Source organism: Vicia villosa, linkage group LG6 (genome assembly GCF_029867415.1).
Source record: "Vicia villosa cultivar HV-30 ecotype Madison, WI linkage group LG6, Vvil1.0, whole genome shotgun sequence".
In the NCBI taxonomy this organism is placed as follows: Eukaryota; Viridiplantae; Streptophyta; class Magnoliopsida; order Fabales; family Fabaceae; genus Vicia; species Vicia villosa.
Window position 1 is genome coordinate 119,002,198 of NC_081185.1, and position 72,089 is coordinate 119,074,286.

Sequence of the window (72,089 nt, forward strand, 5' to 3'; positions counted from 1 at the left end):
GGAGCATGAATTTAAACTACAAAACACAACCATGGACAAGCATTTAGATACACACTAAAACACATAAACAAAATTCAGTTTAAGTGACATGTTTAAGCATGTATCATATTTAATAGCAAAAAAAAAAGACACTTCCAAAATACTACCAATGACCCAATTTGAATAGTAAACAAATATGTTGTATTTATAATTTACACTGTAGAAAAATATTTTAAGATCTTTGTACAAGTATTATGTAAATAGTGTGAATAGGAATTAGTTTGTTCCTAGAATAAGGGTTTGTTCCTAGAATAAGGGAAACAAATCAGAAATGGATTTATTCTCATTAAATGTAATTAGTTAGTGTAATTACCTATATAGCCCTGTAACCTCTATATATACAAGAAAGAATAATGAGAAAGGCATGAAGCCAAGAATTCTTGACATGGTATCAGTAGGTTTTCGATCAAACCTGTGAGTTTTAGGTTAATCTTGGCTTTATTCAGGGATACTCCACTTGGTTGCTCTTGAAATCATCTCGGTTCTCGATAATCTCTTCCAAGTTTGCGATTGTAATCTTTGGTACTTACAATCGTTCTTCGGATCAGTTCGTGGTTGGGCTCACAAGTTGCAATTTCGGTGTTGCTCCTTATTCGCAAATCGTGTTTGATTTGGTCGTGCTCTCGTATCGGTGTCGGCAAGTATTTTATTCACGTTTTTTTCCTTCTTTCTTTTCACGTTGAAAGAAAAAAAAACAAATAAAGGAATTTGAATCAAGAAAGGCAACAATCCTATATTCATCTAGGGCATCTTTTTAGGCTTTATTAATTGGTTTCAAGTGAACAATATATATATTTGCTGCTACTTGCAACGTGCAGTATTTTTTCCAGCATCTTTATTATTTGACAATTGCTACCATGGCTTCAGAAAAAGAAAGAGATAATTTTTGTGTTCGTTTTACCGGCAAAAATTATTCGGCTTGGGAATTTCAGTTCAGAATGTATGTCAAAGGGAAGGGATTATGGAATCACTTCGGCGATATCTCTATGGCACCGTTAGAGACAACCGATTTAGATGCATGGGAAATCAAAGATGCTCAAATTATCACTTGGATTCTTGGTACTATTGATCCTCAGATGATTAATTGATTGTCACTCAATCCGTGACGCGTATGATGATCAACTAATATCACTTCCTCATGTCAGTACACAGTTGCAGGTTGCAGATATTCTTACCAAGGCTGTTCCGCGTCCGCGTCCACGTCATCAGTTTCTTGTTAGCAAATTGATGCTCATTGACCAGCAGCATCAATTTGAGGGGGGATGTGAATAGGAATTAGTTTGTTCCTAGAATAAGGGTTTGTTCCTAGAATAAGGGAAACAAATCAGAAATTGATTTATTCTCATTAAATGTAATTAGTTAGTGTAATTACCTATATAGCCCTGTAACCTCTATATATACAAGAAAGAATAATGAGAAAGGCATGAAGCCAAGAATTCTTGACAAATAGGGCCACAAATTACATAAGCTCGTGGTTGTGATTGCTTCAGAATTCAGACTATGATTGCAGACTCAATGAAAAAGTGATTGTGTTGCACAAGCATGATTAAAAAAAACTCATTTGAAAGAAAGGATACAAAACAATATCATATTTTCCCCTTATGATACAACCTCTAATAACGATAATGGAAATGGTGTTAGTGTATTTTTAGCTAATATAATCAAAAGTTCAAATACTAATTTACATAAAATATGGAACAAATAATATAAACCTAACAATTCATAATGATTTTAATTCATAACAATTTTTTATGTAGTTTGCAATTATACTATACCATGTGGGAAGACTTACTGGTCTACGCTGACATAAGCATTTGGCCTATATAACTACTTGCCAACTTCATCTCATACTTAAAACTCAATAGCAACTAGTACTAACAATTTGACTCACTTGTATAAGTTTTATTCATATTAGTGTGTGGTTTTTTCAAAATAACATGTTATAGACACTACACTCATACACATGTTTGCATACAAAACAAATTAACAACTAACCTTTAAAAAGCTTCAGAACTAAGCACTAACAGTTTCTATAACATATCCATCATACATTCAAACCTACCAATTTCAACAATCTCATTCAAGACAGTCATAAGGTGTATATAATTCACCAGTATCATAATTCAAATAAGTTAGTATACCAGTTCAAATGTGAAAACTTCATGTCATAGCAGCTCTAAGGGATGCCAATTAATCCACTTCAAAATGTCAGCACCATGAACCTGCAGCAATCATAGTCAGAGCCTCACATCAACGCATAAACCTGAATTTGCAAAGTCCATTTCAAACTAACTATGCTAATGGAACATTCACATCAGAAGCACATATTCAAAATAGGATTAAATTACACTTAATAGAATCCAGCTTCTGTTTCACATACTTGTACCATTAAAATCAATTTTGAAAACTAACTGTTAACTATTTTCTTCTAACAGAAACTTCGGCAACTAAGGGATAACCGTCAGTTTAAACTAACCATTTGTAACACTAACTAGATTATAATTGACCAAAATTCATAACCGTATTTACTAACATATTTAAATTCTCTTAACCAACCTAACCGTGTCCAAAACGAATATCGACACTTCACTTGTGAATATGTTCAAACTAAGTGTGGACATGTGTCAGACATATCAATGTTAGTGTCGTATTTCTGGTGTCTCTGCTTCATAGCTCATAAACAATTTCATTTCATCATGTACAATGATAGTAACTTGTTTAGGGATAGAGAATGAGACTACCTGCACCGATGGCAAGTTTTTCCTTGAATAGAATCATAGATCCTCTTCCCATCTTTTCCAACACCATCCACAAAAAGCTCCCAAGTTCTCTCAGTATTCCCCAAAAGCTTCTCATGTTCTTCAGTATAAACCTCAGGCTTAGAACCTTCTTCTATCACAACCCTAGTTTTTTTCTCACCCACTTCTCTCTTCAATGGCGATTCTGAGTAACTAATAGGAGCAACATTTTGTAACCTAAAACCAAAACAGAACAATAATAAATAAAAAAGCTAGCTGAAATCATTTGATGAAGAAGTAACATTGAAGATGTTAGGAGTTAAGAAACATAGGACAGGTGCAAATGATCAAACTTCTATTGATATGGCGAAAAGTGAGGAAAAAGGCAAATGGCCTGAACAGCTCCAAGAAAAAGTTTCAAGTATAGCCTCTCGGGTGGAACCAACTTATGTGGCTATCAAAAGTCCTAAGAAGGCTAAGGAAGTCAAGAAGAATGTGGGAAGTGAGCTGAAGAGAAAAGTGGTCCATGATTTTCATCTTCATGAGTTCTTGGTTGCAGAGGTGAAAAGAAACCAGGTTTGGAAGAGAAAACACCCTTCGTAATAAAGGGTAATGGACCGTCGAGCCATGCGACGTTAAACGAAGCGCTTTGTGGGAGGCAACCCACACATTTATTAACTAAGTTTTTGTTTTCTTTGTTTCTTTTTGTTTGTCTTTCAGGAAATAAAAAGGGCATCTCAAGCGGAAGCTATGTAGGGCATTACCCTCTGTGAGTCACCTCTCTCGGGCTTGTTCTAAAAACATTGAGGTCAATGTTTCGTTCAAGTTTGGGGGAGGTTTTACTCTTTGCATTTTAATTTATATTGCTGCTATAATATGTGTAAGACCTACAAAATCATATTTGTCCCAAATTTTGACCAAAATTTTTATTTTTTTGAAGAATTTTGATCTTAAAGAGCGATCGGGAATAGTATATAGAGATGAAGGGAGAATTGTTTGAGGACAGGAAGTTCGGAATAATGTGACAAGAAGAGGTTTGTTAAAACACCCTTGGTTCCCTAAAAGAAATACGAGTCTAACGTGCAGATTTGCACCATAGTACTTGTCTCCTGAGAAGTACTCCTCGAGTAGTTTCTTGATACAGTCTGGCATAATTCAGATTCACGTGCATGATGACTGGTTGAGAAAAAATATATAAAGTTGGCACCAAATGATGAAAAGGCGGTAAAAGGCAATCGGCTCGCTAAGTTGGGTAACCCTCACCCGGTTATTCAGCCCAAAGGAGATTGATCCCCAAACGTCGTCCAAAAGGACAATATATAACTGCAAAGTTTGAAAACTTCATCGATAATTAAAAGTAGAAAATGCTGCTAGTTTAGTGCCAAAAAAAGAAAATAAAAAGCCTTGATTCGTCTCATGCATGTGATGATTATTATAATAAATGCAGTGCCTTAATATGATTGTCCGAATGAAATAGGAGGAAAATCGGAAATAGACTTAAGTGCAAAGCATAGTTGGAGAGGTATCCGAAAGGGGAGCTTAAAGTATAATGTTGTAGCAGAAACTCGTCGCGTCATGTGAATGTCGGACCAACTGTTTCTTGACCAGTACAAACGGATATCTCACGTATGAACACCGGTGTGCTTTGAAGGTCATTAAATCTTGTAATTGTCGCTTGAGGTCAAGCAACGATTTAAGTTTGGGGGAGTTTGATCAGTGGTTTTCACACATATATTTACCGTTGTTTTTAAGTATCTTTAAGTTATGTTATCTAGTGTTTTATTTCATTATTCGTTATTTTATGCTTTGGTTGTATGTTTAAATATTTTCAGACTCATATGGAGAAATCGAAGTAAATCAGTGCAAAACTCGGAGTTTCGAAGGAAGTTTAGAAGCATGTTTCAGGAGGCCTGACACGGGTGGCCGTGTTGCTCAACACGGGCCGTGTCAGGAAGAGAGTTGGGGCGAAGCTTATAAAGAATGGAAGACAGTGGTGCAACACGTGTACCCGTGTTGCTCAACACGGCCCGTGTTGCTCAGCCTGGGACTTAAACATGAAAAGATAAATGACAGAGGGCCAACACGGGTGCCCATGTTGCTCAACACGGCCCGTGTTGGGTGATGACGCTGATTTCAGTGATTTTTCCTATTTTGTTCAGTGGTTGGCCTGCAAGGGTGTTTTTGGGATTTCCATCCAACTTAAGTGAGACTGCACTATTTAGGAGGGTTTTCAAGATGAATTAGGGATCGTTTTGGCACACCAAGAAATATACGATTGAGGAGAAAAGCATATGCAATTGGAGAAGAACAGAGAATTCTAATGAGTGGAAGCAATTGAAGATCAAAGTTCATTATCCATATTGTAATGTATTTATTTGATATCTATGTAACTTGTGTGAATGATATGAGTAGCTAAACCCCCAATGCTAGGGGGTGTTCCTGATTAACATTTGTGATGATTCTGAATTCCGAATTTCAATAATATATTTATCTTTTACGTTCACTTTAATGGTATGAGGTTTTTAATGCTGTCTTCATCGGACCAACAGGATTGATCTGTGACTAACAATTCGGATGGACCTCCATTGTTAGGGTTTTTATACCATTATACTATAGTAGATATTACCTAGGACTAGGAATACCCTGTAGTAACCGGAATATTCTTGATAATAATAATGCTTGATTTCATCACTAATTTCGAAGGACTTTGGGATTAGGATTGAATGTTCAAAGGTTTGCCCACTAAGGACTTAGGAGCAAACACCCTTAGGAACCGGTAATTGATAATTTGGATTTTGTTAGTGAAACAAGGGTTCTGAATTGTTACATGTTAATGCACACACCTACCCTGGCATGTTACTCCTATTTGGCCAAATCAACCTTTTAAGCTTATTTGCAATTTAATTCATAAATTTCAAAACCAAAACCCCCAAGGATTTTTGTTTAATTGAATTCCAAATAACTCTATAATATCACGCAGTTCTTAAGATCGACATTCGGGGAATTGTCTCTTTATTACTACAGAGGCAAAATAGTACACTTGCTATTTTTCCGATCAGTATATCTGGAAAAGAATCTTGAAAGCCTCAGAGTTGTAAAAGTGGGGAAGTGTGAAAGCTCGCCTGGTAGTGTGTGTCTGAGTGACTAGGGTTTTGTGAATGTAGGAGAGTAACTCCTAAGATACTAAGAAAACTCACACACACACACACACTTAAAATCTCTTTTGAACCTATTTTTTAACTATCTAAATTCTTAAGTGTTTTCAAATCTTAACCAATTGATTAGGAAATGAATAGCTTCATTTAAAACATTTTTTGAACTATCCAATCTATTGAATCATGAAGTCAATCTAATGGATGCGATATCCAATCGATTGGGATCTTATGTCAATCGATTGTAAGAAGCAAACTCAATTATATAATCTATTACGAGTGTCTTAATGATAATTGACAACGTCCATATATCCATTCTTTCCAAAATGAGGCTTTGCAAACAATTATTTGGGGCACCCGATCGATATGCCTAAGTTCCCAATTAACCGGGGCATTAAAATTGCCCATGGATTGCTTCCTTTTTTGACTTTCCACACTCCTATATAAAAAAGGCCCATATCCTCCTCTTTTTACACCAAATCTACGAAGTTCTCATTTTCTTTGAAATTTATCTCTCTTCTCTCTCTCTCTAATTTTTTTTTCTTTTTCAACTATGTTTCCTTAGGGTCCGTTTGGTTGGGAGTAGATGGAGGGGAGGGGAGGGGATAATTATAACAATATGTGTTTGGTTTATTTTTTATAAGGGGAGGGGAGGGGAGGGGAGCAAAATCCCTCCTAAACTCACTTTTTGCTCCCCTCCAAATTAGAGGGATTTGGAGGGGAGGGAAGATTCAATAATTATAGTTTTATTATTTTCCCTATTTTAACCTCAATTATTTTTTTAATTTCAAAATTGTCCTTATTGAATTATTAAAGACTACATTTTTTTCTCTGTATTATTTCACGTTTATTTTTTTTTCTATTGTGCGGTTGCTATTTGTGCGTTGTTGCTCTCAGTTGAGTTTTTTTTCTTTTTATTTTGTTGAATTTCCCTTTTTTATATCAAGTTATTCTTTTAATAATAATAACATACTTATATTTATATCAGTTTTTTTATAATATATGATAGTAATAAGGTTTTTTTTATTATACTAATAATAATAATAATAATAATAATATATAAAATATGCAAATATAATATATTTATGTTATAAATAAAAAATTTTAACTCTAATATTATTTGTTCTATTTTTTTTAATATTTTAACATTATTTTATTTACTTTTAATTATAAAAATTATTTTATTGGGTTAGATGAATGAGATGATCAGATAATGGTTTGATTTGCGTTGAAGATATATAATTCAACTAATGTGTGTTGTTGTTTACGATTATATTATGGTTTATGAATGAACAAGTTATTATTTGGTGAAATTTACTCAATACTATTGTTATTTAGAATTATATTTACTAAGTACAAATAATAATATTTATAAGGATAAAAAGGTAAATTGATTTTAAAATCCCTCCCCTCCCCTAGTGAACCAAACATATTTTTGTTAAAAATCCCTCCCCTCCCCTCCCTTCCCCTTCTTTGAACCAAACATATATTTAGTTAAATTTCCTCCCCTCCATTCCCCTCCCCTCCCCTCCCCTCCGTTGAACCAAACAGACCCTTAGCGCTTTTGAGTGAAAAGTTATTTGTGAGGAAGAAATTGCAATGGTGTCGTGTTATTGTTATAACTCTCAAGAGTGTGATACTCTTAGTGAATCGTGTTTGGTTCTTGAGATAAACCAGTCATAAAATCTTTGTTTGGTTTTCGAACTTTGCTGGAAAAAAATTTGTTTGGCTATTTGAGATAAGCTTGGAAAATTTCTAAACGGTTCGTTAACTTAGCCTTGGTAAAAGCTCTCATTTTGGTTGGAGATAAGTCTGTGTAAAATGATAAGATTAACTTCTATTAAGATTCGTGAACATATCTTGTAAAATTCAAAGTTTATTGTCAAAATTTCAAAAGATCTCTTGGGGACAATAGTAGGCCAACGTACGGCCAAATTAATTGGATAAATCACGGATGTCATCTCTCTAAACTCTTAACTTTTAATTTCTACAATTTATTTTAACTGTTTTTTATTTTTTGCTGCTTAATTTATTCTGATTTTAAAGATCATCATAGTTATTTTTTAAATAATAAAAACCTAAAATCAATGGTGGATTTTAAATACTATAATTAATCTTTCTTGTACTTGAAATCCCTTATCCAACACAAACCTACTATGAGCACCTTTGTGATAGAGGAAATAAATCAGTCAAACAACTCCAATGTCTTACAACTAAAGCTGTCAAATGGGCCAGCCCGCTTCGGCCCGAGAGGTCAAAACATATAAAGGGGCTGAAGTGGGTTGGCCCGATTATTTCATTGGCTGTCAAAAATAGTCCCGACCGAGTTACTAATAGGCCCGGTGGGCCATCCCGATGGGTTAGTTAGGCCTCTATTTCAATATTATAGTTTTAAATTTATAAAAATTATATAATGGATAAAAGCTACATAACATAAGTAGAGAGTAATGTTAAACTTAATTAAGTGCTATTTAAAATACTCATCAAATCAACATCCATATATACGAATTCCACGAAGATATCTATGTAAAAGTAGAGAGAAACTGAATATTATCTCTAATACTTATAAAAATTTATTTTTATCTCACAACTATTTCTTTAACCATATCATCTTAAAACATATCTTCATCCTCTTTAACTTTTCTTTTTCAATTGAAATACTCTTATGCAATTATACCTTAGCTCAATATTTTTTTATTAAAAATTAACTAAAATTATTTTAAAGTTTTATTTTTAATAGGTCAGTCCGAAGCCCGCTTGATCGGCCCAGCCCGACACATAAAAATTATATGTCCGGTTAACTGGCACAATAAAATAGAGTTGTGTTTTTTAAAGGTTTTTTACGATCCGGTCTACAATAATATATAGGACTCGTGGACCGGCCCAATAGACCGAGCCCACTTAAACAACTCTACTTACTACCAAACAAAAAGGAAAACATCCCTCCACCAAAAGATATTCTCCTAAAGTCCACCTTTTTGCTTTTTTTATTTTATTATTATGATGTTATATGTACAAAAACAAAATTATGAAATTTTTTATAATTCATAAATACTGATAATTTAAAACCATTGGATTATATACCTCGTCATCTAAATATATTAGATTATTTTTATACTATAACTTTTTAGTCTAAAAATTTAAGAAAATAATTAAAATTTAAACCTTTTAAAATTAGAGGATCAATATCGTGAGAGTAAATATAAGGTGGCCAAACTCCAACTAAACTCGTATAAAGAGTGAAAATATTAATTAAAAAGAATGTAAAAGCAAAATTTGTTTTTACATCAAGAGAACATAAACTTATTTAAATTGGAATCTCATTTACAAAAATAAAAGTTGATTAGTTCTTCAAGAAAAAGAATCAAAAGTGTACGTTTAAAGTATTCAAGCTGGGAACATCAAGATAAGATATAAAAGCAAAAATGCCTTGAAGAGAAAGTGGATCAGCATCTTCTCCATTTTCCTAAAGAAATAAAGACTTCATTGCTATAGTTTCAAGTATATGAAATAAAATAGTATTAAGTTATAAAATTTATAATCAATTTCAATGTCAAATAAAATAGGATAAATTCAAATGAAATTGATTCCAAATATATATATATATATATATATATATATATATATAAAATTTAATTTTTTTATTACATATTAACTTAGATAAAATCATATTTAATTTTGGTTTTGTTAATAATTTATCTCAGGATTTTTATTTTAAAAATATATAAAAATTCAACAATTTTACGAATTATTACTCGACCTTAACAACCGTTACTTTGAAGTCTCTTATCATAAAGTAAAAAATTATGCTTTTAGGTTTATGCTTAAGTGACTTTAAATTTTATGGGTTAAATTACTCCCAAGATCCTTTAAGTTATTTAATTGTAACAGTTTGGCCTTTTAAGTTTTTTTTTATAACAACTTGGTCCTTTTGGGTGATATCTGCCTCATTTTTCTCTCGTTTTAATCATTTAGAAATGTTGATTGTTGTGTTTTTGGAAGCACTTCATTGTTTTTTACATCCCTCAAAATAATTGCATCTACAATTAGCACATTTTCTCGCTTAAAAAAGGATAATGGTGCACACATTTGATAACATAAAGGACCTAGTTGTAATGAAAATAACATGAAGGACTAAACTGTTACAATTAAATAACTTAAAGGACCATGGGAGCAATTTAACAAATTTTATGCTTTTAGGTAACTTTAGACTTTTTAAAATAAAAATAATATCATAAATGAAAATGAAAAAAAATTATGAAGAGAGAGAAAGGTGTAGGTGAGAGGTACTGTGGTGCCTTCATAGTTGTGGTGCTTAAAGTTAGTGAATCTTTACCTCACAATTAGTGGTATTTAGTACAAAATAAATTAAAAAAGAAAGGCAAGAATGCACACATGTCACTATTTTAAAGGTGAATTTTATATTAATTTTAAATTTAATTTTCTTTTTAGTAGAGATCATAGGGTTATGATGATAATGGATGATTTAGATTTATTCTTGTCTTTCTTATTTTCATGTTTTCTTACTAATAAGTATTTTCTATTTTATATTAATAAAAAGTAGAATTATAATTATAAGGTGGACTCCAAGTCTCCGACTCATTATCTCAACTAGTAAAATTAATTAGCCATCATATAATCCATAGGGATTAGGGCATCAATAAGAATATATTAAAAGTCGGACATAACACTATTATAAATACTTTAATTTTCTGCAGAAAGTTATCCGCAGATATACATGCGGATATTGATAAACCAACCAACATCTTAAATAAATAGATCTTGATCAACCAAACAATAAACATTTTAGTTCATTGAAAACTACGTAAGCTCTGACTTTTTCTAAACACTTGGAGAATACGTAGGCATAAGATGCAAAGTCTTAGCGAGTCAATAATTAAAAAACCAAAAACATTTTCCTTTGTTTCTCTTTTTCTCGCATAATAATTAGAAGTAAGTAGACATCACGCTAACATTCGATCACGAAACTAACTTAATTGGTCTCGTTGAGTACAAGATATGTGAGGGGGTGCTAATATCTTCCCATTACATAACTGACTCCCGAACCTTAATTTGGTTGTGATGACCATCTTATCCATTTTGTATGGTTGGAATCTTATGGTTATTGGCATATTGTGAGAAAAAAGCCCACTACCTAGGCTTTGAGAAAACACCTAAGATAGGATGGCAGGTTCGTAGTATAGACCAATTGGACTTCATTGTCTCGTTGGGTAGATACGAAAACCCCGCTTAGAGTTGATCTTTTTGGGGAAATCGTTGTCTCGTATGTTAGTGTGTTAACAATAATATCTTTAAAAAGAATTAATAACTCTAAGAGACCTTTAAAACTCTAGAGGTAACCTTGTGAGGGGCTTATTAACCGATGGTTGCATAGTGTTGACTTGTTGGACTTCATTGTCTCGTTTGGTTGACACGTGAACCTTACTTAGAATAGACCATTTTGAGGATATTGTTGGCTCATAAATTATTTGCGATTCATAACAATGTTCTCAAAAAGAATCTTTTGAGTCTAAGAACCATAAAACTCTAGAGGTAACCTTGTGAGGGTATTCTTGAGTTAAAGCCTAGAGCTATCCTATCGTAAGAAGCCTACATTAATAGGTTGTGTTTTCCATCCGATTACCCATATCATTCCAGATTCACGTCTTCGTGAACCAGCATCTAGTATTGTGTTGCATTCCATATTATAGGTGGCATTGCATATCATACAAATCATTCTTGCATATTAAAAAATGTATATAATTCATGAACCTGCATTCATGATCATGCATACATTCTTACCATATAAAAATTAAATACTCATTCCCATATTTCCATCCAAATAATTAACAAGGAAAGTTGATTACCCAATACCGTACTTGAAGCATGTCTTAGACAGCTATGGAAGAACTTAAGAGACAACAATGAGATCCTCGAGCAGAAAGGAGATTCCAAGTTCCCGCAAGGGGAAGCCACCTCTATGCCATATCATCCATATGTGACGGCCGCAACATTAGTTCATTATCCTCAGTCATCTCCTCCCAAACCTCCACATCATGTGATCAATAATCCCATGCCCTGATCAGTGTCAAGACACCATGGAACCCTCCAAGAGCCAGTGAAGCAAATGGGAAAGCTCATCCTCGATGTTGATAGTCACTAGGCCTTCCTCCTTTGTCATTTCTTTATGCAATTTTCTTGTGTTGTATTGTGTTGTTTTTAATGTGAACTTTGTTATTTTTAATCGCAATTTTAATGAAGTAAGCATTGCATTTTTTTAATCAATCATATCATGTTCACTCGCTTTTATTTCCTTATTATCACTCAAGAAACAAAACAATATTACTTTTATTTCCACTTTATTTTCTTTATCAGCTTTCTGGTTAAGCAAAGATTGGAGGAAGAATGATGAAAAATATATACCCAATTTGTAACATTATGCCTTCAAATAAAACTTTGTTGATGATGTACATGCATCGCTTCAAATCCACAAATACCGGAGATATAAGGAAGATAATCCATTGGCAACCCCTTTGAGCCTATAAGTTGGTGTTTATTTCTACTTGAAAATGAAACCCTTGATCTTAACCTGGGGCATGGACGTTGTTCAGTTACAATGACTAATGCATTCAAATTCCAAGAGAATAATTCCATTTCTATATGGACCATTCTAGATACTTACAACAAGTGGTTCAACCGCATCATCTCTTCGTAAACAATATCAAAGAAGTAATGAAAATTTAAAGCTTACATCGCCTGTTTCTTTTAAACCATCAATATGGCAGTCATAACCCAAACTTTCAGACCAAAGGAAAAAATGTCATACACATTATTCCAAAAATGAAAAGAAAAAAAAAAGAATCAAAGAAAAGCCCGCTAAGTCAAACACCAAGAAGGCAACTTAGGCAAAAATTATGGCATCCCATTGGACTGAAAGTTCAAAAGGAACAGTTCAGACAAAAGTTAGGGATACAAAACAAGAAAATCAAAATAAAGATCACCGAAGATCCTTGGCAAAAGAAGAGCAAGAACAAGGTTGTGTGACTACCAAAGAAAAATATGTGACTGTCACATCAAAGATCATTGATTCTCAAACCATCATGCCATCACCTGCAGATCCTTTTGGAAGTTGAATGTGTGTGTCAAATTAAATGAACGTAGGACTGGAGAACATCATAAAGAATGTGGTGAGTTTAAAATCAAAATATGAGCCTGTTATCTTTTGTTTCTTAAATTGTGTATCAGGCAATATAAACCTTTCTCAACCCACTGGTTGGAATAAATCATTTACCTTCTTGTTAATTTGAATCAATCCACTGGTTGAGGCTAATCTTTCACTTTTTGTCAGCCCATTGGTTGAATTTATTCATTTATCTTCTTGTCGACCCTTTTCAACCCACTGGTTGAAGTTAGTCATTTACTTTCCAGTTAATTCTGAGAAACCCACTGGTTGAGAAATTTTTTTTCACTTTCGTCAATCCACGAGATGATGTTGATTAATTTATCTATTTGTTGACTTTCATCAATCCACTGGTTGATGTCACTTATTTATTTTGATTTGAATCAATCACTAGTTGATAACAATTTGTTGTTTACCTTCATCAATCCACTGGTTGACGTTGGCCTTTTTCCTATTGATCGTACTCAATCCACTAGTTGAGGATGATGTGTTAAATCCCATCAATCCACTGGTTGGTGTTAGTTATGTATTTTGATCGGAATGAACTCACTAGTTGATGATAATTTCTAGTTCACCTCTAGGGATGGCAAAAAAACTCCTACTCATGGGTACCTGCGGGAAAAATCCGTCACGGGTACAAGTTGAATGGTTTAATGAGTATCCACGGATAAAATAAACAGATATTTAGTTACCCGTTTCTATACGGGCACATATATGGATTTGATGGTATCCATATATGTGGGTATCCATTAATAATTAACAAAATTACTTAAATATTAATTTGTTTAATATAAAATTATTATTATATATTATTAGAATTATTTAGTTGAATATGGAATTATTATTATTTTGTTGAATTTATTTCTTTGATAAAAAAAGAGATAAAATGAGTGTGATTCATTTATGTTATTATTATCATTATGGGTTAAATTTAAAACTTTTTTTGTCTTTAATAGAGATAAAAAATTAAGTAACTATAATATTTTTAAAAAAATATTTAAATAATAGTATCCATGTGTTGTATCCCAATTTCTGACCCTAATGTCCCACCTCATTTTGCATTGAGCACCAAGAGTGTGATCATCATTCATGCATCATTATATAGAAAAAGATTGTGTTTGCTTGTTGCTTGTTTCACAAGATAGATGATTGGTAAAGGAGTTCATGCAAATTAGGGTTTTGAAACTCACAAGGTGACTCAGGCTTTCTCTTGTACTCAAGTGATTTTTTTCATCAATATCCAAGCCCAAGGATGGTTCAATTCAAAATCAACAACTTTCAAATTTATCTAGTACATAATTAGGTTTTTTACTAGAATAGCTTGATTCAATTGGTACTTAGAAGAGAATGATTCAACTAGTCAAAGCATGGTTCCATGGCTCAAATCATGATTCAAGGATCTCCAATTCCTCATTACAATCCACTCATAACATCCATTTGACTAGAAGAGCTTGATTCAATTGGTACTTAGAAGAATGCAATTCATCTGGAAAAGTCAACTTTTCAAGACCACCTTTGACTTTTGGGAAATTTGGTCAACCATGGACTTTTGTAAATCAAAATCATGAACATATGATTATTGAAGTCATTTGATCAAGGAAAATCAAGAAAATCAATCAAGGAGTCAAAAGTCAGGGATTAGGGTTTTGAATTTTTCATGAAGAAAGCACATGTTTTTTGCTAAACTTTGAAAGGCCATAACTTCTTCAATACTTGGCCAAATTTTGTGCTCCAAAGCTCAATTTGAATAGGAAGTCAAGATCTACAACTTTGGTTTTGCGAGGATTTTTCCATAAATGAAAGGATTTTAAGTTATGGAGCCATGAAGTTGATGAATTTTTTCCCAACACTTAGTAAATTTTGGAAACATTTTTGAATCTTAAAAGTAATTGACTTTGAGGCCACTTCTCATCATGATCCTTTGAGAATTTTAGAACACAAGAAACATGAAAGTTGTAAAGGATGTTTAGAGCTTTCCAAAAGTACAAGAACTCTTCCATAGCATTTGTGAGCTAGGAGATTCGAAGGGATGAAGTTGGACTTCCATTCTTGAATTACAAGTCCATTTCCATGAAGAAATAAGTTGCAACTTGAAGCAAATCTGCATAATCTTTATTGGTAGACCATATCTTTATATATATATATATATATATATATATATATATATATATATATATATATATATATATATATATATATATATATATATATATATAAAAAGTTATTCGTACTTCCTAAGCTTTCTATATATGAATTTTTTAAGGGAGATGAGGACCTAGACAATTCCATATTACAAATTTGAAGCTCGTAAGTATAATTTTATGTTGATTTTTATTTATATTCATACGTTCTTGTATTTTAACATAAATATTTGACCTTACAGGTACATCCTTGAGGTATATGCTGAAAGGAAGCTTCTAAACAAGTATTGTATCTTAGATGCTATGAGGATTGCTCATAATCGCAATTCACCAGGACACGAAATCAAAAATTACTTTCAAGAGAAGTTGAGGTAGAAAGGCAACATCAAAGATTGTTATGTGGCCCCATTATTTTACCGCGAGTAAGTATATATTAATTTATGTTTTCATTTATAAATAAATTTTATCCATATTATTAATGATTCAGAATGTTTATGCAGTCGACATTGCCAACTACTTATTATATGTCATAAGAAAATACTATAATTGTGTTTTGCTCGGTGTACTCGATACTGCCCGACGTTGTGGTTATCGCTTTGAATGGGTAAGTGGTATTATTTTTAATGTTCAAATTTAACTTTAGAATTGAATATTTTTTATTCATGTTTAATTTTAACCGACATGTGTAGAGCGGTGGGGGGATTTAATGCGTGCAAAAGAAGTCTTATTGGTAAAAAGTCAGTCTATGTTTACCCAAGAGTAAGTATATTACTTGAGCTTTTTGATATTAAATTATTTGTGTGTATTAGTGTGACATAAATAAATAAAAATTATTTGTAGGGGCGAAAGCAACCCGCCAATCATTCTCGTGGAAATTATGTTATGAGATATATGCTTCATACTGTCTCCAGAGACATTACATAAGGATGGATGAGGAATTATATATATATATATATATATATATATATATATATATATATATATATATATATATATATATATACACGCGTCCTATATATGAGGACGTATCATATGAGAATGACATTTTTATATGAGAAAATGAAAATGAATTTGAACCATTAGATTTTAAAATAAATGGTCGAGATTATGCCTCAATCTTTTTTTCTCTCTCCATCATTTATTTTAATAATGGAGGAGAAATAAAAAAGACTGACACATAATCTGGACCATTTATTTTTAAATCTAATGGTTCAGATTTATTGTCATGTTCTCATATAAAAATGTCATTTTCATATGATACGTCATATATATATATATATATATATATATATATATATATATATATATATATATATATATATATATATATATATATATATATATATATATATATACTTCTTAAGCAGGCCCGAATCTGGATCCATGCAACTTGGCACGTTGCATTTTTTTATAAACTATAAACAAGATTTAAGTATATATATTATCTATTAAATGTGTATTCAGATAAGTGCCAAGCGTCCCAGCGGCAATGCCATTCATTTTGACCATATGAGGACGCAGGTTCAATCCATTATTTTTAAAATTCAAATAAATATATGGTGAGGACATACACTTAGGTTCAATCCATTATTTTTAAAATTCAAATAAATATATGGTGAGGACATACACTTGGAGGGGATATGTACATCCTGACTTTCGTCGGTAAATATATGGCACCCTTAAGACCTTCTCCCCTTGGGCCTCACGCTTGAGGGGCTGTGTATATCCTAGAATGCTTTTTTATCTAGTCATATACTATTTTTTATCTTTTTCATCAAATGCTTTTTATCTTAAAATGAATCAATCAGAACTATAAAAAGCCTAGCATCACTAAACATATTTTTGATAGTTGCGTCGATAAAATTGTTTTAGCCCTTTTAATTTGAATATTTTTTTAACTATAATTTCTAACTTTTTGAAAAAATTTAAAAAATAGTTTCCAACTTATTTTTATCAAAATTACTTTATTTTAATTCTAACAACCGGATCCATTATCCAATGTCTGTTGAGAATATTTTTCTTCATGTGTGGAAAACACAAAAGAAAAAGATGAAGTTGTCTCATCTAATAATTTCCAAAAGCAAAGGCTATGTCAAGCACTTTCTCCATGTCATTAATCATTCAAACAGAGAACTAACGACTATATATGTAGGGTACTAGGTAGATGAAGTTCTTCAAGTGAAGACCAATACACTATGAAACAAATGGGTGGTGGTTCCCTATTTTCTCTTCACATTATTGTTTCATTACTTTTCCTTTTCATGTTCTTGCTAGAACCGGTCTATGGAACCAAAAAGGTAGACTTGTTTTCACTCATTTGATGTTTTTTGTTACAAATCATGTTATTGCAATTATGTTGCTAAATAGTAAGTATTTTTTGTTACATTTTACCACCCGTTGGTTTTGTTGTACAGTGTTATATTGTGTACTTGGGAGCACATTCTCATGGTCCTAACCCTACATCTCTTCAACTTGAAATTGCTACCAATTCTCATTATGATTTACTAAGTTCAACTTTGGGAAGGTATAAAATGCATGATATAATTATTTAGTATTTTATAATTCTTTGTTAGGGTAAATTATACTAATATTATTTTTTAATAAGATAGTCTCATTAAACCAACTCAGTTAATAGTTATGCAGAGATGCAGTATTAAACCAACTCAGTTAATAGTTGTGCAGAGATGCAGTAGTGTCTTCACTCGGCTATTTGAGCTATAAATTTAATAAGATTCTCTTAAAATTTAAGAAGCTACCTTGTATAAAAAATTATTGTTGGACAATTATTTACTATACTTTTTCACAATCATCATCTTCCCTCATATTTATTTATTATTCAAAGTTTAAAATTTAATTTATTTCACTTTAAAAAAGTTAAAAACCATTACGCTCCTAAAAAAGTTGATGGATATGTATGATACGTGCATTGTTTTACAGCCGGGAGAAAGCGAAAGAAGCAATCATTTATTCATATAACAAACACATCAATGGCTTTGCTGCTCTACTTGAAGAGGAACAAGCAACAGATATTGCAAGTGAGAATTCTACCATATTAACTAAATTTAATCATAAAATTAGAAATGAGTTTTATATTTCATGTCATTAACTTTAAATATTAAGGATCTAATAGTCCAATTAAATTTTGGTTTAAAATTAGTTGACACAATAATGTTTCCATTTGGACAGAAAAGGCAAACGTAGTGTCTGTGTTCTTGAGCAAATCTCATAAACTGCATACTACTCGGTCATGGGAATTTCTTGGACTGCACCGAAATGGAAACACTGCATGGCAAAAAGGAAGATTTGGTGAAAACACAATAATTGCAAACATTGACACTGGTATGCTTTTGGATTTTTGAATTATTATATTTTACCTTGTTAAAAGAGCAAGTTCTTTTACAAGTTAAAGTTACATAAGAACAATTTTATATAGGTGTTTGGCCGGAATCCAAGAGTTTCAGCGACAAAGGATTTGGCCCTATACCATCAAAATGGCGTGGCGGCAAAGCCTGTCAAATTAGACAATTTGAAAAATTCAAGAAAAATCCTTGCAACAGGTTTTTTTCCTCTCTTGTTTGCAACTTAAACAAGACATAATTTTCATCCCTTTATCAGTTCAATTATTCCTCCTATATGTATATACATAAACAGGAAGCTAATTGGAGCCAGATTCTTCAGCAAAGCTTATGAAGCATATTATGGCAAGCTCCGTCCATCCTTACTTACCGCACGCGACTTTGTAGGCCACGGAACTCACACTCTATCAACGGCTGGTGGAAACTTTGTTCCAGGTGCAAGTATATTTGCTATTGGCAACGGTACTGTAAAAGGTGGTTCGCCAAGAGCTAGAGTTGCAACCTACAAAGTATGTTGGTCTCTAACAGATGCTGCTGACTGCTTAGGTGCTGATGTGTTGGCTGCTATTGATCAAGCCATTAGTGATGGTGTTGATATAATCTCACTTTCGGCTGCTGGCCAGTACCTTGTTAATCCCGAAGATATTTTTACCGACGAGGTTTCAATAGGTGCATTTCATGCACTTTCTAGAAATGTATTATTGGTTGCTTCTGCAGGAAATGATGGACCAACACCAGGAAGTGTTGTGAATGTAGCTCCATGGGTATTCACAATTGCTGCAAGTACATTAGACAGAGACTTCAGCAGTACTATTACTTTTGGCAACAATCAACAAGTGACGGTAAATGTCATCGTAATTCTAATTATTCCTATTATTATTAACTAATAGTAATTAAATTTGAAATAATTGTTTTCTATTTTCTACTACTAGGGAGCCAGTCTTTTTGTAAACTTGCCACCAAACAAAGCCTTTACTTTGATTCTTGCTACGGATGGTAAGCTTGCCAATGCGACAAATCGTGACGCGTAAGTACAAATCTCAAATGCTTTACTTTGAAATAAACGTACTAACTAACTGAACTAAATAATGATTTCTTTCACTTTTTTATATGTATTGTTGCAGACGACTTTGTAGGCCTGGAACTCTTGATCCTTCAAAAGTGAAGGGTAATATAGTGGAATGTGTTAGAGAAGGGAAAATAAAATCAGTTGCTGAGGGTCAAGAAGCTTTATCAGCGGGCGCAAAGGGAGTGCTTTTAAGAAATCAACCTAAAATTAGTGGAAGAACACTTCTTTCTGAGCCTCATGTTTTGTCTACTGTCAACTCTAATAAAGTCGTTCATCGGAACTCAACACCAAAAAAGGATTACCCCTCTACTGCCTATGACATAACTTCAATGTAATTGATTTGATTATATACCCGTCTTACTCTTCCTCCCCCAAACACGCACGCGCATACCCTTTTAGACCTGTTACATTTTTTGACATGTTACAAATGAAAAACTCTAACCGTAGAAATTATATTTATAATTGCAGGGACTCTAAATTAAAAACAGGTACTACGGTAAGGTTTTCAGGAGCAAAAACTTTCTATGGAAGAAAGCCAGCTCCAGTAATGGCTTCATTCTCATCTAGAGGACCCAATAAGATTCAGCCATCAATACTCAAGGTATATATACACTTGGACTAGTTATCAACTATCTATAACATATCTTATATTCCTCTATTTTTTCCGATGCCGTTTCTTAAATTTGTTTTTGTTTCAGCCTGATGTAACCGCACCGGGTGTGAACATACTTGCTGCCTATTCACTATCCGCAAGTGCATCCAACTTACTAACAGACAATCGCCGAGGAGTTCCATTCAATGTACTGCAAGGAACCTCTATGTCTTGCCCTCATGTGGCTGGAATCGCGGGACTTATCAAAACACTCCATCCGACTTGGAGTCCAGCAGCTATTAAATCAGCTATCATGACCACAGGTACACTCACATTACAGTTCCTTGATTTTTATTAAGCACAAGATTTCTAACTTAATTAGTTATATATATCCTTCCAGCAACCAAACTTGATAACACGAACAAGCCAATTCAGGATGCGTTTGACAAAAAACTGGCAACTCCATTTGCTTATGGTTCAGGGCATGTACAACCTGATCCTGCAACAGATCCTGGACTAGTTTATGATCTAGGCATTAAGGATTACTTGAACTTCCTATGTGCTTATGGCTACAACCAACAGCTCATTTCAGCACTTAATTTCAATGGCTCATTTACCTGTTCAGGATCACATAGCATAACAGACTTGAACTACCCTTCAATCACATTACCAAATCTTGGTTTATATGCCGTTAATGTGACTCGCACAGTCACCAATGTTGGATCACCAAGTACATATTCTGCAAAAGTCCATTTGCCTGGATATAAAATTGCTGTCGTACCTAATTCCTTGAGTTTCAAGAAAATTGGTGAAAAGAAAACATTCCAGGTTATTGTGCAGGCAACCAATGTGACTCCAAGGCGGGAATACCAATTCGGGGATTTGCAATGGACTGATGGAAAACACATTGTAAGAAGTCCTATCACAGTTAAGCGCAGATAAACAATCTCTACAAAACGCGTTTTGTCATGATATAAGTTGGAATAAAAAGTGTTGGTTGTAGAATATTTATCAATTAGACACCAACAGTAAGGTTTATTTTATTTTTGCGTGTTTTGATCCAATGTGAAGCATGGACTGCTCGCGTTAGTTTCCCTTTGTTTTGTGTGTTTTTCTTGAAATAAAAGTGGGTTGAATCATGTTTGAAGGGTATGAGCAATCAGCCTTTGATGCTTTGAGGAGGTCATGGCATTTATGAGATGAAACAAGCTTGATGAGGAAGAAATTCAAGAAGGGAATATGCTTTGAGACAAAGTATAATTATAATGCAAAGAGGAAATGTGCTTTGAAAAAAGGAATAATTCTAATTCAGTGCATTGTCTTTTCTTCTCTAGTAACTTCAATAATACCGATCATCTTTTTCCTATAAATGTGTCATGCCCAAAGAAATAAATTCAGAAGATTTTGGTTGAAAAGTTACAATTGTGTATTTGTGAGATTAAACCTCTTTTTGGTTCTTGATACATTTGGCAATTTATGTGGAAGCACATGTTAATGTATCTGAGTATTAGGATTTCATGTTATCAATAGGTTGTGTGTTATTCTGTTATTCAGTACAAATGAAAAACTTTACTTATTACACACTAAAAATAACACTTCGACTAATTTGGCAACATTAACTATAAATAATATGGCGGATACAAAGCTGATGTTTCCAAAAATCAAAAGTATAATGCACGAACATATAACTCAAATCAAACCCTACCAGGCTTCTACTTAATGTTGAAGACTAAATACTTTAATTGATATTAGGAATTTATTATTCAGCTTGTTATGAGTTGCTTAATTATTCTTCCCGTTAATTAATGGACTAGCAAGTTAGTAGGAATAGTTAATTAGTGGATTCCAAGACGTTGTTCATGGATGATGAAATTTTTCCTCGAATTACAGCAGTGGCCACTTCTCATGAGACATGGGAAGAATTTATGTGAGATAAGAAGGTAATTACTGTTAAATTACAGACTCTGCATAGAGATTTTGAGACTTTGGTTATGCAAGACAAAGAATTTGTTCAAGCTTATTTGTCTAGAGTTTCTGGATTTGTGAGTCATATGTATGAGTAGTGAAAATGTAGTGAGTAAGGTTTTGAGAAGTTTACCTACAAAATTTGATCATGTTGTGGCTGCTATTGAGGAATCAAAAGACTTGTCTTTCTATATATTTGATAAACCGATGGGATCTTCTTGTTCCAAATTCGATTAAGTATGAGTCAATTTTCTTGTTCCATGCCCTAGGTATTTGCTTGAGGCCATACAGCGCTTTGTGCAAACCTGTATACTTTTCTTCCTTTCTCCTGAATCACAAACCCAAAAGGTTGTGTGACATAGACTTTTTCCTCTAAAGGACCATTCAAAAATGCTGATTTTACATCTAATTGAAATGTCGAACAGCTTTGCTTGCATGCCAAGACTACCACTAGTCGAACAGTCTCCAACCTTGCTTCTGGTGCATATACTTCAGAGTAGTTGAGTCCTGCTCTCTGAAGAAATCCTCGAGCTACCAATATCGCCTTATGTCTTGCTATTGATCCATCAATATTGTACTTCAACTTGAACACCCACTTCACTTCGATAACTTTGGTGTGTGCTGACAATTCGACCAACTCCCATGTGTTATTTCTTTCAATTTCCTATAACTCTTTGACCATAGCTGACTTCCACTGTTTATTCGTTAGAGTCTTGCTATAGTTGATTAGCTCAGCATCTCCGAGTAAAAAAAAATGAACTAATTCTCCATCTGGTGTTACTTCATCATCACCAACCACTTCATAGTCTTGAAGTCTTGTTGGAAGAATTCTAGTTCTTTGATGTCTTTGACTTGTGCTAGCCACACCCTCTTCGACTTTGACTGTGTCGGGAATGTCAGCAACTGCTTCGACTTAGACTAGAATATTGATAATTTATTTGACTTCAACATCATTACTAGTTTCGTCGAAACCATAGCTCATCAGTGGCTTGTCAATTAAATCACCAGAATTCCAATCCCATGCAGAATTTTCACCAATCACAATATCTTGACTCGTCAGGATCTTCTCATTAATTGGATTAAACAACCTGTATGCTCCAATTTTGTGATATCCTACCACAATCATAAATTCACTTTTGTATTCTTCTCACATCAGGAACATGCATGTAACAAATAGAGTCAAACACCTTCAGATGACTCACAGATGGTCGTTTACCACTCCATACTTTTTCCGTAACCTTGTTATTCAACTTCTTGGTAGGACACCTATTCAGAATATAAACAATTGTGGTGACACCTTCACTCCATAAGGATTTTGGTAGATTCTTCTACTTCAGCATGCATCTTGCCATATCCAATATGGTCATGTTTCTTCTTTTTGCTATTCCATTATGTTGAGGCGTATAAGGAGTAGTTACCTCATGATCGACACCATGTTCTGCACAAAATTCTTCAAATATCTTTCATGTGTATATCTGTTCGCAGAACCTCGATCTTCTTCTCACTCTGGTTTTCGACAAGTGTCTTCAAACTCTTAAAGATTTCAAACACTTCATCTTTTAGCTTGATCACATAGATCCAAAGCTTTCCACTATACTCATCGACAAACGAAACAAAAATACTTGTTTCCACCAATGGTATGCTCTTCAAAAGGGCCACATACATTTGAATGTGCAACTTCAAGTATGCATGAGGATCTCATTGGCGTAGTCGAAATAAAAGAAATTCTAGATTGCTTTTCGACTATACAATCTTCACACAATTTGTCGGGCATCACAAGACTTGGTATGTCATTTACCATCTCTTGAGTAATCAGTTGATTCAGTGACCTAAAATTTAGATGGTCAGACCTCAAATGCCATAATGGTCGAAAATTGTTTTCAAACATCGTACCTTTTTCGAACTGATCATAGTCTTAAACTTCTAATTCTTCAACAGCGGAGATTTTAAGACCAAATTATTCTGCGTGTCAAACAATTCTAAGGATACATTTTAAATGACAACTGAGAAACATTAATCGACCAGTTGTCCAACACTTAGAAGATAGAACTTCATGCCAAGTACATAAAGTACATCTATGATCATAACTTTTGATTCATTTCTCCTTTGAATAACAATGTTGCTAGTATCTTCTCCTTGCAATAAGCTATTATCTACAAGTTTGACCTTGCTCTTCTTCGACTCGTCGAAATCTGCTAACCACACTTTTCAACCAATCATGTGATTTGAGCAGCTCGAGTCGAGAAACCAGATCTTGGATTCGACATGGTTATCTGCAACTGCAGCCATAACCACCACATCTTCAGAATCATCTGAATCTTGACGTGCAAAATTTTCTCCTTCATCCTTGCCTTTTATCGGTTCCTTATCTTTCTTGTATCAACAATTCTTAGCCAAATGACCCCATTTTTCACAGTTATAGCACCACACGTCCTTTTTCTCTTGTTTATCTTTCTGTGTTTCCTTCTTACTTTGAGTCTTGTCTCCTTTGTCTTTCAACTTGTTGCAACCAGCAGGCAGTGCTTGTATCGAATCTTGAACCCCTTTCCTTTCGAAAATCCTAATCCCATTCGCCTCCAACAAACCAACCAAATCTTCTAATTTTAGGTTTTCAAGATTGTTGGATTCTTGAATAGCTACGATAACGTGGTCAAAGTGAGAGGTCAAAATCCGCATTACCTTGTCAACTATCATCTTATCAATTAGTGTTTCACCACAATCATTCATGAGATGGATGAGATTCTGCACCTTCGACACATAGCCCGCAATCTTTTCATCTTCTCTCATATGCAACAATTCGTAGTGTCCTCACAAAGTTTGAAATTTGATATCTTTGACTTTCTCACCTCCTTCATAGTATTTGACAATATTATCTCATGCCTCCTTCGTCAATTCAACATGAGAGATCTTGTCAAAATTCGCCGAATCCAACGCCGATTGAATGCAATGCGCAACCTTGCAATCTTTCTTCTTCGCCTCCTTGTGTGCAGTTTTCTGCCCGAGAATGTTGTTTCGACCACTTCTGGAGTTTCATGAAAACCGGACAAGGATTTCATCTACTTGCTCCATCAGTTCCAATTTTTGTCGTCAAGAATTGAACGAGAGTTCGAAATTTCGTTAGTACCATTCATCTAGAGTTTCTGGTTCGTGTTCTTGATCGTGTTTTCAAACCTTAAGGTGATAGGTGTATGGATTCTCCCACTTATAAATGCTCAAGTCTCCACATTTATAACCAATGTAGGACTCCAACTCACACTTGACTTATTATTCTCAACAAGGTGCAAGTTACTTAAACAGAAGCGCCTGGATTCAAATCTTCAAATTGATTCGGACTTTGGAATCCAAACTAGTTTGAAAATAGTGTGGTCTTGATTCTATTTTGGATGCTATATTTTAGGCGCATCCAGATTCCAATCTCCAAACTTATTTAAATCTTCAAAATTTATTTGTGTTTTAAGTGTGTCCAAATTCCAATCTTAGAAATTTGATGTTATTTTTGGAATTTTCATAGAATGCGCGAGTAATGCATCAGTTATCCTGTTATAGATTGAATAACCCCTTGACTAAAAGCAAATGTTACATTGAGTAACCCCTACACTAAATTGCAGGTCACGTTATAGAAATTGCAATTTGACTCGAAACTAAATTGCAACGATAGGCAAGTAAAGCACAATAAAAAGGGTGTAACATTGAATTGCAATCTAAACGTTTTCCTGAACATGTGAGTTTGTGACCCAGACCTTTTCCTGAACTAATCACTTCACTTCCATAACTAAAAACTCAGTTTTCCATAGCCATTAAAAGATGAAAACAATTCTCACATATAATTATAATAAATAATCATAATTATATGTTCAGACCATATCACATTCAATATGGGACTTTCGGTTGTTAAATACAGTTGTAAGTTAAAAATTCTACATTGTTTAAAAAAGTGAAAGTTGAACATTTTAAAAACAAGAGAACTCATATACCTAATACTTTAAGATTTTAGGTAATATGTGGTACGTATAAAAAAAAATTCTGTGGTCAGGCAGCGTGTCCCATTAAAATATCCTTGACGTGATAAGGGCATGTAATCATATTGTGACCCTAGTGATCATATAATAATGACCTAACTAAGCCTTATAAAAACAAGTTTCTAAATTGACAATTACTTGCATTATAAAGGTGTACTAGTGTCTTATCAGGATAGTGCTCTTGTTTGTTTAGAGTGGCAGCAAGAAGGGACAGCTATCTATAGGGCACTGTAGAAGGGACAGCTCAAGATCATATTGCAAATATGAAAAAATTAGCTATTGTTAAATCTAAGCCAACAATTTTAAAAACTAAATTAAATGAGTTAAATACAAGGTGAGGATTTGTTAGTATACTAATGGCAGAACTAATAATTAGTAGTGCACTAACCCATCTAGTGTTTTGCAAAAGCAAATTCTAATTTTATCTTCAAGGCAATAATATGAATCATGAAAAATGAGCTTTAAAGTGGAGGCCAAAAAATAATGCACACTTTGGAAAAAGTTATGATTAGGAAAGCTAAGTTAAAAAATTTGTAATGCTTTTGTATAAGACTTTCAAAAGATTACTTGTGTCACTCACTGATCATGCTGCTTCTTTATCTTCTTTTATAAAGCACATTGTAACTCCAAAATCAATCATCACCATACAATATAACACCAACACAAGAATCTGCAACACTAGACCATACCCTTGATTCAAAAAAGCTTTAATACTTGAAGAATCATGGTAGCTTGTTGGAAGATTCTCTTCATGATCCTTTGGATCCTTTCAACAGTATTTTTTCCTCAACAAGTAGACGGTTTTTCCGAAATCACTTCTTTGACGTCTACTACTGTTAATGATCAAGCTGCCATTGGAGACAGTGAAGCAAATGCTCTGTTAAAGTGGAAAGACAGCTTTGAGAACAACAGCCAAGCTCTCTTGTCAACTTGGACAAAAGCTACTAGTCCATGCAAATGGGAAGGAATTGGTTGTGACAAATCAAAATCCATCATTAGCATAAATCTTGCAAATTATGGACTCAAAGGTAAACTCCAAACTTTTAGCTTCTCTTCATTCCCGAAACTTCTCGGGCTAAATATATATAATAACTCCTTTTATGGAACCATTCCTCCACAAATTGGTAACATGTCCAAAATAAATGTTCTGAACTTTTCTAATAACCCACTAGAAGGTTCCATCCCCAAAGAAGTGTGGACATTGAGGAGTTTAAAAGGCCTTGACTTTTCTGTATGTCTGCTAAGTGGAGAAATTTCGACTTCCATAACAAACTTGACTAACCTATCCTATCTAGATTTCATGGACAACGAATTTTCTAGCGGCTATATTCCCCGTGAGATCGGAAAACTGAACCAGTTGGAGTATCTATCTATTTCAGGTTGTAACCGTATTGGTTCCATTCCTCAAGAAATTGGAATGTTGACAAAACTCGGTGTTATGGATTTGTCAGATAACACTCTATCTGGTACCATTCCAGAAACAATTGGTAACATGACCAGTTTAAATAAACTTTACCTTTCTAATAACACATTGTTGTCTGGAACAATCCCACTCTCCTTGTGGAACATGTCTTACTTGTCTGTGCTCTATCTCAGTAGCAATAAACTTTCTGAATCAATCCCTTCTTCTGTACAAAACTTGGTCAACTTGAACGAACTTTCACTTCATTCTAACAACTTTTTTGGACCGATTCCTTCCTCAATCGGAAACTTGACAAAGATGAGAATATTATACTTGTTCACTAATCAGTTTTCTGGATCGATTCCCGCTTCTATTGGAAAAATGGTCAATATGTTGGTCCTCAGTTTGTATGAAAACGATCTTTCTGGAACTATTCCTGCTACAATTGGAAATTTGACAGGCTTAAAAGCCTTCGAATTGGCCACCAATAAACTTCATGGTAGCATTCCACTAAGCCTATATAACTTTACCGACTGGGGTTCCTTTACATTGGCCGAGAATGATCTCGTTGGCCATTTGCCATCTCAAGTATGTTCTGGTGGATTTCTTCTATACTTCAGTGCTTTTCGCAACCATTTCACCGGTCCAGTACCAACAAGCTTGAAAAACTGTTCTAGTATTGAAAGAATTAGGCTTCAGGGTAATCAAATAGAAGGTGATATAGCCCGAGATTTTGGTGTATATCCAAATTTGAAACTTATTGATCTGAGTGACAATAAATTTAATGGTCATATTTCACCAAACTGGGGAAAGTGTCCTAATCTTAATACCTTCAGGATCTCCAACAATAATATCTCTGGTGGCATACCGTTAACACTTCTTGAGGCAAACAAACTAGGCGAGCTTGACCTTTCTTCAAATCACTTAACAGGAAAGCTTCCAAAGGAACTTGGATACCTGAAATCATTACTTGAAGTTAAGATCAGCAACAATCATCTTTCAGGAAATATTCCAAGTGAAATTGGATTGCTAGAGAATCTCGTCGATTTCAATGTAGGGGGAAACATGTTGAGTGGCACAATACCAAAAGAAGTTGTCAAGTTACCCTTGTTACGTAACTTGAATTTGAGCACGAACAAAATTGAAGGGAGAATTCCCTCAGAGTTTGGCCTGTCACAGCCTCTTGAATCTCTTGATCTTAGCGGGAATTTGCTGAGTGGAACAATACCACCAGTTCTTGGAGGGTTGAAGCAACTGCAAAAGCTGAATCTGTCATGCAATAATCTTTCTGGCAACATTCCATCAAGTTTTGAAAATTCCATGTCAAGCTTGACTTATGTCAACATATCAAACAACCACTTAGAAGGGAGGTTGCCGAATAATGAAGCCTTTCTCAAGGCTCCAATTGAATCATTGAAAAACAACAAAGGCTTGTGTGGTAATCACACTGGCTTAATGCTTTGCCCAACCAACCACAATCAAAAGAGACACAAGATCATCCTGCTTATATTGTATATTATCTTAGGTGCTCTGCTACTAGTATTTTGTGGGGTGGGAATTTCGATGTATATTCTTTATCGAAAAGCAAGAAAGACAAAAACCAAAGATAAAGATCCTAATGAAGCACAAGCAGATGAAGTCTTTTCCATATGGAGTCATGATGGAAAAATGATGTTTGAAAATATCATTGAAGCTACGAATAATTTTGATGACGATTTTCTCATTGGAGTGGGAGGAGAAGGATCTGTTTACAAGGCTAAGCTGTCTGCAGATATGGTTGTTGCAGTAAAGAAACTTCATTCGCGAACAAATGAGGAGAGGCCCAATTCCAAAGGCTTCGAAAATGAAATTCAAGCTTTGACAGAAATCAGGCATCGTAACATCATAAAGCTTTATGGATATTGTCAACATTCAAGATTCTCATTTTTGGTTTATAAGTTCTTGGAAGGTGGAACATTGACTCAAATGCTAAACAATGACACAAAAGCCACTGCATTTGATTGGGAAAAGAGGGTGAATGTTGCTAGAGGTGTGGCTAATGCTTTGTCCTATATGCATCACGACTGCATACCTCCGATAGTTCATCGTGACATATCAAGCAAGAATGTTCTTTTGGATTCATCATATGAAGCTCAACTTTCTGATTTTGGAACATCCAAATTTCTAAAGCCTGATTCAAGCAGCTGGACCACATTTGCAGGCACCTTCGGGTATGCAGCTCCAGGTCAGACCCCTTTTCCTTTCTATAGAGAAATAAAAATGATCATAACATTGTAACTTACATCTCTTTTCATGTTCAAATTTTATATCATAACATGCAAGCTACTAAAGTTATAAGTTTTTGTGCAAAAGCCTATTAATTGTTTTAAGCGCGGTAACTTTAACGTTTTAATTTGATTTTAGAGTTTGCCCAAACAATGGAAGTGACTGAGAAGTGCGACGTATACAGCTTTGGAGTTCTTTGTTTTGAAATCCTTCTAGGAAAGCATCCAGCGGATTTCATTTCTTCGTTGTTCTCATCGTCCACAGCAGCAATGACTTATAATTTGTTGTTGATTGATGTGTTAGACAACCGCCCTCCTCAACCTACCAAATCAATTGTTGGGGATGTCATCTTGATTACAAGATTGGCATTCTCTTGCTTGAGTGAAAATCCATCTTCTCGACCCACCATGGATTATGTTTCTAAAGAGCTAATGATGAGAAAACCACAGTCACATTTAGTGGACCAATTTCCCCATATCAGACTTGGACAACTCCACTAAAACACCCAATTACTCGTATATCCTTTATCTTATCAAGCATTCCTAGTAATTGTATATATCATATTGTCATGTCATGTGTACTAGTTTACTTTTGTCATCCTTAGTGGTGTATGACTGTGTTCATGCATTCTTGCTTAAGAGTTGTTGCTTTCAATAAAAGGTAAAGGTGTGTGGGTTAATTTTTCATTTATCTTCAAAAAGGAAAAATTATTAATTTCCGAGTTGACTGGGAAAAAAAACTTATTTATGAATTAATTATATAAATAAGCTTTTTTTGGGCTAAATAACTGGTTTAAAAAACTTTTCAATTTAATTGATAACTAGTAAGTACAAATTAAATAAAAAGTTAGTCTGAACAAATATACTAATAAGTAATAACAAATACACAAGTTGTTATACAACCTATAATTAAAGGGAAAAGGATCTTTTAAGTAATGTACTCAGTGAACTTAGTTCACAACAATTTATACGTGAACTCAACTCACTTATACCTCTACTACAGCGAAAAAAAATAGAATGCAGAAAACATGCAGAAGCTCACAGAACAAAAATGGAACACAGAAATGAGTAAGAAAAATGTGTTTGAATTCTAAAATGAGTGGAAGAGAAAGACAAACGAAGATTAAAATGAAAGTGACTAAGTGAGAGCAAGTGGGAGACAGAGAGTCAGAGAGTGACCAAGGAAGAGGAGAAGAAAATATGTAGGTGTAACCGGAAGAAATCGTTTTAGAATACCTAATCCCATTTACTTCACTCCCGCTTTGCCCTCCACCATTGTTCCCCATCCCCAGCCGCAAGCATGCTCCACCAAAGTGTTATCGTATCGTATTTGTCACAGAAACAGAGCCAAAATAAAGAGGTTCAACTAGAAGCACAGAGTAGTAATCCACACAACAAAGAAATGCAAGTTCATTTTAAGCATCAAATAAAAATCCCTCTAAAGCAGTTCTCTAAATTCACACAATGACAACATACAAAGAGAGTAACCAAACACTTAATGATTCTTTGGAAATAAGAAAGACAAAATATCAAACAGGTTACAGGCATTTCATCATTCAGTTGGTGTACATATAAATGAGCATCCTTCCAACAAGAAACTTTCGGTTTCAATTCTGTTGTGAAAAACGATGTCAAGAACAAAATATAATAGAAATTAGGGAAGATAAGAAGAACGCAAGAATTGGTTATAACTATTATTCTTTTATTTCTCTTAAAATAAGATTACAAGAATAACAAATAACTTCTCTCACCCTAAATTAGGATTTGCAGCTTAGCAATGATTAGAGACTAGTATGCTATTTATAATAAAACCTAACATACTAACTAATGCGCTTTTTCCACAAGGCCCATTATACAAGTCAACTTAATAAACAAGTTAACTTAACAAATTAGGGTTTAAACACTAAAACCTAATTTAACATGCTAAAAACTCTAGCCTCTTCGACACAAGCATGTGAACAACCTTCGACTTCATACTTAATTCTGTCGAACCAAGAAGCTACCCTTCGACCATACTAGAGTTCGATCCAATATCTCACAAATCTCCACCTTGGACCTAACTCTACAACGTCAAGGGAACAAATTAGCTTTCTTCATGCAGCTTTATCAACTGCATATAGTGGAAAAACTTGCAACTCGGCAATGTCTTGGTGATCATATCAGGAGCATTGTCCTCAGTCGAAACTTTCAGCACTTGGACTTCTCCACGCTCGATTACTCCTCTGACGAAATGCAGCCTCACATCAATGTGCTTAGTTCGCTCATGATAGGCTGAATTCTTCGACAGGTGTATTGCACTTTGACTATCACATTTAATAGTGATACCTCGACCTTGAAGTTTCAGCTCCTTTGCAAAACCTTCAAGCCACAATGCTTCTTTCACAACTTCAGTGAGAGCAATATATTCTGCTTCAGTGGTTGATAGAGCAACAATTTTCTGAAGTGTTGTTTTCCAACTAATTATTGTGCCAAACATAGTGAAAACATATCCAGAAATAGATTTTCTAGAATCCATACAACTTGCATAATCATAGTTGACATATCCTTCGATTGCTGCTTTACTATCTTCACCCAAGGCTCCACCATAAATTAGGACCCTATTCAGAGACTCATTTATGTACCTTAAAATCCACTTCAATGCTTGCCAGTGAGCCTTTCCAGGATTCGCCATGTACCTGCTTACAAGACTTACTGCATATGCTATATCGGGTCTAGTATAGACCATAGCATACATCAAAGAACCAACTATATTAGCATATGGGATGCTACTCATATAGGCTCTTTCAACATCAGTACTGGGACACTGATCAATACTCAGCTTGAATTGAGGGTTTGTTGGAGTCACAACTGGCTTCAAATTTGACACACCAAACCTTTCGAGAATCTTTCGTAGATATGCCTCTTGAGATAAGCATAACTTCGACTTCTTTCTATCTCTTCGAATGTCAATTCCAAGAATCCTGGAAGCGGCTCCCAGATCCCTCATATCGAACTCCTTATTGAGTTCAGCCTTCACCCTCATTACATCTTCGACATTGTTGCTTGCTATGAGAATATCATCCACATGAAGCAACAAAATAACAAATGAATTACCAGGTCGAAATCTGAAATAAACACAGTGGTCGAACTGACTTCTAATGAAACTTATGCGTGTCATGAACTTGTCGAATTTCCTATTCCAATGTCGAGGAGATTGTTTCAGCCCATATAAAGATCTCTTTAGCTTGCACACATAATCTTCCTTTCCCTTTTCGACATACCCTTCAGGTTTCCTCATCAGGATCGTTTCATCTAAATCACCATATAAGAACGCAGTCTTCACATCCATCTGTTCTAGTTCAAGGTCGAACCGTGCCACCATGGCAAGCAACATTCGAATGGACCTATGCTTCACAACACGAGAAACACACATCATTGAAGTCGACACCTTCTTTCTGAGTGAAACCCCTTGCGACCAACCTTGTCTTGTATCTTTTCGAAGTCACTCCTTCAATTCCTTCCTTAGCTTTGAAAATACATTTACTGCTGACTAACCTTTCCCCAGCAGGTTTCTTGATTAGTTCCCAAGTGTGATTATCATGAAGAGATTTCATCTCATCATCCATGGCCTTCAGCCATTTAGTCTTATTTCGACTCCTTATAACTTCCTTATAATCTCTAGGTTCATCATCAAGAACCTCACTGGCAGAGATTAATGCATAAGCTATAAGATCTGCATACCCAAGTCTCCGAGGTGGCTTGATGACTCTTCTCGACCTATCTCTCGACAATAGGTAGTTATCGTCAGTTTCCTCAACTTCCTCAGCATCTTCTGCTTCTTCTTCGAGTTCATCTAGAATATGCAATTCAGCATCAACTTGCTCCACCTCAATAGGAATCTCTACCTGTTCCAGCTCTTCTGCACTTTGACCATCATCATCATCAGTTTTCTTGAAAGCCATCTCAGCTTCATTGAAAACTACATCTCGACTGGTGATACACCTCTTGTGACCTGGCTCTAGGCACCATAGTTTATAAGCTTTGACTCCTTTAGGGTATCCCATGAACATGCATTTCAGAGCTCTAGGTTCGACCTTGTCTTGCCTATTGTGAGCATAGGCTACGCAGCCAAATACTCTCATTTTGTCTAGATCTGGTGGATGTCCCGACCAAACTTCTTCAGGTGTCTTCATATCTAACGCTGTCGAAGGACATCTGTTTATCAGATATGTTGCTGTCGAAACAGCCTCAGCCCAGAACACCTTCTTTAACTCAGCACTAGTCAACATGCATCTGACTCTCTCCAAAATAGTTCGATTAAACCTTTCATCCAAACCATTTTGCTGTGGAGTACCTGCAGTAGTTCTATGTCTTGCATTACCAGAGCCAGCACAAAAACTGTCAAACGTTTCATTGCAAAATTCAAGACCATTATCGGTTCTCAACCTCTTGACCGCCCTGCCAGTCTGATTTTCGACCAGAGTCTTCCAACTTTTGAAATTCTCAAAAGTTTCATCCTTAGTCTTCTGAATGAATACCCATAACTTCCTGGAATAATCATCAACTATGGATAGAAAATACCGTGCCCCTGAATGTGATGGACACCTTGCAGGCCCCCCAAAGATCAGCATGGATGTAATCAAGGGATCCATGTGTTCTTTGTTTGCCTTTGTTGAACTTCACCCTGCAAGATTTTCCAAGTACACGGGGTTCACAAAACTTCAGCTTTTCGACTTTGTCTCCACCAAGCAGATTTTGTTTCCCTAATTCGACCAGACCCCTTTCACTGACATGGCCCAATCTCATGTGCCAGATTTCTGTCTTCGACAAAGGTTTCGTGGATACAACATTTGTCGAACCACTTACAACTTCAGCCTCAAGGGTATACAAGCCTTGTTTCTTCACGCCTCTCAAGACTTCCTTCAACCCCTTCATGACTCTTAGGATACTTTTCTCTCCTTGGAAAACATATCCTTTCTTGTCGAATTCACCAAGAGAAAGCAGATTTATCTTCAAATCAGGAACATACCTGACTTCAGTCAACAACCTTATTGACTCAACATGGAGCTTGAATCTCACAGATCCAACACCTGCAATTTTGCAAGTCTTGTTGTTTCCCAGAAATACTGATCCACCATCTTGATCACATAATTCCTCGAACAAGTCTTTGTTTGGAGTCATGTGCCAAGTGCAACCTGAATCCATAATCCACTCTCTTCTCGAGTCACTTCTTGAAACCACAAGAACATCAGATGATTCGAAATCATCTTGAACAATGGATGCATTGCCATTATCCTTACCTCCATGATCTTTCAGGCGTTCAGGGCACACCTTTCTTGTGTGACCCTCCTTCTTACAATGATAGCATCGAATACCAGATGCTTCGCCACTGTAAGACTTCGACTGGCTTTTGCCCTTCTTCTTGTCAAACTTACCATCCTTTCGTAAGAGTTTTCCTTTAACGGCCAAACCTTCGCCAACAGTCGAAGGTTTATGCTCCTTTCGTTCGTTCACGTCCTTTGAATATAAGGCTGATTGAACTTCTTCAAAGGTCAGGGACTCCCTTCCATACAGGAGAGTTTCTTTGAAGTGAGTATGTGATCAGGCAAAGCGCACAATAGTAACAGCGCTTGATCTTCGTCATCGATCTTTACATCAATATTTTCAAGATCAAGAATCAACTTGTTGAACATATCCAACTGCTCAGCCAACACTTTGTCTTCAACCATCTTGAATGAATACAAAGCCTGCTTCAGGTAGAGTCGATTTACCAGCGATTTGGTCATATACAAACTTTCAAGTTTCGCCCATAACCCTGATATCGTCGTCTCCTTTGATACCTGTCTGAGAACCTTATCACCAAGGCTCAACAAAATTGCAATGTGTGCCTTCTCGATCATAGTCGTCCTCTCCGCTGCTGTTAATGCAGCATTCATGGCTGCTTCTCCCTTCAACGCTTCCAAACAACCCTGCTGAACCAGTAGGGCTTTCATCTTCAAGTGCCACAGACCGAAATCATTCACTCCGGTGAACTTTTCAATATCATACTTTGTTGACGACATCTTCTCCACGCTCACCGCACCAATTTGTTGTGAAAAACGATGTCAAGAACAAAATATAATAGGAATTAGGGATGATAAGAAGAACACAAGAATTGGTTATAACTGCTATTCTTTTACTTTCTTTTAAAACAAGATTACAAGTTTACAAGAATAACAAATAACCTCTCTCACCCTAAATTAGGATTTGCAGCTTAACAATGATGAGAGACTAGTATGCTATTTATAATAAAACCTAACATACTAACTAATGGGCTTTTTCCACAAGGCCCATTACAAAAGCCAACTTAATAAACAAGCTAACTTAACAAATTAGGGTTTAAACACTAAAGCCTAATTTAACATGCTAACAACCCTAGCATCTTCGACACAAGCATGTGAACAACCTTCGACTTCATACTTAATCCTATCGAACCAAGAAGCTACCCTTCGGCCATACTAGAGTTCGATCCAATATCTCACAGATTCAAATAAATAGAGGAAAAAGTTTTTAAAAAAAGTCGCATATTCATTACGCAAAAAGTTAAAAATAACATAAATTCTCAACAAAAAAAGCGAAACTAAAACAGTCTCGTTATACCAAAAAAAAACTATTGAACTGGTCAATTCGCATTAGAACACTATCAATACTAACATTTTTTATTATGTGGATAATATAGTATGATAGTCTTAAAAATTAGGACTAAATCTAAAGTGTAAATGATATTTCAAATTCAACTTCTTCTTCCCCTGCTCAAATTCGTCTTGCTATAGGTTGTCATCAATTTCTGTATAGTGAAGCATGACTATGTTCCAAGTTGAAAACTCTATTTCGTTTCAAATTTTAAATTTCATTTAAAACTTTAAAAGGAGATATTGGAAATATGCAAATTTTGAAGTAATGTTCAATGTTGATTGTTCATTTGTTAATGATAATTTTTATAGTAAATTTTTCATTATTTATTTGGCTTTGTTCATTGTCCATCATTGTAGGCATTATCAAGTTGCAAGTTGTTCATATGGGATGATGAACTTGAACGCAACATATCAAGTGAATCCAGAAATTCAAACGGTTGCAATTGCTCAGAGGTTGTGAAGGATTTAAGTTGCATGATTAAAGACCTTGAGTCTAGGAACAAAGAGAAGTTGAAGATGAAGTTGGGAAACAAAAGGAAAAAAGCCAACCTGTTTAAGTTTTTGTTGATTGTTTTGTGGAGTTTGTTCATTACTTACTAGAAATGGTGTTGAACGTCATTTATATGATTAGGTAATTTTCTGATTTTCGTCCTTTTAATAATGACAATTTATGACTTTTATCCCTGTAATGGTTAATTAATCAATGAAAATGAAGTTTTGAAGTTTATGATATTCGTCCCTGTAAGTTTGTATTTTTTTTATTTTTCATCCATGTGTCTTAATGAACTAAAATCAAGATTTACACAAACTGATAATGTATTACATAACCAAAATATACATGTAGCTCAAAAGGCATATGAACTTGTCTCAAAATACAACTTTGTGTTATATCTCAAGATACAACAAAAAATACATTATAACTAAATCAATAGGATAGTTCGTGTCTAAAAAAAGCCAAAAGACATAACAAGGTCTCAAAATACATTATAACTAAATCATAATGAAAATTCACTATGTAAGTAAATCATTAACTAATTATCATAACAATTTGTAGATATTAACTAAATCGAAATATTGTGTTGGTTCACTTTCGATTTGTAGATATTAACTAAATCAAAAGATTGTGTTGGTTCACTTTCTTCTCCCTTGAGATTTTTGCATTTAAAAACCCAAGTTCTATCACTTCCTCAACTCCAATTCCCCTGCCATATTTGGTTTGATTTTTTTTCTGCATAACATAAATATCAGAATATTAGAGAACTATTTTAATATAATAATTGCAAGATCTCAACTAGTTTAAGAAACTCAACTGGTTTAAGAGTTGTAGGAGTTGCAGAAAAAACTACCTTGGTTGTATTTTTGCTCCAACCTTGCCACATTAATCCTGCAATTGTTCCTTGAATTTATCCTACTTAACTCTGCAGAGTATATCCACAACATGTTGTATTGTTTGGCTGCATCAACTTCAACCAAAGTTTTTGCAATTTGTTTGGCCTTCCATGCCTTGTTTATAGTTATGCCCACAGGATAATTACTCATAATCTCATAAACAATATCGAGAATTTCAACACCATCAGAAGATGTCATCCTAGCCGCCACAGTTTTAGAAACTCACTTGGAATTGACTGAACTATTATTTAATATCCTACCACACGTGTGAGTACTGTAACACCCTAAACCCCAAATATTTAATTTGTAAAATATGCAGAATTAAAAGACTCGAAGACGGTGTCAAATTTTCTCAGCGTAACATCTTTCTCAACATATAATATGATAGCAACGGAAATTAGACAATTAAAAACAACTTCTATTATCTCATAAAATAGAAATCAACTTTATTTAATCAAATAAAACTTGCATTAAACAACTCGCAGAAAACATAATAATGTAATCTCAACACAATGTTACACTGTCAAAGTGACACGCGAAACAACAAAGAAGGCCAACTATGTTATTCTCTAACAACTAAGGCTCCTCTATCTCTGCACCACAGGCGTAAAGACAACACAAAAAACAAACATGGGGTGAGAAAACATTCACATATGTTAACGGTGCATAAAAAAGCAAGGATAATACAATTAGAATAGATAATCAATCACACAATTTATTCACAACAATAATCATTTACAAATGCAATTATATATGCAATGAATTCATCTCATTTACTCCAATACATGTGATACCAAACTTTTGGATATCAGATGTATGTTAATAATTAATCCAATTGTCACTAGTTCCTCTATGAACTTGAAACGCGTCATTGGTTCCTCTCTGAACTTGAAACTCATCACTAGACCGAAGTCCTACTCATCACTGGACCAAATTCCTGCCTATCTCTGATATACATGATGCATGAATGTAACAAACAAATGCAATAATTGTCCTCCAACTCTAATACTCGTCATTGGTCCCTCTCTGAACCTAAAAATCAACATGAACATCGCCAACATAAGGCCACAACAATGGTTCTTCTCTGAACCAAACATTTTAGCATAACTCAATATTTTTAATCATAAATTAGCATAATAATTAAATAATTGTTTTCTCAACAATATTCATCACCAATATCAACCAACAATCAATATTCAACAAGGCATGTTCATAGAACTCACAATTAACTCTAATAATTTTTATTCAATAATTAAGGGTTACATGCTTATCCTTTAAGATCTAAAAAACAACCCTACCTCAACTCATTTAACTCTCACTCAATTCTAAACATATTGATAACTCAAACTAAACTCATTTAATTCTCAAACATAAATCCTCGACATTCAACAATACATATTCATGAGTCGTTTAAAAATTAAACAACAACCAACATAACTTATACAAACTTCTAAAAATTTAAATCACATATGTATCATCAACCATTGGACTTGTGTCTTAAAACATTAACAACTTAATTCACATATCATCTTATCAAAACAACCTGAAGATCATGTTTCCTGACAGTCTTACCTCAGATTCGAATAATTATTTAAAAAATCAAATAGAGTAGGACTTAAGCAAATTAATATGTTTCGAAAAGCTTATAGAGTATATTTTAAGACAGTGATTTTTATTTTAGGAGTTAAGATCTCAATCGGTACAATCTAATCAATAATAGAATCTAGTGCAAACACCGCACATAATATCTTCTACTAGTCATACCTCAGGTTCGGACAATTATTTAAAATACCAAACGGAGTCAGAATCAAGCAAATGAATATGTTTCGGAAATCTTAGAGAGTCTATTTTAAGACTATGATTTTTATTTTAGGATTTAAGATCTCAATCAGTAGAGTTTAATTGATAAATAAAAACTAGTACTGACATTGGGAAAAAAGTTTTGTCAAACTTGTAACTGGAATTTCCCCTACTTAACTTAGTGGAATGAGATGCTTATTAAGTATAATATGAAGGAATTTTTGTCTATTTTCTTATTATATAATGTTTACTCTTAAAGGACTTGTGAAACTCAAGTTATGCATGAAACAAGACAACCAACACGAGACTAAAATTTGACTACACTTCAGATATAAAAACCATAGAACTGCTACTGTTGTAGCACTCCTATACCCCATTCCCCCACTTCAATAGAAATATTATTGTGTTAGCTTTCCAGCGCAAATGATCGCACCTCAAACAGACTTATGAAACTCAAGTTATGCATGAAACAAGTCGATTAATCCTCTTCTATGTCTATCTACGATTTTTTGAGTTTTTCAGTGTTTTGCGATTTTTATTTCCATTTGAAACAGATCCAAAACTCATTAATCGTGTTCCAAACAGCCCCCAAAATACATGGCAAATTATAGTACTCAAATCAATAACATTTTTCACACTCAACACATAAAGATTGCACATATACAACATCAAATTCATCATCAACCATCATGTTTTTCACCAAATCTTCTCATATGCATTTCAATATTCAAAATCTAAATTTAATCGTATAATCACATGTATCAATTCAACATTCATATTCAAACAACACAACTGATAGAGGTTTTGCACAAACCATCTCAAGGTTTAAGATCCTCATCTACGGAGGAAAAAGGAAAAGAAACAGAAAAGATGATAAGGAATTCTCTCTATTCTTCATGATTAAACACTTATATCATGAACCGTCCCCCCTTACCTCGAATTAGCATAAAACATCAAGCTACAACTATGGAATCTCTCTTCTCCTACTCTTGTTCTGGTAGGGCTTCCTCTTACTCTACTAGCAGCCTATTCTCCCAAACAACTCCTTACTTTAATTCTCTTTTCTATTTAAATAAACCCTATTTTATTTTCATTAAAACTAATAATTTTCCCTCAAGATTTTATAATTCCTCTCCCTATCCCACTAACTATATAAAAAATCGTATTTTCCTTCCAAAGTCTTAATTTCTCCTTATTCTCTATTAATTTAATTTAATAAAATCATAATTAATTCTAATAAAACTCAATAATTTCAATAAAATTTAATTAAAATAAATTTAGCACTTTAAATTCAATTAAAAATATCAAATTCAAAATCGGTGTGTTACAACTTTCTCTCACTTAAAGAGTTTTCGCTCTTGAAAATTTCCTAATAAAGCAACTCTGGATAAGATTCCTTCATCTAGCTCCCTAACTCCACGTCACGCTATCTTCAATGAATCCTAGCTTTCCACACTTGCAACATCCCAGGGAAGCAGAAACGTCTCCCCCACTTATTTCAAATCTGCTTTTGCTGCTTGCGTTTACGGAAAAAGGGGAAGACAGGTTTCTCCAACATTAGTTTGTGTTTTGATGAAGACAAATGTATCTATCAAGATTAAAATGCATTATCAAAGAAGGAGAAAAAATTCTATAAATATAATTAATTGCTAATAATATATTCTTAAAAACATAATTTTTAAATTTGAAATTAACAAACCCATGAATTTTGAGATTTTAATTTAAATTGAAGTAATTGTAACATGGACTCTAAGAGCACAAGTTAAAAGTTAAATATAAATGTTTTTTTTTTTTTGAGAATTTTTGTTTTAATTTTAGCGGTTAGCAGACGCAAAGTGAAACTGCTCCTAGGCTCGCAGGCAAGGGCGATTTTAAAATTAATAATTAATATTTTTATTGTTTTTTCTAATATAAACTTGGTATATTTAAGTTTTTTTTAACATTTGCTCTTAAGACAGACATTAACATTACTCAACTTGTAGAGTTATTTTTTTGTGTGGTAATTGTTTAATATCAAGATTGAAAATATAAAAATTATGAGTTGGAGGGGGTAACAATAAAATGTTATTTATTTAATTTTTATGTGGTAATATTTTAATACCAAGACTGAAAATAAAGTAAAAGTTATTAAATATATCTATTGATCACTATTAATATATTTTTTTGTTACGTTTGCTTTATTAAATATATCTATTGATCACTATTAATATATTTTTTGTTGCGTTTGCTATTAACAATTTCCTAGGAGGAGTAACAACAAAGTCTGAAATTAGCTACGGATTTTTCTTGTTTTCTCGCGGATCTTTCTTCTTCCTGCGGATTCCCCTGCGGGACGGATCTACGTAAAAAATATAAAACGCCGACTGTGGGGATCGAACCCACGACCACGTGGTTAAAAGCCACGCGCTCTACCACTGAGCTAAGTCGGCTAGTTGAAAGTCTGTCTTTTTCCTAATGTATACCATTAAACCACGTAATAACAACAAGCAATCACTCTGCTTTAACTTTTTCTTCCCACGAAGTTTCATTTTAAAAATTAAATTTTACTCATTCATGATATATATTTGTTTTTGTTTCAGCAATAAGAAAATCACTTTCATTCTCCATGTTGAGCTCAACCCATTCACTTGATTAGATGCAGGATCAAAATAAGCATATCCATGACCATAAATCTAAGTATAAAAGATCATAACTCAATTTCAAATTTACATGTTATAAGAGCACATTTATTTATTAAGACACAAGCTAATATTGGCTTAATTTTTTTCGTTGTATAGAGACAACTCATTGCTTGGCCTTAAGCAAAATGGTATTGGTATGTAAGAAATTATTTGTATGGTGAATTTTTTTTTTTGAATTTGATTGATGATGGTTTGAATGCACTTGACAATGAGAAACATATGATTGACTTGAGAAGCTTCTACCTTCAAACATGTTGTGTCCACTTTGTTGATAAGCCAGTTGATTTCTATAGGGAAGATGATCATATGACATGGTGTACCAATTTAATTAAGGATGATTTAATTGATAAGATATTTATAAGGTTACAACTTTGACTTTTTAGTAAAATAGTCAACAACTATCAAAAATATATTTTTATCTTTTCGTCAAAGACGGTCAAAATTTTACAAATAATTTTAACTTGTCGGTTGGGATATTTTGAATACGCCCATGTTTTTACATTTTTCACAAATATAAAATCTTTTATTGTTATTGCCTAATAGTATTCATCTTTGCGCAAAATCCACTTTATTCTACCCTCGTCTTCATGAGCTTCATACACACTTTCATAGGATTTAGACAAAGTTATGAGGTCTTCTTCTTGATTTAAAGACAAACTCAAATTTTCTTCAACAACTGTTCCTCCCAAGAGTATATAGTTGAAAGTTTGATACAATGTTCCCCCATAAGAATAAATGTTGTAGCATAAGGTAGCATCCCAGTATCATTTAAACATGTTGAGTCCACTTTGTTGATGTTCAGAAGCAAGTTGATTTCTATAGGGAATATCATTTGACATGGTGTACCAATTTAGCTAAGGATGATTTAGTTAATAAATATTATGCTCATAAGGATATCTTGCATGATAAAATGGGTGTTGAGTAATCAAATAATTATTGTAAGAGCAAAACCATAACTAATTCATTCAATTGAAGCCTGCTTTCAACCATTCTTTAGCTATACTAAAATTTGTTGTTGACCTAATTTACCTTTCTTCTTGATTCAATCGATTCTTCTTGAATCGATTGTTCTTGCTATCCCATTCCTCTAATTTATCATCGTGGCTTTTGCTTCTTCATTATCACCTTCGTGGGACACTTTTTATCACCCGCACATATGGTCATAGTCGCAACCTTTCAAAATCCCCATGTTACCTAAGTTCTTACCATTGATTATAATTAGAGCCATTGAGATTAGTTGTGGTATGAATCATAACTTCGGACTTCTCCATTACATGAAAAAAAGTTAATGGAAGAAAATTAGATAAAAAATCACTTTAAAAAATAGAGGATATAGGGTCAATTTGTTTCAACTTTAAAAAGATTTTTTTTTTTTGTATTTTTGAAAATAGATTTTAGAAAATCGTTTTTCAAAAACTTACAATTTTTTTTTATATTTTTTCTAAATTGAAACATTAATTTTGACATCCTATAACATAAATATACATTATTGAAGTTAAAAAACAGTCAAAATTGCAATTTTTCAAAAAGTTGTATTTCAAAAATGATTTTTACAAAAATTTATTTGAAATAGCTCCAAAATTAAGTGATTTTTTAAAATTTTGATATCCAAAAAAACTTTCAATAAAATGATAAAATACCTAAAATAACATTTTAAGAATAATATTCAAATCAAATTTTCATTTGATACTTTTATGAAAAGTTTTTTCGTAAAATTTTTTTACACAAAATTTTATAACACTATAAAAATCATTTTAAAAAAAAAGGCCAAAACAAATGGGCCCATAATGGTGTCTTAACAAATCAACAAAGAGCTAAAAGAAAATCTAAACTCTTAATACCGTGTACAGACTCGAAAATATATTTATATATTTTTTTTGTGTTTATTAAGTATAAACAAGCACTCCTATTTATATTATAGAATTAAAAGAAGAATAAAAAATTACAATAATTACAATAAAAACAAATTAATCCTAACATAATAACCATATAATTACATCCAAAATCTTAGAGTTTGGTTTTCCTAGTTTTTGCTAGGGCTTGTCCTTTCCTTCTCCTGTGAGAAGTGCTCTCTCTGTTGGTTTGTTTTAGATCCAATACTTCTGTGTTTTCAAAGTCCGATAACCTTGTGTTTTCTAGTCTAGTGCTTCCGTTGTTTTGGTTTTACATTGCTATGAGTAACACTGTTGAACCGAATTTGGAGGGTCTTTCTCTGGAGGAAGATGGTGCCGATGAAGGCTTTTGTTTTGATATAGGAGATGATGTGGAAGATGTTAAGGATCTGCAATTTTGTCTAGTCGGTAGGTTTCTGAGTGATAGACTTATTCATGTGAAATCTATGAAGGTGCGTATGGCAGATATATGGAGGCCCGTGAAAAAGGTCATGATTAAGGAAGCTATGGAAGATCGATTTTTGTTTCAGTTTAGTCACCGGTTGGATATGGAGGCGGCGTTGAATGGAGGTCCTTGGTCTTTTGATAATCATCTACTGGTTATTGAGAAAGTTCAGATGGGGGTGCAGATCGAGAATATACCGCTATTTCATGTGGAGTTCTGGGTGCAAGTTCATAATCTTCCTGCCGGCCTAATGTTAGAGAAAGTGGGACAGACAATGGCAAATTTCATTGGTCTTTTTGTGGAGTATGACAAGAATAATAATTCAAGCTTCTGGCGCCAATATATGCGGTTGAGGGTTAAGATTGATGTCCGGGTACCATTGAAAACACATACCCGAGTGAAAAACAAGGGTGGGGAGTGGTGCACTGTCAAGTTCAAATATGAAAAACTGAGTACCTTTTGCTTTGTTTGTGGTATCCTAGGGCATTCCGAACAAAGATGTGCTGTTCGATTTGCTTTGGAAGAAGATACCGGTATAAGAGGATGGTCAGCTGAGTTACGGGCGGAAAATAGGAGGTTTGGTGGGGGTTCATCTCGGTGGCTCAAGGAGGAAGAAGGTGGAAAAGAAAAAGTTGCAAGGGACATGCAGGATTCCCAGGCGCGTGCAGCTAACGCGCAGGTAGGGAGAAGTGGTGTGGAGAGTTTCACTGTGGAGGTCCCACTCGGGGGACAGGATGGAGACAAGGATAGTACCGGTTTCATTGGGCAATCATTGGCTTTTATTGCTGATAGTCATGGCAATAATTCTCCCAATAATGGCTTGATTCACCGCTTGACACCTAAGACCAACAACCTCATAAAAGACCAATTATTCCCTCAGCTAAAAACGTCACTACCTGATCCTAGTTTTTATGTTACCCATAAATGTTCCTCACCTGGCCCACTATTAAACACGTTATTATCCAATGACACAAATGTTCCACTACCTGATTCTAGTCAAAATCCGTTTTTATTCAATGCCAGCAATCCTACAATTTCGCCTATACCGCCTTTGCATCAACAGCAACTTTCCATCCCCACTAGCCAACCACTCATGTTAAATGCCCCTATCCTATCACAACACGTGCCCCTGAAGACTATAAACGATGCACCTAACATACATATCACTTCCTTAAAACCGAAAAATAAAACCACTAAAACCAAACTTTCGCAACAAAAATTTACCTCTGCTAAATTCCAAAAACAAGCTGCAACCAGACCTGCCTCTACTATACCCCGTAATCCAACCAGTCCTTCTTCCTATCCTATAACCACAGACTATATAGCTACAACAAGCCATGATAAAGCCCTTGAGGAAGTGCAGTTAGAAAAGAAAAGAAGGAGGGATGATGATCAGAAGCATCATGCAGAGACAGAAGTGGAACAACAACATTTTTTATCGGCAGGTCCTGGCAGCCAGGACTGCCGGGACTTATGAAGATTCTCAGTTGGAATTGCCGGGGTGTGAGCAACCCGAGAGCAATTCCCAACTTGCGTACGCTTGCTCAACGGCACCATCCGGACATTCTCTTCCTCTCTGAGACATTAGCTAATTCACAGAAGATGGAGCGTATACGGGTGGCCCTGAAATTTGACGCGTGTTTATCGGTGGATGTAGTTGGTAGAAGCGGTGGTATTGCGGTCATGTGGAAGGACACCAATAATTGCAGCATTTTAAATTACAGCAGGAACTTCATAAATATTCTTGTGCAAGATGAAGAGAGGGGAGATTGGCGGCTTACGTGTTACTACGGGTACCCGGAAAGATCGAGGCGTAGACAGGCCTGGGATATGATTCGGGAGTTGAATGCAGTGTCGACATTACCTTGGTGTATTATGGGAGACTTTAATGACCTACTGTCTCAAGAAGATAAACAAGGAGTTAATCCACATCCTAACTGGTTGTGTAATGGTTTTCAAGAAGTTGTGGGTGACTGTGACCTTACCGACATTCCGTTGGAAGGGTATCCTTTTACTTGGACGAAGAGTCGAGGTTCGCCGCACATGATAGAGGAAAGACTGGATAGATCTCTTGTTACTTCAGATTGGATACGGTTGTTTCCTTCAGCAAAGCTAATTAATCTTATCGCTTTGCATTCGGATCACACACCTATTCTGCTTTGTTGTGACCCGGTTTATAACCGACATAAGAGGAGGAGTTTCAAGTTTGAAAACTGGTGGTTGGATGAAGAAGGTGTGGCGGAGGTAGTGCGAGATGGGTGGTCGGCTGTAGTTGAACATTCTGTAGTGGAAAAACTTGCAGACTGTGCAGTGGATTTGGAAAGATGGAATAGAAATCGGATGAGGCAACATAATGAGGAACGGGATAGTATTCGTGCACAAATGGAATTATATCGGGGTGGTAGTGACCAAACGAGTGCTGCCCATTATAGGGATGCTCACAATGAGTATTCTAAGATTCTTATCCGTGAAGATACGTACTAGCGTCAAAGGGCGAAAATGCATTGGCTTCGTAATGGAGATCTTAATACTAAGTTTTTTCACCGATCTGCATCAGCGCGTCGTAGCTTCCAAAAAATCAAAATGCTTCACGACGAGGCGCATGTCGAGGTTAGTGACCAAGAAGGATTGTGTGGGGTTGCTAAGAGGTACTTTGATTCTCTGTTTGAGACTAGAACTGGAACGTATAAGCCGGTACTGAATTTGGTGCAGCCTATTATCACCAGTGCTGATAATGTTCTCCTTACTGCTCCTATTTTAAAGGAGGAGATTTTTTAGGCTTTATCTCAAATGCATCCGGATAAGTCTCCCGGGCCTGATGGTTTTAATCCGGCTTTTTATCAAAATTTCTGAACAATATGTGGGGAGGATATTTATTCTGAAGTACAACTTTGGCTTGATAGAGGCTTTTTCCCGTCAACTCTTAATGATACAAATATTTGCCTTATCCCTAAGTGTGATAATCCTAGTAGCATGAAGGATCTGCGACCGATTTCCCTTTGTAATGTGGCATACAAAATTGTCTCTAAACTCTTGTCTAACAGGCTGAAAAGGTGTTTGGATAAATGTATTAGTGAGGAACAATCGGCCTTTGTGGAAGGTAGATCGATTCTTGATAATGCTATGATTGCATTTGAAGTTATTCATGCTCTTAAGAGACGAAAGTCGGGGAATAATGCACAATTGGCCTTAAAAATTGATATCAGCAAAGCTTATGATAGGGTGGATTTGGGCTTCTTGAAGGGGATGTTGGAAAAACTTGGTTTTGAGGAGAATTACTCGGTTCTTGTGAATACAGATAGTGTTGGACCTATTCAGCCAGGGAGAGGGTTGAGACAGGGGGATCCACTATCCCCGTATCTCTTTATTCTTGTCACAGAAGGTCTTTCAACTCTCATTAAAAAAGTCGTTGCTTGTGGGGACCTCCATGGGGTTTAGATTTGTAGAGGGGCACCTAGTGTGTCCCATCTACTTTTTGCTGACGATTGTTTTCTTTTTTGCAGGGCAAATCTTACTGAAGTTAATATTATTATGGAGATCCTTCGGGTGTATGGTGATGCGTCAGGCCAAGATATTAACCTATCTAAGTCTGAGGTGTTTTTCAGTAGCAATATTAGTCGTCCTGCTCAAGAAGATTTGGCGGGTATTATGGGGGTGAAGCATGTCATGGGTACTGGAACCTATTTGGGACTTCCGTCCCTATTAAGCCGAAGCAAGAAGGCCACGTTTGGGTATGTGAAGGATAGAATTTGGAAGAAGATTAATGCTTGGAGGAGTAGGCCGATATCTAGGGCGGGTAAAGAGGTGATGATAAAGTCGGTGCTTCAGTCTATACCATCTTATATTATGAGTTTGTTTATCCTCCCTGATGGAATTGTTAATGATATAGAGAAGATGCTGAATTCATTTTGGTGGGGAGGAGGGAACAATCCGAACTGTATTAAGTGGATGGCATGGGATAGACTTACCGGTACTAAAAATGAAGGTGGACTTGGTTTTCGTGATTTTAAGGCGTTTAATATGGCTATGGTCGCTAAGAGGGGTTGGAATCTGTTAACTATGCCTCATTCGTCATCTTCCAGAATCTTTAAAGCAAGGTACTTTCCTAGAACTTCTTTTTTTGAGGCTCCCCTGGGGAATAATCCTAGCTTTATTTGGCGTAGTATTTGGAAAGCTCGTAATATCTTATCGCTTGGGTGTAGGTGGAGTATTGGTGATGGTAGAAACATTTGAGTGATGGATTCACCCTGGCTTCGGGGAAATAAGAAGGGAGAGTGTATGGGCCGCAAAGATAAGACGTTTATGGTATGTATGTTAATGATCTCTTTTCTCCTAATGGAAAATTCTGGAATTCTTTGTTAATCAGGGAGTTATTTGATTCTGTTATGGCGGATGTTATTGTTCATGTTCCGTTAGTTGAGGAAGTGCATGAAGACAAGTGGAATTGGAAGGAGGAGGAAAATGGTTGCTATAGTGTCCGTTCGGGCTACAGATTGTGGAGAAAGGATCAAGTGGAATCGGCTTCAGGTGGTGTGGACGGTGACTGGTGTAGTCTTTGGAATATCAAGGCTCCCCCAGGATCTAAACATTTACTTTGGAGGATTTGTCGTGATTGCCTTCCGACGAGAACGAGGTTACGAAATTATCATGTTAATTGCCCTCTTCGATGCCCGTTTTGTGAGGATATGATGGAGGATTCGTGGCATGTGTTCTTTGGTTGTAACACTACTAACCGATGTTGGCAAATAACAGGTTTGTCCAATATTATTGATCATCGTTTACAAAATTTCCATGATGTAAAATCCTTAATTCTTGATATTTGTAGCAAGGAGGATAGTATGACTGCAGGGAGAGTTGCGGTTATGATTGATACTTTGTGGAAAAATCGGAACAATATGGTTTGGAACAATGAAAGAGAAGATTATTCTAAACTTGGTTTGAATGCTTTTTGTAGCTGGCAAGAATGGTTTCTGGCACAACGGTATGGTACTAATGAGGAGAATAGGTCTTTCATTCGAAGGTGGGAACCACCGGAGGAAGGTAGTATCAAATGTAACGTGGATGCAGGTTATAATAATTCTCGAGGTACTACTAATCGAGGCTGGTGCATGAGAGACCATATGGGGAGATTTATGTTTGCAGGTGCAGCTTGGGATGTTGGCCATTATCCGATTCTTGAAGCGGAAGCTTTGGCTCTTAAAGAAGCTATTCAAAGAGCCATTGATTTGCAGGTGCAAAATGTTATTTTTGAAAGCGATTCCCAAAGAACGGTACAAGCTATTCGTAGTAACCACCAAGGTGTCTCAGAGTTTAGCTGCATAATTTCTTCTATTCATAGTTTGTTGCTTAATTTTCCTAACTTCGAGGTGAAGTTTGTTAAACGCCAAGCGAACTCGGTTGCTCACTCTATAGCGAAGGCGGCCGATTCTTGGACTAGGCGTAGTTTATTTGATATGATACTTCTTTGTATTGAACAACTTTTACTTCATGATATGAATTGATTTTCTGTTTGTCAAAAAAAACTTGTATGTTCAACACTCACATTTTCCTCAAACGTGGACTTATTATTCTATTCAATACTCCACAACAATAAATTTCCAAACTAAATTAATGGATTTTGATTAATATCTTTGAAATAAATTATTCAAAATATAATTAAAATTAGTAGAATATGCTTTGTAATGAAATGAAATCACATCTTTTGCACATGTTTCACATGTGTGATAAGGAAAATTAGAAAGATAATTATAGTAATAGACAATTAAATCTATTGCTCGTGTGAATAAATTATATGAACAAAAATTGGTACATGCTAAATGAAAAACATGACATGCATTATAATTTCCCCTTTCATCAACTTATACGAGGGCTCCAATTACACTACCTTTCATTCACTTCAAACTAAGCCATTTCACGTTTAATTGCTGACAAATACTTTCATGCCAACTGAAATCCCTAGATCTAGTGAAGATCTATGAGATGGACACAACTATGTGATCTTTCATTTGGGCCCTTTTTTGTTGTCTTTCGTCATAGATTTATAACATCGTGTAATTAGGCCATCTCATCATATATGTCTCTTTCTTTACCTTTTCATTATTTGGCCATCATATACTCATTTAAGCCAACATATGGTATATGATAGTAAAATAGTGTCACAAGCCTAGTATCTAAAGACAAAACATTTACTAAAAAGAAGAAAATCTAAAGCCAAAGCAAAACTTGGACATGAAATGTTGCTAAAAATATATGTGCGCATGAGATCAAATAGTGTCATTAAGTCATTTACGGTTATTATTACCATAGAAATATGTATATTAACAACTAACAATACATAATCAATAAATGACACTAAATGTTCCACAATCTTAAACACGTAATAATGTTAAATTCTTTTGAGAGAGAATTTTATTGTGTATTATGATCTTTTACCTTTATATTTAATATTAGTCTCTACAATTATATGGATAGCTAATTTTTACAGAAAACAATACACTAATCATTGAAGAAATTTCCGTGACATAGACTAAAAATAATATATGAAATGATTGCATAATACTGACACTCCTCACTTTGTATCACTCTATTGTCCAATTTAACTAGTAAGAAATCTGTTGGTGCATATGCACGGGTTCTGGTCTGATGCGTGTATATTTTCACAGATATATTTTTCTCGTTTATAAAAATATTTATATCAATAATATATTTTTTATCGTTTATAAAAATATTTGTATCAGCGATATACTTTATCCGTTTATAATGGATAACCACCAAATTATTTCTATATATAAAAATAACACCATTTATAAAAATATTTAGATCAAAAATATTTTTTTTCTCATATATAAAAATAAAATTCATTATAAGAAGTATGTGAATTTTGTTTTAGTAAGCAAAAATATTTGAATTTTTTTCTTATATAAAAAAAAAGTGTCTCATATTTTATTGTATTATCAATGATAAATAAATGTTATTATGATAAATTAAGGTAAATTAATCAAAAATCATGTTCTCCCGTTAAAATATTTATTTTATGTTTTCATACTTAAAAAATTACTTTTAGATTTTCTAGTATTAGTATAATCATAAATATAAATTGTAATCATAAATATAAAGATTCAGTGCATTAATAAAATCATAAATTTTAATTAAAAACTATTTAATATTTTTATTAGCTCATAATTTTAATTAAAAACAATGAATTAATAATTCATAGACGTATCTTAAATAAGATTTTTGTATCTAATTTATATTTAGAAATATTTATCATTCGTGAGATAAAATTATAAATAAATTTAAGAGAGATTTGATTCAGTATTTAATACATAAATACTACGCATATACTTAGCTTTATTTGTTGTTACTATAATGAAAAGAAATAAGTAAAATAGTAATGGTAGTAATAATAATGTCTCCATTAGTAAGGCCCTGAAGATTGACATTATGGATAATTTTAGTATGGCTTATGATAATCTATTAGTATGGATTATCCATTAGTAAGGCGTATGACAGGGTGGATTGGGATTTTCTGAAGTGTATGTTTAGTAAGTTGAATTTTGCAGATAGATGGATCTACTAGGTGATGATGTGTGTGATTTCTATGAATTACTCGGTCCTGGTAAATTCAGATAGAGTTGGTCCAATTCAACCGGGTAGAGGAGTGAGGCAAGGGCATCCATTATCTCCATACCTCTTTATCCTCATTGCAGATGGTCTCTAAGCTCTTATCAAGGGAGCGGTATCTCGAGGAGACATTCATGGTATCCAGATATGCAGGGGGCACCTAGTGTGTCCCACTTGCTTTTTGCTGACGATTGTTTTTTATTTTGCATGGCTAACATTGAGGAGGTGTGTCACCTTATGGAGATACTTACAATCTATGCTAATGCGTCAAGGCAAGAGATTAATTTGACTAAGTTTGAGTTTTTCTTCAGTCGCAATCTTATTATATCGGCCCAAGAGGATATTGCTAACGTCAAGGGTGTTCGACATGTATTAGGGACGAGTACTTATTTGAGATTGCCTTCGATGATCGGTAGGCGTAAAAAGGAGACATTTGCTTTTATTAAGGACCGTATATGGAAAAGGATCAATTCTTGGAGGGATAAATCTCTATCTAAGGATGGTAAGGAGGTGATGATAAAATGAGTTCTGTAATCTATTTCATCTTATATCATGAGTGTGTATTTAATTCTAGATGGGGTGGTTAAGGATATTGAGAAGATGTTGAATTCCTTCTGGTGGAGGGAAGGTAGTAATAATAAAGGTATTCATTGGATGGCATGGGATAAATTATTTTGTTCTAAGAAGGATGATGGTATGGGTTTTACGGATTTTCGTGCTTTCAACTTAGCTATGGTAGCCAAACAAGAATGGAAGTTAATGTCAAATCCCCACGCCTTGGTTTCCAGGTTCTTCAAAGCAAGGTATTTTCCTAATTCCTCGTTTTTACGAGCTAACTTTATTTTCCTACAATAAAATAAAAAGTGCCTAATGAAATAGATTTTAGGCAAAATATCCCTTTTGGTCCCTTAACTATACCCTCTGTTTCACTTTGGTCCCTTGATTTTTTTTTCATGTCACTTTAGTCCTTTAACTTTTTAATAGATACATATAAGTCCTTTCTATCTATTTTCCTCAAACGTTTGTTAACAATGTCTACGTGGCAGCTGAGTAGTTACTGAAACTGATCATTTGAACCAGGACCAATTAAAAGCTAACGTGTGGCATCAATTTAACTTAAATAAAAAATAAAATGAAAATGAAAATAAGGAATAGAAAGAAAAGGAGTGTAGTTTGCATTGTGAAACAGAGATTGAAAATTTTTCAGCTTGAGAGAAGAATCACTTTTCAAAATGCAAATTTTCAGCTTCTTTAACAAAAGCGTTCAATTATTCAGCTTTAGAGAAGAATCACTTTTCAAAATCACGTTTCAACTCAGTTCTGCAAAATCACGTTTCAACTTAGAAAATAATCTGGTATATTTACTTCAAAAAATAGATGGTGAAAAGATTAAAATTGAACAACTAAAACAGATGGTGAATCGAGAGTGAATATGGTGGAATAAACTAATCGAAGAAACGAGATATGTTATTGCTTCAATCATACATGAAAAAGTTGATACTGAAGGATCAAAAAATAGCTCCTCTGAGTAAAACATTTATGTGCCTCACACCGAATCTGCACATTAACGATGAAGGCCAGAGCCAGAGGTTGATTGAACACCAAGAGTGGAAGAGTTTCTGGGTGTTGTGATGTTGAATAAGAATGATTTCACCGATGGAGTTTGAAGGGAAGACTCCATCTTTCTTCTTCTGTTTCGTCAATATCATCATCTTCATCCTCTTGAAGATTAGGTTTCGGTAAAGGAATGATTAGGGGTTTGAATTGAACGAGTCTTTTGGGTTTTTCATGGATTTGGGATTTAGGTTTTGGGAGAGAAGAGATTCCGGTGAAATTGGAGGGAGTGGTTGAAAGTGTATCAGAGGACGGTTGTTTGGGAGGAGGAAGAAAGTTGAAGAGAGAAGAGGAGGAAGATGATTTGGGCAGAGGAAGATGATTTGGGCAGAGGAAGAGAGGGGAAAGGGGACGATGTCGTTTTGGATGGGATTGATTGATGTTGAGGTGGTTGTTGGTGGTCTTCTTCTTTGTCTAAAGAGGCGTAGCTTGCTAACAGAGAGTCCATGACCACGACAACGACGACAACGCGATTGGAATTGGAAGCATCAAATTTTTCTGATCGATCAACCCACTCAAACCCTAGCTACACTTCTGCTATTTACTTTAGTTTAACATAAGTTCAAATTACAAGCATAACCCTTACATTAGGTTGTACACATATGCATTTCACTGCCATCTGGAATCCACTTGCCCACGTCATTAAACAAAATGTCAGCTGGACGCTTTTTTTGAACTTTGACTAACGGTTCACTAACGGAAGGACAAATGTGGATAGGTTAAGAAACTTAAAGGACCAAAATGGAACGAAAATTAATTGAGGGACAGTAGATATACTTAAGAGACCAAAAGAAATATTTCGCCTAGATTTTATCTTATTAAATTAGTTGACCAAAGCAAAAGTTGGTTACGAACTCTAATATTACTATTTATTGTAACTAAAGTTGAAATGTCACTTACAACAGATATCTAATCTAATATCTAATACACTTTAAATAAAATTAGCAGAGATAATTTCTAAAAAGATATGAAAAAAAATGAGAATCAACTTTATTCATAAAGCTACACTCAATCTTTTTTGGCATAAAAACCTAAAATCGATTTGACAAGTTATTATTAAGGAAATGACATCCTAGTCTACTCGTTTGTTAATTAACAATGAAAACTACTTGTCCTTTGTAACTATTTTCAAATTTCAACAACTCCTTGGCTCCAGTTTCTTCATATTTATGTATTCAAATGCAATGTATGTGATCATTGACTTAGTTACCATTAGTATATTGCTTTAGTTAGAAATCCACTCATATATATTTTCTCTGTCTAAACTATAAGATTTTGTTTTGGAGATTTTGCTTCTCCTTGAGTATAAACTTTCTACATTTTATAACTCATTATATATATATATATATATATATATATATATATATATATATATATATATATATATATATATATATATATATATATATATATATATATATAATTTATTAATACTTTAAATTTGTTTTAAAAGATAGTAAAAGTAAACATAATACTTAAAATAAAAATAAAAGGTGTTACCCATCATATTTGTATTATACCTACAATTAGGGTAAGGATGGAAATAGATTAGGCTAGGCTAAACTTTATAAGGTCTAGGTCTGGCCTACAATAAATTTGAAAGACTTGAGCCTAGTCTGTAGTCTATAATAGGCTCTCTTTTTTGGCCTGATCTGACCTTTTTAAAAGTCTAGTCTGGTCTGAAAGCCTATTTAAAAGCATAATTTTTTTATTATGCTTTTCAATTAATTAATATTATTTAAGAAACCTTATAAGGTGTCCTATATATGCATATATAGGCCGGCTTATTCTCACCCTTACCTACGACTAAACGTTAATATTCATTTGATCATATATTTAATAATTTATTAAATTAAAATAAATTTTTAACATTTTTAATGCATTTTAATCTATAAATAACTATTCCTATTTTTTTAGTGCATAAATAACCATTTTCATAAAAAGTAATTTTTTTACACACAAAGAATAGGATTGTTTAAAAAAATTTGAGATCTTATATAAATTTTTTAATTTATCTATTATTTGTTACGTTCGAAAATTAGAAATGAATGTAATTAAAAAATTGATAATCTTGAACGGTAGTTCTGATTTTCCTTAGGATGGTGTGGAATGAACCTGTAAAATTATCACTTCAACACTCAAGTCAGAGTAAAAAAAAAGGAGATCAGAGATCATACTTTGTTCTTAACGTGTAAACTAATTTTATACTTTAGGTCAGTGAAATGAATTTGAAATGGATTAAACCTTAGTGTTTTAAATCTTTGATCGATTTAAACGATGATTAAAACATAGAAAACGTGTATGAGCTTTATGTAGTCGCAGTTTACAAATATGTAAAAAAAAATTCATATTGTCACAATTAATTATGATAAAGTTAAATTTAGCATTATAAAAAAAAAATCATATAATAATAACTATCATCAAATTTATTTTAGAAAATGTATCATAGAGTCTATAAATAGAAACTAAGTGAGTATATTATTTTGACCTTTTGAATAAATGACCCATCTTTTACTCCCATCAAATGCAAAGTATTCACACTTTGATTTCTTGCACACATCCTTTTGAGAAGGATGCATTCATCATAGACGAAAGGAAAGGAAGGTTTCTAATCATAGCTTTTTTTAATTATTTCCATTTGTACTTTGTTTCTTATGAAAACGGGAGTTACCAAAAATGACATAGTCACAAAAATTTCTAATAGATTTTTCTCTCTAGTTGGACTTGATTGAGAAGACACTTATAGTGGCAATGGCGTGATCATGAATAAAGAGAGATATTGGGTTCAAATATTGCTCTAGAATATAACTTGTAAAATGTTGTAAAATTTTTGGGAATGTTTTTGGTTCATTACTTTCCTTATAAGTAAGAGCTCTTATTTTCCTAGATGGAAATTATCAAAATGTTTTTCAATATATTGGAAATGATTTTCAACCTTTCGTTAGTAACTTGATGTGGACAATGAGAACTTTAGATCGTGGAAAGTACTTTAGAGAACTCCAAAAAGACCAATTTTGGGTCCCATTTAATATTCAGCATTTACTTACAACCTCTCTTTTGTAAAACTTTTATATTAATTGCTCATACAAGTTTTATTTTCTTTCTTTTTTGAGTCAATTTATTGTGGACCATTCTTTGATATTTTGTGGCAAGGTTATTTTAATACTCAAGATGATAAATTTATTATTCAAATAATACATGAATCAAATGCTTTGCTAACTACAATATAAAACTAGAGGGTTATGCAATTAATTCTGGGTTGACCGTAGTTATTCCGACTGACCACAATGACTTTGGCCGACCAATTTAAACCAATAGTAATTCTTCTAAAATCTTCTCACCACATGAGGACTCCTCTCTTGATGGCTACAAAGAGTCTCAACTTCAAACACATCCAGCGATTCTCCGTAATTTACTCCTAACAAATAGCAAGTTTGTTATTCTCTCTCTAGTATTCAAATTCAAGTACTTCGTTTCAAATTCAATTTACTTTTCTCCTTCACATAGTAACTTGAGTGTTTGAGTGCTAACCTTACAAGTCAGCCCCCTCTCCTCCGCACTTGAAGCCTTGATCAACCATTACCATCGCTCCTTACTGCATTTCTCATTCTAGAATTGAACATTGGCGTCGTCTGTGAGAATAGACTTCTGATTTTTGCGTTTTCCATGATTTCATGGTCGCTCTTTGATTCATCAGTTCAAGACCTTCTCAAATCAACATATCGAGAACACTCAAAATCGAACACGAAGATCCATCGCGTTCGATCCAATCAAGCATTGCTTCAACTTTAATTTTTATATTTCTGGATCTCTGATTCATAGGCTTTTAAATAATGGTTGGATCTAAAGCTAATAGTACCGCCGCTCCGCGTGAGGCGTTGTTGAAGCTCAGGCACTTATCAATCAACCTCCATCTCCTTCGTAAGGCTTCCTAAGTCCATAAACTGAGATTTTGTTACATCCAGATCTAGTCCACACTCCTTAGATAGATGGATTTTTCCATTGTCTCCGATTGGACCTTAGATTCCACCTCTAGTTGTGCAACATGGAGTCTTATCTGGTTTCCAATTACTGCGAGAAAACCTTGAATTGCAAGGCGCCAACGAGCTACTGAACAACTTGTACAACATCGTTTGGCAGCAGAATTCGCAAGCAATAGAGGAAAGGGTGTTGCGGCTCTACAAGCTCCTCTACAAGGAAACTCTATTTAGGAAGTCGTGTCAAAGAAAACTCACACCGTTGTTCCTGAGCCGACCACGACGAAGAAAGATGAAGCTCATAAGTCGATAAATCAACATAGAAGCAAGAAATATTAATGTCCTCCTTAAAGCCCCAGGGAAGAAGATGCGAAAGACTCAAGAGATGTTGAGCATGGCTCAATCCTACAGGATCCTTGAAGAGAAGATGAACACTCGCTTTGATAATCATGTCTCTGATAACATTAACTTCAACCGCCTAGCAGGGAAGAAGTCTCGTCGGCGGAAGGATGACTCTAAGTGATGTATGCAGCAAAGATGCGTCAAGTACACTCCTCTGAGTGTTTCTCGGGAAAAGTTCTATGTAACACCCCAAATCTACCCCGCAATTAACAGGAATATCAGAGTACAAAATTTCAAGCAATTAGAACATAACTATTCGGAGCGTCACATTTTAAACAACAAACATCGCATACATATATCCTGCTCAATCACTTAGATACATAGCACACGTGTAGGAGAACAATATCGAAATCATTAATCATTACCATCAAATCAAGCACTTGCATCGCAGTGGAAAATCACAAGTCAACAACCATACAACTCATAATGTCAAGGCCAAACACGGCACAATACATCTAACAAGTCTTAGCATAACATAAGGACAAAGTTCAACAAGGATAAACGCAAGAAACAAGACGTAAACAAGTAATCCAACGTTCCCCGAGTGCTACGTATCAGAGCATTGACACACACCGACTCGAGCTATAGGTACACAACTACTCCGCGTCATTACCTGCACGTTACCAACGGAGGGCAACATTCAAACAGAAGGGGTGAGATATCATTCATTATAAAGAAGCGTATGATAATATTCAAAGCGGAGAAATAATCATACATCGGTCACCACTTCTCAACATATATCACTTACTCATATTCACATCATTCACAACAATAATATCAATCTCAATTAAGGCATACATAGGAATTTAGCACATATGCTCAACGAAACAACCATCAAATCGACATAAGATAACATTCATGTTATGCACACACAATTATTCAAATACGACTCATCACACGACTTTACTTATGCAACTCGAACAATGCAAATGCATGTGGTACCATTGGAGTAAAACTCCCGTCTCAAACAATTGCCATTGGGCCGTCTCAAACATTCGCCACAAGGGTCGTCTCAAACAATTGCCACTAGGACCGTCTCAAACAATGCAATGAATGTGACTCAATGATTCACATTCGCAATCACACTTAACGACATAATCGACTCAAACAACATAATATACGTATACGACATGATCAACTTAAACGACATAATCAATTCCGGATATCCAATGTCAACAAAATCCAATTCAAGGAGATTCCAAGAGTTTCCAAAGATATAATAAGCATATTCAATAGAAAGACATCAATTAGGACTTCACGTAGGTCCAAACGGCACTTAAAACGGAGTTACGGATCAAAAGTTATGGTCTCTACAAAATCCGCTCAAAATTGAACCCCCTAGGTCGACGCAAACATCTCCCAGGTCGACGCAAACTACTTTAGGTCGACTCAAAACTCCTCTAAGTCGACCTAACTGAAGGAAAAAATATATTTTTGGCTTTCTGTACTGTTTGGTCGACTCAGGTTCTGCATAGGTCGACCTAAGATGCGTGAAAACTCAGATTTCATCATTTTTCTTCCCTAATCCCCTCCTACAACACCCATTAACCCATACTCCATCCATACATCATTTGAAAGCAAATTTAGCACACATGTAAGGTTCCTAAACTTATTTCTAATCATGTGTTTTCATACAAACATCATCAATCATACTTAAACTCACAATTTCATAGAAATCTAGTATGAACCCTAACAATCTCTATTCGATTTCTACATAATCATGGATAACAACATATAATCAAAACCCCACCCAAAATATCATCATACATCCCTTTAGCATGAAAGAATCCCACCCTTACCTTAGGTTTGGATTGAAGACAACTCTATCTTCAATATGAGATTCCCCTCTTTCTCTTCACTCTACTCTTCTCTTCTTTCACAACTTTGTCAAAATGAGCTTCTAAGTCTAAAACCCCTAAAACCCTTGTTTTGTTAAACCCTTACTATCTTAAATTACTAATGGGCTCTAATTGACACCCCTCACTTACTAATATCAACTTAGGCCCAATAATCAACAATACTTACTATATTATATTATATACTAACAATTCCAAAATAAAACAACGTAAAATCAATTAAGCATATCATTAACACATAATTCACAATTAATTCACGTAACTCACATAAATAAATAATTAAAGAAAAACGGTCATTACAACTCTCCCCCACTTAGAATATTTTTGTCCTCGAAAATTACCTCAATCGAATAACTCAGGATACGATTCGCGCATCTTGCTCTCCAATTCCCACGTCATACTTTCGCCGGTAGCTCCCGACTAAACGACCTTCACCAAAGCAATCTCTTTGCCTCTAAGCGTCTTCGTCTCGCGATCCTCAATCCTTATAGGCATAGTCTCCACCGTGAGATTATCCCGCACTTGCACATCGTCCATATGAATCACATGCGAAGGATCCGAAACATACTTTCGAAGTTGCGACACATGAAACACGTCATGCAAATTCGAAAGATTAGGCGGTAAAGCCACCCTATACGCCACATTACCAACCCTCTCTGAAATCTGATACGGTCCAATAAAACGAGGAGTTAGCTTCTTCGACTTCAAGGCTCTTCCTACACCGGTAACCGGCGTAACTCTCAAGAATACATGATCACCAGCTTGGAATTCCAAATCTTTCCTCCTCTTGTCATGATAACTCTTCTGCCTACTTTGCGAAGTCTTCATCTTCTCACGGATTAACTTAACCTTCTCGGTAGTTTCTCGAACAATCTCAGGTCCAAGTACTACACTCTCACCCGTTTCATGCCAACACAACGGAGTCCTACATCTCCGACCATACAACGCTTCAAACGGTGCCATACCGATACTCGAATGGTAACTATTGTTGTATGTGAACTATATCAATGGAAGATAAGTATCCCACGTACCTCCGTGCTCAAGAACACAAGATCTCAACAAATCCTCCAAAGATTGAATCGTTCTCTCCGTTTGACCATCTGTCTGAGGATGATACGCTGAACTCAACCTCAACTTAGAACCCAACGCCTCTTGCAAACTCTTCCAAAAATCTGAAGTGAACCTCGGGTCTCTATCCGAAACAATACACAAAGGGACGCCATGCAACTTCACAATCACACGGACATAAATTTCCGCCAACTTCAAAACCGGATAAGTGATGTTAATAGGTATGAAATGAGCCGACTTCGTAAGCCTATCAACAATCACCCAAATCGAATCATGTCCTCTCATGGTATTCGGCAAACTTGTCACAAAATCCATGGAAATACTATCCCATTTCCATTCCGGGACTTCGAACGGTTGCATTAAACCAGCAGGCTTCTGATGTTCAACCTTCGACTTCTGACAAGTCAAACATGCATACACAAACTGAGCTATGTCACGCTTCATTCCAGGCCACCAAAACAAACTCTTCAAATCTTGGTACATCTTCGTAGCTCCGGAATGAATACTCAGATTACTCCTATGACCTTCCTCAAGAATAGATCTTTTCAAATCCACATCATCAGGTACACAAATCCGATCACGGAACCTCAACACACCATGCACATCTAACTTGAAATCACCATTCTCAGCTTGATCGACTCCAATCATCGAATCAACCAATTTCACATCCAACTTCTGGGCTTCTCTGACACTATCCAGAAAGTCATTGTTAATCTTCAACATACCCAATCGAACACTCTTAGGGGTCACTTCACATACCAAACTCATATCTCGAAATTGCTCAAGTAATTCCAACTCCTTAACCATCATTGCCGACATATGCAAAGTCTTGCGACTCAAAGCATCGGCAACAACATTAGCCTTTCCTGGATGATAATTCAAACTGAAATCATAATCTTTCAACAGTTCTAACCACCTTCGTTGTCTCATATTCAATTCCTTCTGATCAAACAAATACTTTAAGCTCTTATGGTCGCTAAAGACTTCAAATCTAGAACCATAAAGATAATGCCTCCAAATCTTCAACACGAACACTACAGCAGCAAGTTCTAAATCATGTGTAGGATAGTTCTTCTCGTGAACTCTCAACTGTCTCGATGCATAAGCAACAACCTTACCATTTTGCATGAGCACACCTCCTAAACCCATCTTAGAAGCATCACAATAGACCACGAATGATTCTTCCGGATTAGGCAATATCAAAATCGGTGCCGACGTCAACCTTTTCTTCAACTCGGTAAAACTATCTTCACAAGAAACATCCCACACGAAAGCCTTACCCTTACAAGTCAACTTAGTCAACGGAAGGGCTAACTTAGAGAAACCTTCAATGAACCTTCTATAATAGCCAGCTAGTCCCAAAAAGCTTCGAATCTCGGTAGCCGACTTAGGAGTTTCCCATCTCAACACTGCATCAACTTTAGACGGATCCACGGCAATGCCATCACCAGAAATGACATGCCCCAGAAAACTAACTTCCTTCAGCCAGAACTCACACTTGGATAGCTTAGCATACAACTTCTTCTCTTTCAAGACTTGCAATATCAACTTCAAATGCTCAGCATGATCTGATTCTGATTTAGAGTAAATCAAAATGTCATCAATGAACACCACCACAAAACGATCCAGATACTCATGAAAAATACGGTTCATGTACTCCATAAATACTCCAGGTGCATTAGTAACACCAAAGGGCATCACGGAATACTCATAATGTCCATAACGTGTTCTGAAAGCCGTCTTCTGCATATCCTCATCTTTCACTTTAATCTGATGGTAACCCGACCTCAAATCGATCTTGCTAAACACACGAGCACCAACCAATTGATCCATCAAGTCATCAATTCTTGGAAGTGGATACTTGTTCTTGATTGTCACCTTATTCAACTGACGATAATCAATACAAAGTCTCATACTTCCATCTTTCTTCTTAACCAATAACACTGGAGCTCCCCACGGCGATACACTAGGTCTCACAAACCTCTTCTCAAGTAATTCTTCCAACTGCTTCTTCAATTCAGACAATTCTAAAGCAGACATCCTGTACGGTGCCATAGACACAGGTCTAGTACCAGGTACAAGATCAATGGAGAACTCAACTTCTCTCTCAGGCGGCACATCAGGAATTTCATCAGGGAAAACTTCAGGAAATTCACATACTACCTTCAACCTTTCTATTACAGGCTGATTCTCAACAGACATCGAAGCAACTAATGCGAACACTTGAACATCTTCTTTCATCAACAAACGAAACTGTCTGGTCGATAACAACCCTAAGCTTTCCTCTTCAGGAGAAGAAAACCTCACAGACTTATCATAGCAATTTATGTGAACACGGTTATGCTCTAACCAGTTCATCCCCAAGATCACATCCAAACCTCTCAACGGCAAGCACACAAAATCAACAAGAAAGTCTCTGTCAAAAATCGACACGGGACACTTCAAGCACACAAGAGAAGTGGTCACCGAACCCTTAGCCGGAGTATCGACAACCATCTCTCCGTTCATAGCAGACAACACAAGACCCAATCGATTAACACAATCAGCAAATATAAAACAATGAGAAGCACCGGTATCAATAATAGTAATTAAAGGAATGCTATTTATGAAACAACTACCTCTGATGAGCGAATCCTCACTAGTGGTCTGAGTTCCTGACAAGGCAAACACCTTTCCACTAGATTGTTCCTTCTTTGGTTTCTGACACTTGCTTCCAATATGTCCTTCTTCACCATAGTTGAAACACACCATATCCTTATGCGTACAATCGGACGATGCATGACCAAACTTCCCACAACGGTAGCATCTTCTAGCATCAACGTTACACGACGTGCTCTTGTGACCAACCTTGCCACACTTGAAGCATACAATACCAGCAGGAGCATCTCCCCCACTAGTTCTCTTACCCTCAATTTCTTTCTGCTTGCCCTTTCCACTCGAAGCTTCATAAGGCTTACCACGACCTTGATAACCCTTACCCCTCTTCTCACTTATCACACGATAATGAGCATTGTTATCCTCTTCATAGATCCGACAACAATCAACCAAATCAGCAAAGATACGAATCTTCTGGTAACTAATTGCTTTCTTAATCTCTGGACGCAACCCATTCTCAAACTTAATGCACTTGGAAAACTCACCATTCGGTCCATCATAGTATTGGTAAAACTTAGCCAATTCACCAAACTTAGCAGCATACTCCACAACAGATTTGTTCCCTTGACTTAGCTCAAGGAATTCAATTTCCTTCTTGCCACGGACATCTTCAGGAAAGTACTTCCTTAAGAACTCCATGCGAAATACAATCCAAGAGATCCCTTCACCACTCGCTTCTAATCTCCTACGGGTCTCTAGCCACCAATCATCCGCCTCAACTGCTAGCATATGAGTCCCATACCGAACCTTCTGTTCAGGAGTGCAATCCATGACACGGAAAATCCTCTCAATCTCCTTAAGCCATGTCAAAGCGCCATCAGGATCATAAGTTCCCTTAAACACAGGAGGGTTCTCTCTTTGGAAGGTAGCCAAACTCCGAGAAGCATCACCCTCTCCACCATGTTGTTGGTTCTCCAAAACTTGAGCCATTGCTTCCAAAGCAGCAGCTATCGCAGCATCATTCCTTCCAGCCATCACAAGTCTTCACTACAACACAAAAGCAATCAGCACAAACAACAATATAAGCTTGTTAGACTACACTACGACACGACACATGGCCGGACAAGACCGACCTGCTCTGATACCACTAATGTAACACCCCAAATCTACCCCGCAATTAACAGGAATATCAGAGTACAAAATTTCAAGCAATTAGAACATAACTATTCGGAGCGTCACATTTTAAACAACAAACATCGCATACATATATCCTGCTCAATCACTTAGACACATAGCACACGTGTAGGAGAACAATATCGAAATCATTAATTATTACCATCAAATCAAGCACTTGCATCGCAGCGGAAAATCACAAGTCAACAACCATACAACTCATAATGTCAAGGCCAAACACGACACAATACATCTAACAAGTCTTAGCATAACATAAGGACAAAGTTCAACAAGGATAAACGCAAGAAATAAGACGTAAACAAGTAATCCAACATTCCCCGAGTGCTACGTATCAGAGCATTGACACACACCGACTCGAGCTATAGGTACACGACTACTCCGCGTCATTACCTGCACGTTACCAACGGAGGGCAACATTCAAACAGAAGGGGTGAGATATCATTCATTATAAAGAAGCGTATGATTATATTCAAAGCGGAGAAATAATCATACATCGGTCACCACTTCTCAACATATATCACTTACTCATATTCACATCATTCACAACAATAATATCAATCTCAATTAAGGCATACATAGGAATTTAGCACATATGCTCAACGAAACAACCATCAAATCGACATAAGACAACATTCATGTTATGCACACACAATTATTCAAATACGACTCATCACACGACTTTACTTATGCAACTCGAACAATGCAAATGCATGTGGTACCATTGGAGTAAAACTCCCGTCTCAAACAATTGCCATTGGGCCGTCTCAAACATTCGCCACAAGGGCCGTCTCAAACAATTGCCACTAGGGCCGTCTCAAACAATGCAATGAATGTGACTCAATGATGCACATTCGCAATCACACTTAACGACATAATCGACTCAAACAACATAATATACGAATAAGACATGATCAACTTAAACGACATAATCAATTCCAGATATCCAATGTCAACAAAATCCAATTCAAGGAGATTCCAAGAGTTTCCAAAGATATAATAAGCATATTCAATAGAAAGACATCAATTAGGACTTCACGTAGGTCCAAACGGCACTTAAAACGAAGTTACGGATCAAAAGTTATGGTCTCTACAAAATCTGCTCAAAATTGAACCCCCTAGGTCGACGCAAACATCTCCCAGGTCGACGCAAACTACTTTAGGTCGACTCAAAACTCCTCTAGGTCGACCTAACTGAAGGTAAAAATAGATTTTTGGCTTTCTGTACTGTTTGGTCGACTCAGGTTCTGCATAGGTTGACCTAAGATGCGTGAAAACTCAGATTTCATCATTTTTCTTCCCTAATCCCCTCCTACAACACCCATTAACCCATACTCCATCCATACATCATTTGAAAGCAAATTTAGCACACATGTAAGGTTCCTAAACTTATTTCTAATCATGGGTTTTCATACAAACATCATCAATCATACTTAAACTCACAATTTCATAGAAATCTAGTATGAACCCTAACAATCTCTATTCAATTTCTACATAATCATGGATAACAACATATAATCAAAACCCCACCCAAAATATCATCATACATCCCTTTAGCATGAAAGAATCCCACCCTTACCTTAGGTTTGAATTGAAGACAACTCTATCTTCAATATGAGATTCCCCTCTTTCTCTTCACTCTACTCTTCTCTTCTTTCACAACTTTGTCAAAATGAGCTTCTAAGTCTAAAACCCCTAAAACCCTTGTTTTGTTAAATCCTTACTATCTTAAATTACTAATGGGCTCTAATTGACACCCCTCACTTACTAATATCAACTTAGGCCCAATAATCAACAATACTTACTATATTATATTATATACTAACAATTCCAAAATAAAACAACGTAAAATCAATTAAGCATATCATTAACACATAATTGACAATTAATTCACGTAACTCACATAAATAAATAATTAAAGAAAAACGGTCGTTACATTCTACTAGGACTGTGCCAACACATACTTCGAAAAAGAAAGAATCTGGCCCTTTATCCCATCAGATAGACATCTCGGACTGAAAAGTCAAAGTACTACCATTTTCATATAGTTCATGACCATAACTGATGATGGCATATAACTAAAAGGTGTCAGTGAGGTGTTGAATAAGAGGGGTCGACTGAAATATCATAATATCCATAAAAAGTTGGTAATGATATATAATGATATAGATAGAGACCATGGAATACGCAATGCCTTACAATGTAATAAATGCGGGAAAGGTGAAGAGGAATAATGTAGGTCAACACGGCCTCCCTTAGTTAACATTTGGAAAAAATGATGGTCGACCACCAAAGTGAAGAACCAATGCTCCCACCAGTTATGGCATAAATCATTATAAACTGGTAATTGTAGGAGATATATACAAATGAAGACTGAAGCTGACCATGATACACCATACTAAGATACCTGAAGAATAATAAGTAGTTACATGGTCGTTTGGTTAAGTAACTCTGTAAGACATGTATAAAATATACTCTACATCACTATGTAATATCTCATACATTGTAGTAAAGAAAAATTTCACCAAATTTTCTTCTTTATGATCATAAAGGATATGCACGACTATGAGGCTTTGTCATAAATACCATAAGTGTCTAACTAAAGCAATCAAAACCCTGCATCAAAAGTGGTAGAGATAAAGACGACATACCATAAATCCTAAGATATTAAACGCTTAACACATTTGATACGAAATTTTTGTCATATCTTCTTGACAAACAACTTTAGCCTTACTTGAAAAATAAGTATAGTCTTCTTCATTAATATGAGATTGAAGTTCCCTAGTTGTCCATGGACTAGAAAGGGCCAAAATTAGTAATGACGAGGCACTTAAGGTCTAGGTTGAGCATCTCTAGGAGTAGATCCTTCCAAATCTTGTACGATTTTCCGAGGTAATTTTCATTTTTCATTCTCCTATAAGACATCTCATACAAATACACCTTGGAAAAATTATCGTCAATTGCGTGTGGCAGTGAGCATAAGGTACCCTCGCCATGGATTGAATGGGGAAACCACATACCTCTGTCTTTGTCGGGGTAGGAAGGGAGGAATAGACCAGATCAACAGGGGACCCCATAATTGAAGCTTTTTCCCATAACTGACACATGAATGGCTTTTTCAAGGGAGGGGTGACCCTAGGAATCTTCTTCATTTGAAGCATTATCTTGTGACACTTCATCTTATCTACAAACAAGGAATTGAGTGGTTCATAGGAACCATCACCATGAAGTTATTAGAGAAATTGAATCCTATGGTACTCACTGAAGATGACATGTTTATCCTTCTTAGTGGCAACTTCCACTAACAAATGTGTCTTTATGTACCACTTCTTTTGTTTCTTTGACATTGCTTTAGAATCCATGACATTCTCGATGAAGCCCAAACTTTCTTAGAAGGCTACCAATATAATCTACATATATGTCTCCTTCTAAGATAATTTACCCATAAGTTAGACGTATGACCCAGCCTCAGCTAGGAAGTAGCTTTGATGCCAATGTTTTGGAAACCTATTTGTACATTTGGTAAGCTCCCCGAGTTAAGTGTCTCACATAATCGCATGGACCACCTCAGTAAGGGGACTAACTAGATAATGTCGTTCTTTGAAATTCCTCACAGTATCTTAGTAGATCTCGAACATCTTCTGGCCTTACCTAAGGGAAATCAAGGCTTTACCCTATGCTAAGTCACCAGAAAATCAGTGGATGTTAAAAAAATGTGGAAATGAGTGTTAAGGTAGACACATTTTTCTTGTATTCACACAAATACCAGAAAACTTTGACATAATCCTACCTCACCAAATTTAGTTGCGATGGGGCAATCACTAGATGATTCAGATCACCCAACTCAAAGTTATTGAAAGGATGGCAAAAAATTATCAAAGAAAAAAACATTAATGAAGAGGGATGACACAACCTTCTTACTTGTTACATACCCTTTTGTTCCCTTTCGAAGAAAGTTCTCCCGTGTTCGACAAGGAACTCGTCTTAATGAGAGCATGATCTAACCATTTTACCAACGAAGAAGGATATGACATCTAATGTTTCTGGGTCCATCCACACATATAAATTGTCTTCCATCTCATTCAAAGTTCCTGGGTGAGAGTTGTACATATTAGAATTATTGCAAACATATAAAAAGAACGACCATAAGTATAAGCACGAGAATATGACTCCAACCACCACCATACTTCTTCGTTTGTGGGGTCATAACTGAAAGCACGAAGATGCACACTGATATAAGTTCGGGCCTTGCGTTCCTGCATGAAATTATCTACGACAATGGGATTCATCAAGGGAAAAGTAAGAAAAGAAAAACCTCTGACAACTCATTAGGGGAGAGGCTACCATATACCTTCCAACCCTCTGCCACAACTCATTTCTTCAAATACTCCATCTCAATCTTCCAAAAAACCATAGTGAAGACAAAACATACAAAAAAGAAAAAGACTAATGGGAACTTGATGATTTGCGTAGAGCAATAGTTTCCTGAGAACATGATGCAAAGATGTTGGAATGGTTGCCAATGGGAAATTGTTAATAGACACAAAAGGGAAATTGTAGAAAATATGGGAAGAATTCTCAAAGTCTCACGAATGATAAAATAAAGGATAATTACCCAAGATCCCTTTATATATTCTTTAAACAATAATACGATCAATGAAAACAAACATTAGGGAGCGTGACCATAATACCAACAATCATGATCTTCCCTCGAATTTTTCAAAATTCTCAAGTAGCCTAAGATGAGGAGGCATCATTACTGTCAGATCTAGGGCCACACATCAAAATCCACTAGTGAAATGTTGTGAGTTTCAAGGAAGACATTCAATATGCATATTCCCAATGTTATTGGTGGCAAGGCCATTCCCGTCCCTTCTACTAGGGATAAGATGAGGAGGCATCATTACTGTCAGATCTCGGGCCACACATCAAAATCCTCTAGTGAAATGTTGTGAGTTTCAAGGAAGACATTGAATATGCATATTCCCAATGTTATTGGTGTCAAGGCCATTCTCATCCCTTCTACCAGGGATAAGATTAGAAGCCCGCATAACAAAACGCTAGTTCCAACAAGCAGGAATAAAGGCTTAAAGGAAACAATTATGTGTCGCTCACAAGGCCCACATGTCAAAGCCTAATAGCATGCACTGTGAGGGAATGCATGGGGAATATAATATACCTCACTCAAGTACGTAGCACCTAATTTTAACCTCCTATCAACTTCCCACCGTCAGATCTAATCGGACGGTGATCCGTGCAAAAAGTCAGATTAAACGAAGGTAGTTCTAACCGTCTTTCATATACAAAGCTTTGCGCGCGTCGAGGTCTTGGTACTTTACTCATTGTCACGCTTAACCTACTTCTCATTCATTCATTAGGCGTTGAAGTGCTAACCTTACAATCCACCTTGTTTTGCTGCATCAGAAGTACCCTTCACCGCATATGAACTATGTTTCACCATGTCATCAATCATTTCTAATTCTTGAACGAAACATTACTTGTATCCATATCCCATAGGTACTTAAGTGTCCATACACATATTTGCTATTAAAAATTTTAATAAAGATAAATTAATTAATTTTAAAAATGTTTAATAACATTGAATAGAATTTAAAAATGTTATTGTTGAATTATGAAACAAACAAACATTAACATAAATAATAGTTTTTTAATAATATGTTTTTTAAATTGATAATAGAAACTTTATATGATAATATATATATATATATATATATATATATATATATATATATATATATATATATATATATATATATATATATATATATATATATATATATGAGGAGGGTTATATTTACTCCAAGAGTAAGTTATTATAACTTACTCTACATCTTGACCATTTATTATTTTCAATCTAATGGTTAAAAATAATAAGTAATTAAATATGGAGAGAGAAAATTATTCCTTATTATTTTTAACCATTAGATTGAAAATAATAAATGGTCAAGATGTGGAGTAAGTTATAATAACTTATTCTTTGAGTAAATATAACTCTTCTTTTATATATATATATATATATATATATATATATATATATATATATATATATATATATATATATATATATATATATATATATATATATATATATATATATATTTAAAATAGGAGATAGGAGAATTAAATGATAATCATTGGATTAGATTTTTGGTTTTGATAAACAATCATTTGTTTTTTTAATGAACATTCCTATTTTGTTGGGATAGGATTAATGCATTCCATCATATACCCACTCCTTTTCATTCAATTTTAATCAATCTAGACGTTAAAACATGATTTTATTCCATTTCATTCCATAATATTCTATAAATCCAAAGATACTAGAAAAGGATATATTTCTGATATGTTTAATTCGAATGGTTACACTTACATAGCTGCTGCCACGATGGCAGAAGATCCAAGTCTCTAGTGGTTTTTTCAAGGACATTAATTGCATATGAGTAAAGTAAATTAGACTTTATTGTCTCCACCTTTGTGCTTGTTCTATACATGGTAATGAATTATCTCAAATGTGATTTATATTTGACAGATGAGATTCATTTCACTTTGAATCTTGAGAGATTATACTTTAGTCTTTCATATATGTGAAGTAGTAGTATTTAAATATCTAAAATTTGATACAGTAAAAATCCACTTTATATAAATACAGTTAAAACAACTGTTAATTCAATCGATACAAAAAGAAATAAATTTTTTTATTTAAATAACAACAATATATTTGTTTGAGCAAATAATTTAATAATTTAAATTTCATCTTTTAAAAATAAATAAAAAAAAATCATAAATTCGAACTCGCATCTGTGCCTATGATGTTTCTTAATAATTACACATGTAAATTACTACACATGTAAAAAATCATTCCTTTTACGCACAAAAATGTATGTTTGAGATTTATTTTTGAAATATATTATTTATATTAAACTGATAAAATATATAAAATTTAGTGGTAAAATCAAATTATTATT

At 34.8% G+C, this 72,089-nt stretch overlaps 3 protein-coding genes, 1 non-coding gene and 1 pseudogene across 4 annotated transcripts; 3 read left to right on the forward strand and 2 right to left on the reverse strand.

Moving 5' to 3' along the window:
* The first annotated feature begins 17,366 nt into the window (after nucleotides 1-17,366).
* Nucleotides 17,367-21,813, forward strand: LOC131609759 (subtilisin-like protease Glyma18g48580). Its single transcript, XM_058881551.1, has 11 exons — nucleotides 17,367-17,547; nucleotides 17,665-17,774; nucleotides 18,188-18,285; nucleotides 18,437-18,589; nucleotides 18,684-18,807; nucleotides 18,902-19,448; nucleotides 19,539-19,633; nucleotides 19,731-20,006; nucleotides 20,144-20,276; nucleotides 20,374-20,590; nucleotides 20,668-21,813. The coding sequence occupies exons 1-11, from the start codon at nucleotides 17,446-17,448 to the stop codon at nucleotides 21,207-21,209; spliced, it is 2,397 nt and encodes a 798-aa protein (XP_058737534.1). The 5' UTR covers nucleotides 17,367-17,445; the 3' UTR covers nucleotides 21,210-21,813.
* Nucleotides 21,814-26,738: 4,925 nt separating this feature from the next.
* On the forward strand, nucleotides 26,739-30,604 carry LOC131609761 (MDIS1-interacting receptor like kinase 2-like). Its single transcript, XM_058881552.1, has 2 exons — nucleotides 26,739-29,877; nucleotides 30,057-30,604. Exons 1-2 carry the CDS (start codon nucleotides 26,976-26,978, stop codon nucleotides 30,416-30,418), a joined length of 3,264 nt encoding a protein of 1,087 aa, XP_058737535.1. The 5' UTR covers nucleotides 26,739-26,975; the 3' UTR covers nucleotides 30,419-30,604.
* An 11,512-nt stretch (nucleotides 30,605-42,116) lies between these two features.
* On the reverse strand, nucleotides 42,117-42,188 carry TRNAK-UUU (transfer RNA lysine (anticodon UUU)). Its single transcript has one exon. It is a non-coding gene; the product is annotated as a tRNA-Lys (tRNA).
* Nucleotides 42,189-49,084: 6,896 nt separating this feature from the next.
* On the forward strand, nucleotides 49,085-50,278 carry LOC131614515 (uncharacterized). The gene has a single exon (XM_058886089.1). The coding sequence runs from the start codon at nucleotides 49,085-49,087 to the stop codon at nucleotides 50,276-50,278; it is 1,194 nt and encodes a 397-aa protein (XP_058742072.1).
* A 3,686-nt stretch (nucleotides 50,279-53,964) lies between these two features.
* LOC131614516 (uncharacterized) lies at nucleotides 53,965-54,462 on the reverse strand (annotated as a pseudogene).
* Nucleotides 54,463-72,089: the final 17,627 nt, after the last annotated feature.

What these genes read in the sequence shown, in the direction of transcription:
- LOC131609759 (XM_058881551.1), top strand. Translation starts at nt 17,446, where the DNA reads ATGAAACAAATGGGTGGTGGTTCCCTATTTTCTCTTCACATTATTGTT. An exon ending in AATGCGACAAATCGTGACGC is followed by an intron (nt 19,634 to 19,730) that starts GTAAGTACAAAT and finishes GTATTGTTGCAG; the next exon opens with ACGACTTTGTAGGCCTGGAA. An exon ending in TTCAGCCATCAATACTCAAG is followed by an intron (nt 20,277 to 20,373) that starts GTATATATACAC and finishes TTTTTGTTTCAG; the next exon opens with CCTGATGTAACCGCACCGGG.
- LOC131609761 (XM_058881552.1), top strand. Translation starts at nt 26,976, where the DNA reads ATGGTAGCTTGTTGGAAGATTCTCTTCATGATCCTTTGGATCCTTTCA. An exon ending in CTTCGGGTATGCAGCTCCAG is followed by an intron (nt 29,878 to 30,056) that starts GTCAGACCCCTT and finishes ATTTGATTTTAG; the next exon opens with AGTTTGCCCAAACAATGGAA.
- LOC131614515 (XM_058886089.1), top strand. Translation starts at nt 49,085, where the DNA reads ATGTATGTTAATGATCTCTTTTCTCCTAATGGAAAATTCTGGAATTCT.